This window comes from Thamnophis sirtalis, unplaced genomic scaffold (assembly GCF_051295495.1).
Source record: "Thamnophis sirtalis isolate CommonGarterSnake01/CBP01778 unplaced genomic scaffold, rThaSir2_p1.2 scaffold_4, whole genome shotgun sequence".
Lineage (NCBI taxonomy): Eukaryota > Metazoa > Chordata > Lepidosauria > Squamata > Natricidae > Thamnophis > Thamnophis sirtalis.
This window is the reverse complement of record NW_028261384.1, coordinates 107,058,007-107,130,095: the sequence shown is the minus strand read 5'-3', so window position 1 is coordinate 107,130,095 and position 72,089 is coordinate 107,058,007. Positions and strand designations below refer to the sequence as shown.

The window sequence follows — 72,089 nt, the reverse complement described above, 5'->3', positions numbered from 1 at the left end:
CCCCAGAACAGTCACTTGATCACAGCAGTGAATGAGTTGCAAGTTCAGTTTCATGGGAGTGGTTATGTGAAACATCTGGAGAAATCTGACTCATTCTACCTCCCAGCTCTTGGGATATCAACACGAAGGCTGCATTTCATGCCTGGGAAAAGAGATTAAAATATGGTATTCTGGAGATTACAGATGATAAATTTACAAAACTCAGTTTCTTCTTTTATGGAGGAAAAATGGAATTTACATATTGTGGATTTAAGCGGTGGAGAGAGAAGCCCTTGTTGCTAATCAGGCAATGATCAGCTGAATCTGTGCTCAATTATTGACTTAGACAGGGAGTGTTTTGATTTGTCATAAGTTCTCTACAAGCATTGCAAATATATAAACAACTCTGTGCACATCGAGTTGATTTTCAATAGCTGCAACAACCAAAACATCCCAGATCATTACCATATCTTTTTTTTGCATATGAAGACTGATATTGTAGAAATTGGTTATGTTAGACTGAGATGGCGAAAGTCAGAAGGAAACTGATGTCTGAGTTTACCTTGTGGGTTCTACATAAAATAAACAGGTAAACTTTGTGCAAAACAATTAATAGACATAAGCCAAAACAAGGACAAGTGATGTCAGAGCGTTTTAATTTCCCAGGATGCTCTGTGCATCCAATGAAGTGAGTTAAACTCACAATTAGAAAAGGTGCTACCAAATCTTAAATGACAGAAAGTGACTTAAGTGACAGAAAGACTGATCATCCAGCAAAGCCTTGGCTGCTTTTTAGCAATGTGTTTGGAACTAGCATTACTTTTGAGCTTGGGTTTTTAATACAAAAGCCCCAGGCCAGTTGTGCACATTAGAATGTATCCTAATTTTCCCACCTATGCAGCACATAAGTTCACTTGGCCGTAATCTCAAGTCTTTCCGTGTGAAAATATAGAACTATTAAATGTATGGGAAATAAAGATGCTATTAAAATGTATAATAAATTGTCTTATTTTGTTTTCTTGATCCCCACAAAAGATCAAGTGTAGTTCAGTCCCCCCACTCCAATTGTACACTATTCATTCGTTAATATGACTCATGTGGTGACTACTAACCTGGATGGATTTAAAAGAATTGAATATGTTTATAATGTCTCTATTGCTCTTTTATTTTTCATGCCTCTGTTCACTGAAAAATAAATGATCCTTGTGGATTTTTTCCTCCACTACGGTTGGGGCAGAGAGCAAAAAATATAGGGCAGCCCTTTTGTCTCCTTTGTGAGGGCTGAGTATTATTGCTTTTACCACTGCAATGATTCATTTAACAAGTGTGGCAAGAAAGGTTGTAAAATGAGGCAAAATATTTTATCAAATCTCTCACTTAGCAGCAGAAATATTTGGGCTCAACCTTGGTCGTAAATTGAAGAGGTTTAGAATTCATGAGTTTAACAAAGGGAATCAAGTAAGAGCTATCCTTTCAATAGAAAGGGTTGCATCAATCAATTAGAAAAAAGTTTCGTACAAGAAGGCTACATTAAGTTCACTTTTCTAGAACTATGCTTTTCTCCACATAAAAGCAATTGCTTGAATGTAATTTATTACTTTTGAGAATTAGAAACATTTTTCACATACATATATTATAGGTCGAATTAATATGGCAAAGTTGTTTTTATTAACTTACCAAATTAAATAAAAAAATAAATCTTTAATTGTTTTTTTTAATTAAAAAAAAAAGAATGTTTTCTGGAAAATCCAAAGGGAAATAAGTGGAAATAAAGTGCTTGCTCGAGAATGAATATTAATTGATTAATTGATTCCTAATTGCAGGTGAAACAGGTTTGCTAGTAGGCAAGATCACTGAGAGGACTCCATTCTATGGCTATGCAGGAGATTATCAGAAAACAAGGAAGAAGATTCTCCAGGATGTCCTAGAGAAAGGAGACAGGTATTTTAATAGCGGTGACCTCATGATGCAAGACCACGATGGATTTATATACTTCCAGGACCGAGTAGGAGATACTTTCCGGTGAGTCCCATGGATACTAAAAGCTGATATCCATTCCCTGCTTGCTCCCACCTTTTTAGCATTTTTATAAATAAATCAAGATGGCGGACATACCTAAAACATCTTCCTTTTCCTCCCCCCCCCCAAAAAAAACCCCATGAGGAGGATTGGACTGAAAGAGAATGGTTGGCTTAAAGTGACCCAGATGACTTTCATAGTTAAGGCAGGTTTACAATGTATGGACTCCTGATTTTTGGCCTGGTGTCTTAACTTCTAGACTCTAAAACTGACCGTTTCACCTCTTTTGGGCAAATAAGAAGTGCTGACTGTCTGCTACTTTTTTATTCTGCAATATATTAAAACTTCTATTCTAACTGGCCAGTGTGTGTTTTGCCTAGGAATTAGGAGCAGCTAAAGACAGCAATGGGCAATCTTTTGACTGCAGAACCTGCATTCCAAAGTCAGCAATGGGCAATCTTTTGACTGCATTCCATATATCTGAATATGATGTGAGAACACTAACTGTACAGAGTCACATTATATATTCCTTCCTTCCTTCCTTCCTTCTTTCCTTCCTTCCTTCCACCCTTTCATTTTATTTTGTGTGCACATGTATGTATGCTATACCCATGCAGAATTTTAGTGAGAAATAAGCAAAAAGCTTCCAAAAACCAAACTTCAGGTCAATGTGGTATCCAGATTTAGAAAGACAAAGAAATATAATAGCATTTCAAACAGGGAAAATACATCAAGAAATAACTTGTGAAACAGAAGGTCTCCAGTTTCAATCTGCTATAAATAGGGGGCGGTATTATGAGGGAACACAGAAAGGGCTTCATCTAAGGTATACAATCATGCTTTAGTAATAAAGTTTTTTTTTGGGGGGGGGAATTCAGTTATAAATGAACAAATGGTGGTTAATAACTTCTTTTTCACTTGTTATAGATGGAAAGGAGAGAATGTGGCTACTACAGAAGTTGAGACAATTCTTGTTATGCTGGAATTTATTCAAGAAGCAAATGTATATGGAGTGTCTGTGCCAGGTAGATTGAAATGTATTATTTAAGAAGTCTATGTTTAGTGTCTGTAAAAGAATAATGCCCAGAATCCTAACAGGCATTGCATGACCTATCAGTCACAATTCTTAGGGACATTGCCCCCATTGCAAATATTGGATAAGGTGTTGTTTTCTTTAATAATAATAGTGAATTCAAGTATTTTTGAAATGGTTTATAACATATGCTAGTAAAAAAAGTAATTTGTTGTAAAATGCTGACTACTTAAAAACTGAAGCTAAAAATTAGAGCATAATTTAATAACATTAACTTTATGTCTACCAAAAAAAAATTAACCAACTGCCTGAATAAGGCAGATTTTTGGGATGGTGGTGGCAGTAGTGGGCTATAGAATAGATTTCCTGGGCATGAAGGATACAAGTTTAAAGGTGTAAAGATAAAAATATTCAGAAAGGAGACTGTATGGATGTTACATTTTGGCAGAATAATTATGAATGATTTACATGGTTATTGAATATCTATGTTTCTGGGGTGGTGTATTTAAATATACCAACACCTGATAAGATTTCAAAGTTTGATGTCTTGGTTCTTGTTTTTATTTTCAAAGGGAGACAGAAATAGAGGTTGCTACTTTAAGCATTGTTACCAATCTTTTTCTGTTGTTTTACATTTTATTATAATTCATAGTAGTTGCAAGAAAATAAAAATGCAGGGTTGTATTTGGTAGCCAGATTTTAGAGAACATTTGAGGTGGTGTGGGCGTGCGTGCGTGTGCGTGTGTGTGTGTGTTATTTTTGCAATTAGTTTTGCTAAAAATCATATTTGAACAGAATGATCAGTTTAGATATTGTCCTTTACAATTGCGTCAAGATTTATAAAGAAAACATTTGAACCAGCTTTTTACATGGACAAATCAGTTAAATATTAATTTGGGGTAATTTAGTTATTGAAACATTGATACTAACTTGAATTTTATGTAAGATTTTTTCCCAATCAAATGGGGTTATACTTACTGGATGGTAGTTGTTATCCTACACAATTCGTATTAGAACAGGTATATTATATTAGAGCAGGTATTAAATTCTTAGAACAGATATATTGAATTTGCAGTCCATGGGCTGTATTTTAGTTTTAGCTTCTCAACAACAACCTTTCGGAAAACTTGGAATGGAGTTGCCAACATTATATAATTACAATTTCTGGCAGTGAGATTTTACAGATCAACCTCTTTCCCCCCCCACCCAAATACAGCTCAGTGTGGACAGAAAGGAAGGCCTTCTGAGTGACAACAGTCTTCCTTTCACTTCAGCTCCCTGCCTAGATACCACAAAAGGTCCAAAATCACACTGCCAAAAGAAATTATTCCGGCAAATGATTCTTGCAGAGATATTTTTTTTGTTTTGTTTTCTGAGGTCTGGATTTTTTTTAAGGACAGGCATATCTCCCAAAGGTTTTGCTCACATTCACTCTTTTCTTTTTCTTTTTCTAAAAAAGCCAGTCACTTTATTCAACGCTCTTTTAACTTCAAACAGTTGCTAAACAAATTGCCATAACTTGAGGACTTCCTGTAGTACAGTAGAATAAACAAATTGGCTTACTTTTATAGCTATCCATTATATCCATGCAATTTTACATGCTTATTTTATAGTTTGCACTATTTTATATGACACCAGAGTGAAGTTTTTGTGTATTTATTTTTTCATTTTATAATGAATTGGCTACTACTAATTCCCTAATGAGGGGTTCTGGAATTCACATGAGAAAAACATTTGGAAGGCAAAAGGTTAAGCCAACACTTTTTCTCTTGCTATTCCTCCAGTGCAAACCTGTGTCTATTTCCTGTGTGCTGCTTGGAGAATCCAAGCATGGATTAAATTCAGCCTATTAGCCTCGACACTGAGTTGAAAAAAGTCTTGGCCACATCTCTCTTGTCCTCCAGAAGCCAGATTTTTAACTCAGTCTAGTCAAAACGAGATGTATTCAAGACTTTCTTCAACTCAGTCTGTTTAAAATTAGATTAAAATTAGATTTGCAGTCATCTTGGATTCTTCAATTGAATTTATGGCATTGTATATATGGAGTTGGGAATTCGCAGGTTAGCCACAAGTGAGTGCACGGGTTTTTTCCTGGCTCGCCGGAAAGAACCGCCACCACCATTTTTATTTGGACTGATTTTATAGCTCCTAAGGATTTTTGAGTTGTGAAGCTTAAGTGGCTGGAAACTTTGCCCGACCTTTGGGCTAATCTCCATTGGTGGTAGGGAGGCAGTTGCTAACATGATGAGAGCCGGTTCACTGCTGCTGCATGACATTTCTCCCTTGCTCATTGCTTCCACGATTTAAATTGTGTGCCTGGCAATTCACACCCTTTGCTTCTGACGTTACTGTTAACTTGGCAGCGAGAGACCTGATCAATTCCTGGCGGAGCTGTTTGGAGTCCGAGGTGCCTTTTCCGCTCACCCACAGTTCCCCAGCAATTTCTGCGTTGCTTTCCCACCTGTTTCATCGCAGCCTTCTTCGGTCTTTCCATGCTGAGTACTGTGGCACTTCCAAGGACGTTTACAGCCCTTGCAGAGTCTTATCCTTTGGCAGCAGTCTTCACGGAGTTTGCCTTCAGCCTAGTGTTTGTTGAGCACTCCAAGATGGCAGATTGCTTGATCTCAGGTAGTAGCGGTACAGCACTGCCATCCCCCAGCCAATCACCCTCCACTGAGGCTTCCAGCTGAAGAACTGGTAGGTCACCACAAGGGGCCCTTCCACCAGGGCCAAAGCCAGCAAAGCCAGCAAGTCTAAGTCTTGCTTCGAGAGATCAGTGGCTGATAGGGGAATGGAAGGGAGGCACAGGGCCTTGCCAACGCGGGCCTCCAGGGCCACCGTTAGAGAGTCTAACCTCCCCCCTTCACTGGTAGATGAAAGGGGATCCCCGGGTTTAAGGGCTTTTTCTCCCCCTATATGTCTTTATCACCATACAATGACTGACACCAGGGGCTTTCTGTGGCTGATGTTGGTCTAGGACCTGATCTCCCAGCCTGCATATCAGCAGCAGGTCTAGACCCTCCTCTCAGGGTAACACGTTCTGCCCCTGAGGCTACTTTCATCCCCACTGCAGCAGGGCTCCATTCAGAGGATGGTCACAGTCTGGTTCTCCAAAAGGAGCTTAGGGACCTAATTTCCATTGCCATTTCTCAGATCAAATGTAGAGGACAAGTGTTACATCCAAGGACCACTCTTATGGCCCAATCAGGTCTAGCTGGGGATTCAGCTTCTCCGCAACGTTCCTTACAGAACAAGGTTTCGCTGTTGGGAGATGAGGAGATAGGGGAGAAGGAGCTGTCAGAAGATGAGGGTTTGGCCCCCGACAGGCCTTCATTCTCAGGCCTATTCCGCACAGCCTTATTTAAGTTCCTCTTGTACAAGGCCAAGGCCACTGTGAACATGGAAACATTGGAGGCTCCAACTGGGGCCACCCTAGGGTTGGACACCACTGAGTGTCTGTTTTCCAAATTAGCTCCTGAGCAAGAACTGCCTCTCCAAAACTCTTTTTGAATGTAATGCAGAGGCAATGCACCCAACCAGGGTCCTTCCCCCACAACAACACAGATAGGAAGCTTTATGGATCAGGGCAAGAATTAGAAGGTCTGCTCCAGGTTCCCTCAGTGAACGCTCCTGTCGCCGCCTTAGCTTCGCCCACCATCATCCCTTCAGAGGTGTGAGAGGGGCTTCGGGTGGATGATTACAAAACAGAGATGACTTTCCACACGACTCATCAGGTTACCACCTGGGTGATCTACACGACTATGGCTGCGTCTTTCTTTAATCGGACTTCTTTAGTATGGCTCCATCAATTGCAGGCCAGGATTTCGTCAGAGGACATTTGTCTCCACCAGGATATTAACAAACTGGTGGCAGCCGTGGAATATTCCTCGGATACAATGCTCAATGTGACCAAGTTCACTTCCAGAGCCTTGGCTTCCATTGTTTCTTCCCATCATCTGTTGTGGCTATGCCACTGGCAGTCAGACTTGTGCTCTAAGTGGTGCCTCGCTTCCACTCCTTTCAAAGGGGGGAAGCTGTTTGGGGATGCCCTAGACCCCATATTGACTGAGAATAAGGATAAGTGCAAATTCCTGCCCACTTTACACCGATGGGCGGATCACAGATCTCAACCTTATTTTCGTAGGCAGTCCTTTCAGCCTCTTGAACATTCCTTCAATTACCAGCCATACCACCAGCCCTATTCTCAGGGATCGGATCAATTCCAGGATAGATTAGGGTTGCAAGACAGAGGTAGACAGCAGCAGTTCCATCAGCAGCATTCCTTTTGAGGATTGGGCAGTAGGCCCTTCTGTCAATATAAGTGACTCTTCAGTTTATACTTCCCTTTGACAGTCGGCTTCTACACTTCACCAGCCAATGGGCGTTGACCACGTCAGATGCCTGGGTTTTTCAGACTGTGGGTCTGGAGAGTTCCCAGACAATTTATCATAGGGGTCTCATGAAAATCAAGATCCAACATCTGTTGAATATCAGAGCCATCGAGCCAGTTCCATTGGACCAGGAGGGATTAGGTTTTTACTCAATCCTCGCCTTAGTTCCCAAAAGCTCAGTGGTGGTAGTGATGAACAATCCTAGACTTAAAGAGGCTCAACATCCATCTGGCGTACAAATGATTCAAGATGCAGTCCCTTCAAGCCATCTTGGGATGCATCCATCAAGGGGACCTACTAACATCTATAGACATCAATGAAGCTTATTTCCATGTTTCAATAAGATCATCTCACCAGAGGTTCCTGAGATTTTGTTTTGTTGGCTGCACTACCAGTACTGAGTCCTGCTGTTCGGCCTGTCATCAGCACCCAAGACTTTCACCAAGTTGCTTGCGGCAGTAGTGGCGCACCTCAGGTCAGTTCCAGTGAGGTTACAATACTACCTTGATGTCATTTTAATTTTGTCAAAATGAAGGCGCACCAGGACTTCCAGACCACGATTCAGGTTCTTCAACAACACGGGTTCATGGTCAATTTCAACAAGAGTCATTTGCTCCCTTATACCAGTCTTCTACATTTGGGAGCTATAATAAATACAATCATGTGTGATGTCTCCCTGTCCCAGGAACGATGCCTCAGCATCAAATTGATGATAGGCCAGTTACAGAGGCGATGTTCGACATCCCTTCAGTGGTTCCTGCTGCTGTATCAATGAGCCGGTGATGGCAGTTCCAACCTGCAGGTATGAGTTCCAACATGGGTCCTACGCTTGCAGCAGTGGTGGACATCCCCTGCCATTCACAAGGGCTGTCTCTTCAGGGAGCTGGGTCACAGTCACATCTGACGCCAGACTCTTTGAGTGGGGACCTCACTCCCAGAATCGGGTGGCCCAAGGGCGGTGGAGCCAACAGGAGCTCGCCTAAAACATCAATTGGCTAGAGCTCTGAGCGGTATGACTAGCAGTTCAACAGTTCCAACTGTTAGTAACAGGCCACCACATGCTCATCCTCACTGACAATATGGGCACGAAGGCCCACATCAACTGCCAGGGGGGGGCACTCAATCCAGATCAGTCAGGATCAAGGAGGACAGGCTGGGTCAGTGGGCAGAGACTCACACCCTATCCATCAGAGGGTGGCCAATGTTCAAGCAGACTAGCTGAACAGATCGACCATGGACCATTTGGAATGGTGACTGCACCCGGATTTGTTCCAGGAGCTCTCCAGGCGCTTTGGCCGGCCAACGATGGACTTGTTTGGCCACTCAATGAACACTCAGCTCCTGAGATTTTTTTCCAGATTTCCAACCCACGGAATGAACGCTCTTCTTTGCCCATGGCCTAGGGAACTCCTATATGTCTTTCCTCCTCTACGGCTCATTCTGAGGGTCGTGCAGAAGATCCTAGCAGAAAAGGCAGAGGTACTTCTTGTGGCCCCAGACTGGCCCAGATGAACATGGTATGCCAACCTTGTCAATCTGTCCATCTCTTGCCCATGGCAGATTCCCAACAACAGGATAATCCTTAGCCAGGGGGCCCTTTTACATCCAAAGTCCCAGTGGTTGCAATTAGCCATTTGGCACTTGAAGGGGACATCCTGAAATGGGCTAATTTCTCTGGAAGGTTATTTGGACTATTCAGATGGCCAGACATCCTTCTACCAGCAGAATATACAATGCTACATGGGTGGCCTTCAACAGGTGATGCCACAGACAGAAAAAGAACCATAGTTGGTTTCAGTCCCACCGGTTCTTGAATTTCTCCAGGTTGGCATGGGCGGAAGATTAGTGCCTTCCCCCCGTGGAGGCAGGTTGCAGCGTTGTCCATGGTTCTTGAGTCAGTGGAGGAACATACCTCCATTCAACATCCCATGACCTGTAGTTTCCTTAAGGGTGCTTCGAACCTTACTACCCTGTAGTCCATCATTATCCAACTTGGGACCTGTCCCTCATTCTGCAAGGCCTCACTTCTTTGCCATTTGAGCCATTGAGCCATCAGTCTTCGGCTGTTGACCTTGAAGGTAGTCTTCTTCGTCACTATTACCTCAGCAAGGAGAGTGTCAGAGCTAGCTGCCCTATTAGTCAGACAGGAGCTCTGCATTTTTCATTTAGACAGAGTTGTTTTATGGTTGGACCCTTTGTTCATCCTGAAAGTCAACTCCTGCTTCCATTGTGGCCAAGAAGTCATACTTTAAAATTTTTGTCCTACACTGTCCCATCCACTGCAATGGAAATGGCACCTGCTGGACGTCTGGAGGGCTCTCTGCTGCTACATTAAATGCATAGCATCTTTCCGGAAGTCAGAGTCCCTCTTCTTCTCCTTTCAGCTGGCCACGATGGGTCATAGGGTCCCTTCTTCCACCATCAGATGTTGGATCAAAGCTTGCATCTCTTTGGCCTATGAGCAGCAATCTCAGCCATTGCCTACTGTGTTTTCCCGAAAATACAACATGTCCTGAAACTAAAGCCTTGCCACATTTTTTGGGGTGGGCAAAAACATAAGCCCCCATCCTGAAAATAAGCCCCCTGGACAACCCCCCTCTGGTGAGGCAGAGTGCCGCTCACTGACCTAGCGGTATCCCAAAGGCACCAAGACGTGAGAGCCAGGGGGCAGAAGAAAGGCACTCATTTTGCTTGGCACCTTCAGAATACCGCTAGGTTGGGGAGTGGTGTTCTGCCTGGCTGGAGGGGGGAGTTGCCAGGTGGCTGCTCCCTTGCAAGCGGCCTCCTGAAGAGCCAGGCACAGCCTCAGGGGTGAAGCAGCCATGAGATGACCATGCTCACGAGTAGCCAACCAGCAAACCTCCTCTCCAGCTGGGCAGAGCATCATTCACTGACCTAGGGAGTATCCGTAAGGTGCCAAGCCATGTGATACTCTGCCCACCCCCCAGCTCCCGCAGCTTGGCACATTTGGGATAACCCCTAGGTCAATGCATGGAGATCTGCCAGGCTGGACAGGGAGGTTGCACAAGCGCCTGCTCCACCCCCAGCTCTCATGCCTCCCAGCCTCACCATGCCCTGGGCCAGGTGTCCTTGCAGCCGCCACCAAACTCTGAGCAAAACTTCTTGTCCGGCTTCCAACTCACTTCCAATTCTTCCAGCAGCGGCTGCTCTAGGGGTGTTTTCTATGGTTATGGGCAGCCTGCTGGACAAAGTCTTCCTCCAAAGGCATCCTTTGGGTGATGTGTATTGAAAAGGGTTCACACAGTCTCCGGAATTCTGGACCAGGACTCTTCCCGCCCATGTGATTCTTAGCTGGGGTATATCCCATTTTGGATTCTCCAAGCAGCGCATAGGAGAAAGTCCATTGACTTACCTGAATGGCTGTTCTCTGTGCGCTGTGGGAGAATCCAATTCCGCCCTGTGTCCGGATGCTCCAGGGTGTTTGGCAGATCTATCTTCAACACATACTTACCATCATATTGAACATTTTCTTACAGCTGCATCCCATTAAAAAACTGACTTCCAGAGAGGCATGGCCAAGACTTTTTTCAACTCAGTCTCAAGGCTAATAGGCTAAATTTAACCCATGCTTGGATTCTCCCACAGCACACAGAGAATAGCCATTCAGGTAAGCCAACAGACTTTCTGAAGAGGTATTTGACCATTCTGATATTTTCTAGGGCATGAAGGAAAGATTGGGATGGCAGCAATACGATTAAAGGAAGGAGAATCCTTTGATGGAAAGCAGTTATATGAACACACCAATAATTACCTGCCGAACTATGCTATACCTCACTTTATTCGCATCCAGGTGAGACTCTTCCCTGTTCCCTTGTTGTTTTACTGATAAGTTGATATAATGTAAATAAACTTTGATGGGATTTATAACAATCAAAAAACAGAAAGCTAGAATTCGTGAGTGAGGTTTTGATCCTGCTACCGCCTTGGTTGGATCTGCGTTATCTTTTGTTTATTATTATTGTTATTATTTGGTTAATCTTTGGTGAGATTCACAGCCTTTGGGGCTGGTTGGTAGCTCAACAGCTCGAGCCCTAACCAAGGACCTAGGAACTGTTAAGGTAACGCCGGACGATATAAGCTGTTCCAAGTAGGGTGTTTTTTTGTGGAATCAGAATGTTCAAGTGTGATAAATTTAAAATTTCCAAGTAGCAAGGTAGCCCTTTAGATATTGCTCCAAGGGCTCCAGTTACAATTGGGACAACACACGATTTCTTTTTCCACAGTCACTCAACTTCAATTTGCAAGTCCCAGTACTTTGTGATTTTTTCTTGCTGTTTATCTTCAATTCATGCATCTCCAGGTATTGCAATGTCAATGAACCATACTTTTTTCTTTTCAACTATTGTTATGTCAGGTGTGTTGTGGCCAAGTGCCTGTCAGTCTGGATTCTGAAGTCCCACAAGATCTTGACTTTCTCATTCTCTAAAACCTTCTCAACTTGATGGGGTTTTTGCTGTACTCAAATCCAAACTTTTGGCGCAATTTCCAGTGAATGATCTTAGCAACATGGTCATAGTGTTGTAGGTAGTCAGTTTGTGAAATTTTGCTGCACCCACTGATCAAGTGGTTAACTGTCTTGTCTTTCTCATTACAGAAGCTATTGGTGGTAACATGTTGAATTTTTGCCTTCATGTAGTTTGTGGCTAAGGCTTGTTCTTGAGCTGCCAAAATAAAGCCTTCTGTTTCTTTTTTCAATGCTCCATCCACCTATACGATTTATCCCATATCTGGTAATGTTCTGTTTCTTCTTTTCCCTGGATTTCTTTTGTTAATTTGTCAATTTCGGCACAGTCCATAACCTTTCTTATTATTTCGTCTTCGCTTGGTATTAATTTATTTTTCCATTTCTGAGCGAAGGCAATTCTCATCGCCGTAATTATATGTAAAATGAAATACTGGATTTCTTTTTTATATTTTGCAGTCATTATTCCTAGTAGAAAAACTTCTGGTTTCCAATCTATTTTGACTCCTGTTATTGCCTCTATTCAATTTTTTAATCCTTTTCCAATACATGTTTAATACATGTTTCTCAAACTTGACATCTAGATGTGGGAACTTCAACTTCCAAAATTGTGAATTGCTGAATGGGGAATTCTGGGAATTGAAGTCCACACATCTTATATTTGTCAAGAACAATGTGGCACATTACTGTTTCCTCCAGCAGCCTCTTGGCATTTTCCAGCTTCTTCTGCCTAAGGCAGCCTCTTCCTCTGCCTCCTTATAAAGCTGATATTTGTTTAATTAATTATCAAGTTGAGTGATGGAATCAGTGGTGGGGTACGGGCATACTGGTGCCTGCTTGGAGCAGCAGGCACCATTCCTATATGCGGCTCTGGAGGGCCCAACCTCCTTACCTGTATTTTAGCCAATGAGAGCTTTCGCGCATGTGTACAGAGCGTATGGTGCCTGTGCGATGCTCCACTTACCATCACAGGCGATAAGTATGCATACACGCACTACACATGTGCACATGTTGGATACCGGGCCCCATTGCAGCATACTGGTTGCAACGGGATCTGGAACCCACCACTGGATGGAATTCACTCTATTGCAGCAAATTGTGCCTGAATGAGGCAAAGTATATATACCGGTAAGGTGGCATAGCTACTATCAAATTAGCAGTTTTGTTGGAAAGATAATTAAATTCTATCATTTTCTAATCTAAATCAGCTTTTAGACCCCAACTGAACAATAATATCAAAGTTTATGTTGTACTTAAAAGGTTATTTTTTAATGACGATGATATGCTTGCTGCCTGCATAGTAAAATGAACGTATTCCATCTTATTCACCAATCTGGTGCAAATGAAATTCTCTTCATCCATTCCATCATTCACCCCCATATAACTGATGGGCACTCTGGAAAAAGTGCAGCATGTCTTTTACAGTAATGGTGTCTTCTTCCTATGCTTTTAATTCTGCCATCTTTAGTGTGCTTTAGGAGAGCAATGGAATTATTGATTGATTTGCTCCTTTTCACCACAGGAAGCCTTAGATATCACAGGGACTTTCAAGCAGTGCAAAACCCGGATGGTAAAGGAAGAATTTGACCCTACAGTCATCACAGAGCCCCTATTTTTCTTGGACAATTCAGAAAAGAACTTTGTGCCACTGACTCTGGAGATCTACCATTCTATCACAGAGAAGAAGCGGAAACTCTGAAAAGGACTTCAAACACATCATCATTCTTTTGTGGGATAGCAACCCAGGAATATAGCTTGGTGTTTCTTGACTGTAGCCTAAGAGTAGAATAATTATCTTGGATGATTTGTTTTAATTTTCCAGGCATCTGGCAAATTAAAGATACCTGGAACAGGTATCTTGCATACCAAACTTGAGAACATTTAGAAAAGTTAATTTTATTCTTATTCTTTTTCTTTTTCCTAATAAAGAGCCTTTCTGTGTCCCCATGAGATGTTTGCTCTGCAGCAGAGGGAGATAAATATGTGTATGCATTACAATATGTATGAAATGGGCATCCTGTGTTGCAGCAGTGTGGCAGGCATTGTGTTCCACTTAAGTGCTTGACTTTGCATAGCAAAGCCTGTATACTTTTCCTGTGAAGGGTAACTGGAATTCATCTTACAAGAAGTTTCATACACTTCAGTACAAATACCCAGATCTTCTGCTCCATTTTCTTCTCGTGACACACACCATCGAGTTATTGTTTTATCTGTGCAAAAATTAAAAGTCTAATAGAGCTAAAGGGAAAGTGGGGAGGCTGAGGTTTGTTTTTAAAAATCAGAATTGATATGATTATTTCTCATGGTCTATTTCTAAAATTATTGCAAGGAATCATTTCATGTCAGTTAAAAAAATCTGTTATCATTTAAAGTCAGTAAACAGCTTCCAGTCTCAGAATTTTTTTTTAAAATTTTATCTCTTGAATCTGTAGTTCATTATATAGGGAGGAAATGTAGTATATTCTTTTAGCTTATCCATGACAGAGAAAGCCTTAACTAGAGGATAATAGAATAAATAAAATTCCTGCATTTTGTAAGGTTTGTGCATTCATTCATAGAATCCAATTCAAAAGACCAAGTTCAATGTGACCAAACAGAGGACAAGAGCTGGAAACCATACTTGATTCTACAATACTACCTGTGGCCATTCAGTTTTTCGGGGGAGGGGGGGTATTAACATTTACAGATTCTCAATCCTGTAGTTCTGAGATGTGTGGACCTGTGAGGCCTAAAACCAAGAATAATAGATAATAATACTTCTAAACCAGTGATGAAATTCAGAATTTTTTTACTACTGGTTTTGTGGGCATGGCTTGGTGGGTGTGGCAGGGGAAGGATGCTGCAAAATCCTCATTCCCTCCCCACTCTGGGGCCATCCAGAGGTAGTATTTGCCGGTTCTCTGAACTACTCAAAATTTCTGCTACCGGTTCTCCAGAACCTGTCAGAATCTGCTGAATTTCACCCCTGTTCTAAACCAAATTCTTTATTGCTTTACACTCATAAGACAAAATCTTGACAGATTCAGCTCTCCAATATCTGCACTTACAGTATACTCTGTTTAATATAAGGGAGGAGGTATCTTATAATACCATTTGTTTTGATGAACTTTTAAAGCTAGAAAACTCAATTTATCTCCCTTCTCCATTATATTAGTAATTGTGGACTAGCAATGGAATCTGTCCCTCTTTATAAACTGTGGTTGCTGAAGACCATGGTTTAGCCTTATTTGACAGCTGGCAATACAAACTACTACTACTTGGCTGATACTATCTTGAGAAAGCTATGTATTTCAGGCTAAATCATTAAATGTATAGGTATCCCTTAGGATATAAATGGCTATTTAATGACTGTTCAAAGGCATGAATGCACCCTAAATATGTACTTATCTATCTATCGCTTGATTGCACCTGTGCGGGGGAAGATGGCTGCCGGAGCTCGCCGCTCAGGCTGGAAGAGAGAAAAAAATTGCTTGGATTGTGCTTCTGCCAAGTCCCTGACCTGCGAAGAGAGTGGAGTCGGGTGAGAAAAACCCATGACATGGATTGGTTGCTGGGAGAAATGCTTCCCAAGTGGCTTTGGACGGACTATGGACTATGGCGGTGTCAGACGGCTCTTTGGATGGCGCCCCCCTCCCTCCATGGATGGTGGCCTCAGTTTTCGATTGAAGTTGGGTTGGCTTTCTATTGCAGAGCGACATTGTTCTGTCTGAAGGGCGGCACTCCCAGGCGGCTTGGACAGGCTCTGGACTCCGACGGTGTCAGATGGCTTTTTGGGTGGTGCCCCCCTCCCTCCATGGACGGCGGCCTTAGCTGGCAGCGTTTTTATCTGAAGTTCGGGTCGGCTTCTGTCTACGGAACGGCGTTTGTTCTGCCTGAAAGGGTGGTGTTTCACCGGGAGGGGCACGGCATGGCCTGATGGTTTTGGACAGCTGGATGGTGTCAGGTGGGGGGCAAATGGCCCTCAGGTGGCGCCCCCCTTTTTTCTGCCTTTACTTTGGGACCTTGGGGACTTGGGAGGCCTGAGAGAGACTGCGGTTTGGGAGAACGTGGGAGAACCCCTGGACTCTACTGACATCACTGGCCTAGTGAGGGGGTGGTTGGCCCGGATGGCGCCGAAGGAGATCAGGCGGAGTGGACTGAGTGGCTATTGATGCTCCCTCCCAAGGATGGTTCAGCTATTCCATCTCTTGGCCTGGGGGGTGAAATTATATGCCCCTCAGAGAGGGCTCACAATTTGTGAGTCCTCCTGGATATGCAGTTGACACTAGAACATCACCTGTCGGCTGTGACCAGGGGGACCTTTGCCCAGGTTCATCTGGTGCACCAATTGTGACCCTATCTGGACCGGGAGGCCCTTCGGATAGTCACTCATGCCCTCATCACCTCAAGACTGGATTACTGTAACGCGCTCTACATGGGGCTACCCCTGAAGAGTGTTCGAAGACTTCAACTAGTCCAGAATGCGGCCACGTGAGCAATTGTGGGTGTGCCTAGGTAACTCATGTTACACCTATCCTCCGCGAGCTGCACTGGCTTCCCATTGGTCTCCGGACACGCTTCAAGGTGCTAGTCGTTACTTTTAAAGCCCTACATGGTATTGGACCTGGCTACCTGAGAGACCGCCTCCTGCCAGTTACCTCCCAGAGACCTATTAGATCGCACAGACTAGGCCTCCTCCGGATTCCATCTGCTGGTCAACGTCAGCTGGTGACCCCCCGCGGGAGGCCTTCTCTGTAGATGCTCCGGCCCTATGGAACAATCTCCCTGTTGAGATCCGGACCTTTACTACCCTTCCGGCCTTCCGTGAAGGTGAATGTGAATGGCTGGGGGCAGAACCCTGGGGGCAAAAAAGGGGTGGCGAAGCGTACAAGAACAGTCCTATACCCCACCCTTCAAAACAGTTGGAGCCGGCAGTGAGGGTCATCTTAAAGGTTAGTTTCACTGTAGCAGGGCTTACCCAACTATATACATACAATACATAACAGATTAGAATCTGAAAACGTGCACCTCATCTAAGTTATATGATCAACTCCACCTGAACATTTTGTCCTCCAGGACAAAACTTTGGAATCTCGCTCCCTCCTCCTCTTAAAAGTAAACAGCCTTTTTACACAGTTGATTTATGATTTTTTTGAAACTATTGTTTTTTTCAACAAAACAACTTAAAATATTTTTTAAAATTCAATAGTGTAAACAGAAATTTGAATCCTTTGGTTTTAAGTATAATACAGATAAATATTTTAGTTGTGAATATAATGCAATATATATTTTATCCTGTTCAATCATGTCCAATTGTCAGAGAATGCTCGGACAAGTCTGTGCAGTTTTCATGGCAAAGTTGAGGTGGTTTGCTGTTACCTGCTTCTTAGGGTGGAGAATAACTGTTCCAAAGTCATTCAGTTGGCTTTGTGCCTAAGGCAGGACTAGAATATAACAATTTCCCAGGTTCTGCCTGGATGCTTTAACCACTATACGAAACTGGCTCTTGGTTAATATATGATTTAGGACTGAAATGATACCTAACCACTGAGCATGCTGGCAGCGACTAATAGGTGGTAGAATCCAACAATATTTGGAGAAGTATAGGTTCCCCACTTCTATTTCTCAGGAGCCTTACTTTACCATTAAACAGTCTTCCACAATAGCCTCCAAATGTGTTAGGTCAATTCTCAGAATTCCTATCAATGATATTGGGAATTATGAATGTTGCAGCCCATATAGCTAGTGACCACTAAATTGCAGAGAACTGCTGTAGTATAAAGTGGCACACTATAAATAGCAGCTTAAAAGAGAAGCTGATGCTTGCAAGATCCTTTGCCAAATTAGTTGAGGAAGCCTCATTCATGCACACACCTTTCCTTTATTTGTATTGTAGAATGTAACTGTCTCTACTTTCTTAATTAAATTGTGTCTTAAATGTTTGCTCTGCAAGGACCAGTGACCTTTCAGATTGTTAATATTCATTCAGCATCAACTGTGTCAACAACATTTTTTTCCTCCAGACTTTGAGATATAAATTGTGGGCAAGGACAAAAGGTAGGCAGCAATGTGTATAAATACAGCCTCTTGCTGAAAATCAAGCACCTTGAGGAAGTTTAGCAACAGAATAGGAAGGTAAGGAACAAACAGCATGCTGAGATTACAGAGCTATAGCACGTCATTCAAATTTTATTGGTTGGGAAACTAAGGTGTCTTTGTTTAAGCCTTGAGAAACTGGGTGGAGTGTGAGAATTACATCTTTTTGATTATTCATGATTTCTCTTTTCTTTGCCTCCCACAAAACAGAGCTTGGATAGAGCCTGCAATAAATTGGATTCTGATCTACTTCTTCCAAGATACCAAGGCTAAATACCTATCATGCTGTATCTATATACAGCTGTGCTTGGGCTTTTGATTCTTCTGCCCATGGTGGGCAGATTTTTCTTTCCTTATTTTTGGTTGGATCTGAAAAACATTATTGCCTACCTAGTAGTGGCATATCGATGCCACAGATACATGCAGGGCACTCCCCCTATCACTCTCCTAGAAATATTTTTGGCCAAAGTTAAGAAGTATTCAAACAAACCCTTGATTCTCTTTGAAGATGAGGTTTATTCCTACCAAGACATTGATAGATACAGCAATCAGATAGCCAGAGTATTGAAGGACTATGTCGGGCTGAAAGAAGAGGACACCATGGCTGTTTTTTTCAAGAACAGCCCTTCCTATCTCTCAGTTTTTATCGGCTTATCAAAGATTGGCTGTACCATGGCATGTATCAATTATAACATACGACTCAAATCTCTGATACATGCTCTGAAAACTTGCAAGGCTAAAGTTCTTCTATCAACTCCAGGTGAGAGAATCATGTAGGAAATACTTCCATAGAAAATAGTAATATGTCGTAACTACTGGAACTTTCTCTTCTTTTTGAATTGCATCCAAATATTTTTTTTCAACCCAGGGAGATGGGCAAAGTATTACCACAATTTTGGATTTTGCATTGGTAAAGTAAGTTTGGCATATGCAAAATGATTTCTTTTATATTAGTAGTAAATAAGTAAGTAAGATCTTTATTACGGTCAAAGACCAGCAATATATATTTGTTTTTACACTATATTAAAAAAATACTAACATTAAAATATAATTAAAAAGTATTGACATTAAAAGTGGATAATAACATAATGGTCCAAAGATTGTTAAAGGTATGTGCAGATAATTGGTATAAGATGGTACCATACTTCTGTAGCCAATTTTTTTCTTATGGACATTGCAGCAGCACAGAACTTTGCCACTGCATATGTGGTAACCGGGTTAGTGTCCTGGAGGAGGAAGCCTAGATAAAAATTGTCTGCCCTCCCTGGCCATCTCTCTAATAAGGGGAGAATATATGCAGACCTACAAACTCTGTATAGCTCGCAGTGTAATAGTACATGTGAATTATCTTTCACTTCTCCTTTACCACATATACAAATGCGTTCAGCTATAGGTGTTCTCTTATACCTGCCCTGGTGGAGTGCTGAAGGAAGAATGTTAAATCTGGCTCTGAAGAAAGCTATTCTTTGTTTTGGGAAGATCAGGTCATTTAGATATCTTGCCGCTTCCCATACACCCTGTTTGATTCTGTCCCTAATGTGGAGAGGCAACCTGTTTAGTTCTTCTTGAAATTCCATGTCCCTCATTCTATTGATTACTACTTGCTTTGCTTGCTCAAAGCCTAGGGACATTAAGAATAATGATGAGAGCCCATAAGAGCCCAGCTTGTGATCAACTGCTTGTTTCTAGGGGGAAGGGAAATTGTCAGTCAACACTAGTGGGGCAGTCCCTCTGGAAAGAAATGCATTTTAAGCCAATAAATGATCATCATCTTCCAGGCTCTTACTTGAATTTGAGGCATGCCTGTCTCAATTCTTAACTGGGCATTTGGAGTTCCATTGGGAGCAATTAAGATGGCTCGCAGGAATTTTGTTTGAATGGTTTCTAACAAGTCTCTCTTTGCAAGGATTCCTGTTTGTGCCCTGTAAATAATTTGTGCCAATGTTTTGGCCTCAAAAAGTTTTAAGGCAGCAGGTACTAACTGACCTGTATAAAAGAAATGTTTGATTGCATTTGAGGACCTAATGGCTACTTGCAATGTGTGATCCAGGTGTGCCTTCCATGTCCCTAGCGAGTGGAAAACCACACCAAGATATCTAAATGTTCTAACCTGTTCCAGACTATATTCTTCCAATTTCCATGAGTATTGGCTTGGTCTTTCAGCAAAAACTAAAATTTTTGATTTATCGAAGTTAAGGACCAGCTTGTTTTGCCTGCAATAGCTGAGTGTTGCCCTAATTGTTCTCTTCAGTCCTATGGGGGTTTGTGAAATGATAGCGGCGTCATCAGCATATAAGAGAATTGGCACTTTGCTTTGTGCTAGGTTAGGAGGATGGAAATCAGGGTTCTGTAGAAGATCAATCAGGGGATTAATATAGAAGTTGAAGAGGGAGGGGGACAGGATGCAACCCTGCCGTACTCCTTTTTGTACCCTTACTTAGCCGGTTAAACTCCCTTGGGGATTGCACCTCACTTTCAGGGTGGAGTTGGCATACACTTTTTGTATGAGGAAGAGGAGTTCTCTCTTCCTACCACTATCGACTATTTATCGATAGTGGTGCATTTTAACTTCTCCCAGAGGGTGATCCCGGATATTGAATCGAAGGCCTGTTCAAAATCCAGGAAGGCCACAAAAAGAGAGTTTTTTTTTTAATGTGTGTATTTTTGTACTAAATGGTGGAGTACCAAGATATGATCCACTGTCGATCTTCCTTCTCTAAAGCCGGCTTGTTCATCTTTGATTATCCCCCCTGAAATTAGCCAATCTTGAAGTTTATAATTTAGGTGTTTGTCATGCAGTTTACTAATAACACTTAGAAGACTAATGCATCTGTAGTTGCCTGGGTCATTTCTATTCCCTTTTTTATAAATTGGTATGATAATTGCTACTCCCCAATCTCTAGACATATGGCCTGTTTTGTCTATAAATGTAAACAGTGATGCTAAAAGTGGAGCCCACCAACTGGCGTTCTTTTTAATTATTTCTGGCAGGACATTATCGGCTCCGGGTGCCTTATTAGCCTTTAGGGCTCCAATTAACCGGGATATCTTTTCTGGTGTAATAGGGGGCCTGTGAGGAGTGTGGTCCAAACTAGCTTGGCTCTCCTTGGTTACATAGTCAGGATCTGTATAAAGCTCCCTAAAGTACTCTTCCCAGGCATGAATTGGAACCTGATTTGTTGGGGGTAGGAGAGGTTTTCCCAGTCCCCTGGTGATGTACCAAAAAAGGGATGTATTTTTTGTCCTGACTGCCGTAATTAGTCTATGCCAAGACTCCTTCTGGGCCGCACTTTTCTTTTCTTTTAGAAGGTTCTTATATTGTGCTTTCAGCTGCTTTAAGTAGTAAGTGTGCTCCTCGGAGGGGGCACTTTTACTTTTCTTGTATTCCTCATTATATATCTTTTTTAGTTGAACACAATCTCTATCAAACCATTTTTTGTTTTTTGAAACTAGCATTTTGGGGTGAGCTAGTGATCTGTTACTGAGAACCGAATTCAAATTTAAAATTAAGGATTCAAACCCCTTTAGGTAAGATTCCCCACAATTATTTCTTAATAGAGATGTACGTAACTCTATGGTTTCAGGGCTAACATCCATTTGGTAACTTTCTTAGCGTTTTTCTTGTTCCATTTAATTTTTACCTGGGTATTTTGAGTCTCTAACCTGGGTAGTTAGGCTGTGCCTGCCCTTAAGAGAATTCTGGTGCAATGTGAGAGTAAGGAGTATTGTATTATGATCACTTTCCAATTGCGAGTCTACCTCCATCTTCTGTAAGAACTTCAGGAGGTCATATGATATTATCCAGTAGTCAACTGTGGATTTTCTTCCTGCTCCCCAGTAAGTATATTCTGCTGGGAAATCGCCCCATGGGGACCGGTTAAGGATACAAAGATCCAAACGTTCAGTCATTTGTCTTACACATAAGCCTGCCCGATTAGCTTTAGGGTCTTTAAATTGTCTGGCATGCAAAGATTCATCTGTTACATTTTCATCATAGTGAATCTTAAACTGCTTATATAATGCTTGATCATTTGGACCCATCCTAGCATTTAAGTCCCCCCTATAATTATTAGCTTTGGGGAGTTTGGCTGAACAGCCAAGAATAAAATCTTCTATGCTGTCCCAAATCTTGTTAATCACATTATTCTTATTAAGTGGAGGAATATAGATATTGAAAAGCAATATCTCCACCTGTTTAAATAAGAGTAATATAGTTACAACCCATGACTGGAAAGGTGGCAGTGGTACACATTTAAAATGCAAGGATATATTAAGTAATGTACAATACCCCCTTTATCTCTCCCCCCCCACCTTGCTTGGGACAGCCGGAATTGAGTTAACCCAATAGCCATTTAACTGAATCTCTGCTGAGGCCCAGGTTTCCTACAGGAAGAGGATGTCAAATTGTGATATATTCTCAAAAAAGAGTTGGTCTTTTGATGGGACGGACCAACCTGCTATATTCCAGGTTATAAGGGAGAGTGGGTCAACTTTTGGAGCTCATCAGGAAACTTGATTTATACAAAGGGAAGTTGTCTGGTTGTTACCATGGATTGAGGTGTCACCGCACACCGAATTGGTCTTCTTTAAAAATAGGGAGGACCCGTCTAGGTCATGTGTAGACTCTTGAGAAACTTATATCAGTATTCTGTCAGCATTGGATGGATTGATACTGTGAATTTATGTAGTAGGGAAGCATTCTCTCAGAGTACACCACTTGGTTTATTAAAAGTCACATTTACATTTCTCTATTAATAATCTCTCAATAGTTCCACTAACTTTAAATGTGATTGAATGAATGAACCTCTTTCTTCTTTTTCTCTTGCCTAGTACTATGACATAAATTGTCTTCTGAGATCAGGATGGTAAGTCCATAAGAACTGCAAAGACCTATGCAAAGTAGCATCTTACTTCCGTAGTTTTTGTGAGTCTTGTAAGTGAAATGGGCAACTATATAAATTTAAATAAATGAAGAAAATTAATCATTTTCTGAATGGCTTTCTATGATAATTTTGCAGGATACATGGAGATTTTCACATTAGACATGACATGGGATATTTCTGCATGAAATGGTGCCATTCCTAATTAATTTAAAGGAAACAGTTGTATATTATAAGTACTATAAGATAACCATCTTACTTTATTATCAGATTTTGAATTGATAGAACATTAGTTTGCCATGGGTTAATGATGTATATGTTCAGCTTGACTATAATTATATATTGAATGTAACCATTAAAATGCCCAAAGAACTATAACACAACAATAAAAAAATAAATGTATTCAAACTTGCAGCAAATGGAATATTGATATACTTAGGGTGACCAGACGTCCCGCATTTGGCAGGACAGGCACTCTTTTTCATAATTTTTCCCGCGTCCCGGGCCATTCTCAAAAGATTCCGCTTTTTAATTTTGGCGCCTTCTTCGATCGCTCGATCCCCCGCCCATCCACTGCCGCTTGCATGGGTGGGGTAGCATAGCGAGTGAGCGGGTGGATGGGCGGTGGAGCGAGCTTGCCTTTTCAGCCCCACTTCCACCCAGACAAGCCATGGGAAAGTCTCCGCCTCTCCGAAAAGAGCCACCTGAGTGTGTGGCCCTCGGCGGGGTCTGGAAGCAGCGCCTTTCCGCCAAAGCATCCCTCACGCACTTCGGGGGCTAGTGGGTGAGGCGAGCACAGCGGCCGGAGACTCCTCCGCGGGACTCCTTCCAGCTCCGTCTGCTTCCCAGCCTGTCCTGGCTCTCCTGACGCCTGGGGCCGCCGCTTCTCCGAACTCACCCAAAGAGAGTAAGTGATGAGCATGGGCGGGGTAGCATAGTGAGTAAGTGGGTGGATGGTGATGGGATAGCCGCCAGAAGCCTTCCTGCCCACCACCGGCTGCACTGCAGCTGACTCGCCCCGGGCGAGCTGGAAGGCTTTTGGGCGTCCGGGCAAGAAGAGCCACGAGCAGATGGTGGTGGGATCCGCCAGACTTCCTGCATAACACCTACTCTCTCCGGACTTGTTTTGATGAGCGCGGGGTGACTGACAGTAGTTTGTGCCACTCAAACTATCGTCAGTCGCCCCGTGTTATAAGATTAAGATCTCTTGAATTAGATTCCAGCTGATGCGGCGGGCAGCGCAGATTGCAGCAGGGACGGCCACCGATTGCAGCCCGATTGCACCAGGGGCTACGCTGGCGGGGATGGGCAGGGGGGATGGGACTGGTCCTGCTAAGGTTGCGGAGGACGTGCCTCTTGTCGGTCGAGGCATCGGCTGCCCTCCATTCTTCTGCCTTATCTCTCCGTCCGTCTACCTTTGCGTTGGGAAAGAGGAGCGGAGTGGGAAAGCAAGACGGATTGCCATTGTCAGTTGCCAGGCTTCCAGCAGGTTGGCTGGACACTGCCCCTGTGCTCCCGCCCAATAGCAGCAGCAGCAGGGCTGGCGCCTGAGCGTATGGCGGAGACACCCACAACCTTCTCCGTCTCACTGATTCTCCCCAACCCCGTGATTTTCCTCCTTTCCAGCTGGGTGGCGGGAGCACCTGGGATCTCCCTAGGTAAAAGCTGAGAGGAAGGGGGGGAGATTCCATATGAAGGCATCCCGAGGCTCTACTTTAACCCATGCACGAAGTTTGGGGGGGGGATGCATCTTTTCCCTGGCTTCTCCGAGCTTTGTTCCTCCCACTTTCGCTCCTTCAGCTGGAGACAATTACATACACCCCCCCCAAAGAATCCCAGGCATACAAACAAGCAACTTCCCCACTATGGGCTTTGTTCTTAACCAAAGGCAGGCAAAGAGAATAGAGAGAGGCGGCGGCGAGGCTACCTTTTGCGGGGAGAGCAGGAGCTTGGCCAACCGTGGAAAGGTGCCCCAGGGCTGAGATCCAAGGTGTGCTTAACTAGGCGAGGAACTTGTGCAGATGCGCCGGGGCGTGGGAACTGAGGAAAAGAATAGAGAGGGGGGCGTGTGGAGAAGAAGTGTGCCGAGCTGTCATCAGAGCAGGCCAAGCTCCTGCTCTCCCCGCAAAAGGTAGCCTCGCCGCCGCCTCTCTCTAGAGGCGGCGGCCGTCCCTGCTGCAATCCGCGCCACCCGCCGCATCAGCCGGAATCTAATTCAAGAGATCTTAATCTTATAACACGGGGCGACTGACGATAGTTTGAGCGGGCGCAGCCGGCGCAAACTACTGTCAGTCGCCCCGCGCTCATCAAAACAAGTCCGGGGAGAGTAGGTGTTGGGCAGGAAGGCTGGCGGCTCCCGGGCGGCGATCCCACCATCATCCGCTCGCGGCTAGGTGAAAGCCAGGGAAAAGATGCACATGCTCAGAGGCCAGGGTGACGCTTGCAAAGGAGAGATGCGAGAGGCGCTGGGATTGGTTAGAATCGGATGAAGCTTGACTTTGGAAAGGTTGGGGGGGGGGACAAGCGAAAGTGAAAGCCCCAGAAAGTGATGCAACCAAGAAGAGTTTTGCAGTTTTCCACGACCCTCCCCCCTCGGGAAAGGAGGGTTGGGATCACAGGCACCTGACTCTATTCGCTTTGGGTGTGCATCATAATGTTGTAAGCTGCCCGGAGTTACCTGTGTGTGAGGTGGGCTGTCCTATGCATTTGCGTGTTTGCGCTGGAGAGAGAGTGAAAAAGAGAGGGAGAAATAATTATATTTATTAGATAGATCAGTGTTTCTCCACCTTGGAGACTTGAAAGAATTCTGGGAGTTGAAGTCCATATACTTTCAAGTCTTCAAGGTGGAGAAACACTGAGGTAGATGATAATGAGATGAGGGAGGGAGAGGGAGAGAGAGAGAGAGAGAGAGAGAGAGAGAGAGAGAGAGAGCATAACTAGATAGACAGATAGGCAGGCAGATAGACGGATGGATAGAGAGAAAGAGAGAGAGATAGGTAGGCAGTCAGATAGACGGATGGAGAGAGAGAGGGGGAAAGAGGGAGAGGGATACCATAACTAGATAGACAGATAGGCAGGCAGATAGACAGACAGACGGATGAACGGATAGAGAGAGAGAGAGGATATGCATAATTAAGGTGACCAGACGTTCCTAGCGAGGCCGCGGGCTGGCAGTAACCGCCGCGGCCTAGTTCCCCCCCCCCCCCAGTCAATGGTGTCCCTCTTTACCAATCTGAAAATCTGGTCATCTTAGATATACTCTATATTACTTGTTAACACCTGAATTAAATATTTTTCAACAAAGAAGCATGCAAAAGACATGAAAGCTATTCAATCATTCTTTTTATATTTAAAAAATAAAATAATATTCCAGACTGGCTTCTTTTTCCATTCCTCTTTCTTGCTTTCTCGCTTGCTTGCTAGTCCTAGCACACAGATTTTATGTATATGTCTTCATCCAGTTTCATATAATAAAATAATCAGGACAAAAGGACTATATTATACATTTTTGCTTAGGAGTATTTAGTGTTTCTAAGAATGCAAGATTAAAGTGCTATTCTTTACATTGTCTGCAGAAACTTTGCCATGTTTTCCCTTTGTTCTAGTGTTTATGGAAGAGGCTCAAAAAGAGATTTCCAAAAATAAGGCAGTAAATTCAATCAAATATTTTTTTCTTTCCTTTTTCAAGATTTAAAAGATGCCATTGAAGATGTCCTGCCTACTTTAAATGATGAAGGGATATGTGTTTTCTATCTGAGTGATGATTCCCCAACTGAAGGTGTAGAGCCACTACTCAAACGGATCAAATTAAGTTCTGCTGAATCAGTGCCATTTTCCTTCAGAGCCAATGTAACAGCTAAATCTGTATGTCTATATATTTTCACCTCTGGGACCACAGGTGAGGAGCATGAAAGGTGGAATGGTTGCTGGGAGACCTAGAAGGATAACATAGGCGGATGAAATACTTTCTGTTGACTTCTGCTTGTATGATTGCATAGTTTTTATGATATGCATAGCCTAGATTAGGGTTAGGTAATAAGTAACAAAGTTAGGTAAGAAGTCATTTTTCTTTTGTGTCTGCAAAGCTTTCTGCTCACCTGACATCATCATCATGCCCACCTGACCACCTTATATCATCATCATCATCATCGTCGTCGTCGTCGTCATCTGATGATGCTGTTGAATGGAAATTGGCATGTTGCAAAGCTTTAGTTCATTGATCTGTGCTTTTTTTTTTTTTTTGCTAGTGAGTGCTTTTGAAATATCAAAGTCATATGATCCCTATGTCTGCATGGAATCAAGCATACAATCATGAAATTGATTGTAAATTATCATGTCTTGCTTTTTCTCCAAATTCATTGCATCCTTTATTTTTTCCCCTCCCTTTTCACTTTCCTCCAGGACTCCCCAAAGCTGCTACCATTTCCCAGAAGAAAGCAATAATGGGGTCCCATCTGCTTTACCTGTCCGGTGTCCATAACAAAGATGTTGTTTATTGTCCACTTCCTCTGTACCACTCAGCTGGATTCCTTGGGCTTGTGGCAACGATAAACAGGGGTAGGCACAAAAGACCAGGGAGCCTGGAATATACATAGAGACCTTCACCCACAGAGTATTATCAAGAGACACAGAGCTCTTAAAGTGGTGAACGCTACACAGCTAAACGAAGAAGCAGAAAACAACTTGTAAATCACTTGAATAGTGGGTGGATAGATTGGTGGATCAAATAAGTGTGTATCAAATATTTGCTGATCACAACCATATAAATTGTAAAAAATATATAAAAGAGCCGAGGTGGCGCAGTGGTTAGGGTGCAGTACTGCAGGCCACTTCAGCTGACTGTTATCTGCAGTTCGGCGGTTCAAATCTCACCGGCTCAAGGTTGACTCAGCCTTCCATCCTTCCGAGGTGGGTAAAATGAGGATCCAGACTGTGGGGGTGATATGCTGACTCTGTAAACCGCTTAGAGAGGGCTGAAAGCCCTATGAAGCGGTATATAAGTCTAACTGCTATTGCAATTGCTTTATATAGACCTAAATGGCCTATTTCTTGCTAACATCCCAACCTATTTGGATATCTGATTGCAGAAGAATGACATTCACAGAAGCAGGAAACTTGCAGAGAAAAAGACGCCTTAATTTATATATTTATTTATCTGATTTATATCTTGACTTTGTCCTCTTCAAATGTCCTGGAGCCAAATCATTTTAGGCCTTTTTAAGCAACTTGGGGAAGATGTAATTGAAAAGTTGCAGGGTGGAGCGTTTCAGCTCAGGGTTGTAATCTAGTGATCACATAAACTTCCAGAACTTTCTCTCTCTCTTTCTGTAAGGAGCTACATGTGTTTTGAGGCCCAGGTTCTCTGTTTCTCATTACTGGGATGACTGCAGACGTTATCATGTCACTGTAATTCAGTATATAGGAGAAATGATGCGCTACTTGTGTAATGCACCAAAGGTAATTGATAAAATGGACTAATACTTCAAAAAAGTATGTTACAATGAAGAATAAGGGATTGCTTGCCAAATTGTATGTAGCAGTGTCCAGGAAATATAGATATAAATCTAGAAGAGAACTATGCTTGTATCATATTTTAGAGACCTAGGCCCAGTTTGTCATGAATGCTGAGCCTGTTTCTGTATTCCTTTCTTCTGTATCCATTCCTTCTCCCTTCATGTAACTCAATTCCCTCCCCCATTTCCTATTTCATGAAAAATTGATAATTATACTTGCAAGCAGCAGGTTGTAGAACAGATATATATGTATGTATGTATGTATGTATGTATGTATGTATGTATGTACGGTATGTATGTATGTATATATATACATACACATACATACACATACATACACACACACACAAATACATATGTCTATATAAATCTTATCTATTATAGAGGTAAAAGGAAAAAAAAAGAATGTTAGCATTACTAATCTTTCACAGAAGAATAGTATTGTATCTTTATATGGGAATATATAGTTTAATACAGGTAGACTGATGCTATGGTGCTTGCATCTATGTGGACGCTGCCGGTCCTGTTCCAACCGTACCAGAACTCACTACTGCACTGTTCTTTTGTATATTCCTCATAAGAAGGGTCTCAGTAGCTTGCAAAACACTGAAAAGGAGCTTTGGGATATATGGAGGTAAAACAAAGAAAAGTATTCTAAGAAAGATGCCTAGGAGTTTAAAAATTGCTGTCTGATACCAGCAGGTTTAGGGTTGCTTAGCTTTGTTTTTGTATGACAAGTTTGATTTGAAACTGGCCAGTTCGAAGGCTGAAGGATTACAGAGAGTTTTCAAAAGCAGAAATATGTGTAGGGAGCTTAGTAGATGACAACAATTTATCTGTTGAGGAGCATGGATGGAATAGTCATTGTTTCAGCAACAGAAAATAACATGTTTCCTAAGAATAATTATTTGGTTATAAATGCTAGAATATGGTAGTTCCTAATATTTCTGCTAGTCTGTAGTCCCTGTTACTTGCTCAGAGATGATATTCAAGTTAATATTAAGGTATTAACCAGAATTTGAAAACCAAACCTGTTTTATTTATCTACCGGTGCCATGGATTTCTATCTGTTTAAATTAAAGGCATCATTGTTATGCAACTGTAGTCTGAAATAGATAAAATCTCCTCATAGATTTTATAGACTAATTGTAAACATTCCTTATGGACTGTCACTCCTTCACACCATCTTGTAGGATGTTCTTCAAGCAATCTCTTAAAAAACTGGCTCACTGCCTGATCAATTGGCATGGCCACTGCTAGTACAGTATTTCTTTTGGAGAATTCTAATTTCCTTGATGTCTCACCTTGCAGAGAGATAATGACCGTGACCATAGGGTAAGACTAGCCATTGGCAATGGAATGCGGATAGAGGTTTGGAAGGAGTTCCTGAATAGATTTGGACCCATCAAAATCCGTGAAGTTTATGGAGCTACTGAAGGAAATGTTGGATTCTTTAATTATGTAGGAAAAGTTGGAGCAGTGGGAAAGTCCAATTTCTTTCATAAGGTAATGAGAAGTTCTTAGGTCTGTAAATAGATAAAGAAAATATCTGGGCCACTTCTAGCTACCTAGACCTCTAGCCTGTGTATACATAGAATATAGGGTCATAAATTACATATTTAGAAGTACTTGAAATGTAATTGGAGTATTTTAAGAAAAAGAAATAAAGGCCCCAAACCCAGCACTTTAAATCTTCTCTCTGAGTTTGTGGAACTGTCTGAGGCCAAATTCTCTTCTCCCCTCAACTTTTGGTATCATTAGTCTCCAAAGGCCACATGACTATTGGAATGAATTAGGTTTTCTTGTTTTGGAGATCTTTTTTTTTTTTAAATAGTACATTAGGCTCCCCAGGAGTGGAATTTTTCAGAGCACATGGATTGGTCAGCTATTGGGAGAATGATGCTAGTTCTAATGTTTTACTCCAAGTATATCTCAGACAGAGGCTCTCCAGGGAGGTCTATATTAAGGTGACCAGATTTTCAGATTGGAAAAGAGGGACGCCCTTCACGGGGGGGGGGGGGGTGTTTAAAAAATTTTTTTTGGAAAAAGGTCACCCCAGGACACCAGCATAAATACGAATCTGTTGCCAAACAAAATTTTGATCACGTGACCATGAGGATGCTGCAACGGTCGCTAAGTGTGAAAAATGGTCGCAACGGTCGCTAAGTGTGAAAAATGGTTGCAACGGTCGCTAAGTGTGAAAAATGGTCGCAACGGTCGCTAAGTGTGAAAAATGGTCGCAGCGGTCGCTAAGTGTGAAAAATAGTCATCAGTCACTTTTTTCAATGCCATTGTAACTTTGGTCACTAAATGTTTTCCCCCTCCTCGAGACTCCTCACTTCTTCCTTCATTCCTCTTGCTTATCTACCTTCACCTTATCTGTCTTCTGTTCTTTCCCTCTCTTCCTTCCTTCTTCCCTCCTTCCATCCTTTTCTTTCCTCACTCACTCCCTTCCTCCTTTTTTCTCTTCCTTCCTCCTTCCATTCTTTCAGCTTCATGGGAGAGGCAGCTGCCGGCCGTTTCACCTCGCGCAGAGAACTTCCACTCGGTCCCGGGGCTTCTGCCGGGTGGGGGGGTGGGGGGGGGGCTTGATTAAAAATTTTATACGGAGCAACAAAAATTTTCATACATCACAAAAATAGTATTGTAATATTTTTTTATTTCAACATAACTACAATATAATACATTTATTTACATTTATATTTATTAAATATATTGACAAAAATTATGTACAGTACAAATATAATACATTTATTTACATTTATATTTATTAAATATATTGACAAAAATTATGTACAGAATAATTTTACTCTTTGGAATATTTCTCACTTGAGTGAATTTTTTTTAGTAGATTGCTGTCATTGTTTAAAAGGTCATGAAATTTTTCACACGAATTCGTTAAATTATATTTTACACATAAAATGGCTTTCAAAGTCTCAACACTTAATTGTGATTTTTCTGATGTCCACACTTGATTTACCGTAGAAAAAACACGTTCAATCGCAGCATTAGTTCCTGGTAAGGACAGCGCGTATTCCACAATTTTTAATACATTATTATATGAAATATGGTTTCTTTGAAAATGATTAAACATTTCTATCCATTTATTCTCTATTGTCATTTTTGCTGATGCCCAAGATTCAACTTTTTCCTTATTCATATATAGTTTTAAATGTGATACCTCAGTAAAAAGATTAGTTTCGGAAATATCACTATTTGGGAAATTTTGATGAATATGCTCGAATGATTTTTGCACATCATGCCAATCAAGTTCTTTTTTTAATTCAACCCAATTAAAATGTTCGATATTGTTAAAATGTACCGTCCACTCTTCTAAATAATCTACGCAGTTTTTATAGAAGTTTTTAAAATGATTCATGGTATCTGCACGATTTATTGCACCTTCTTCTTCTAGCTGCCTTATAGTATTACGGATAGTAATGGGAATAAAAATTGTATCTAACCGCTGTTGACACTGAAATTTTAAATTATTAAGTTCATTTGCTACTTCAATTGCCGAAATTTTGTCACCTTCAATAATTTTTATACTATTTTGAAAAAGAGCTGCTTGATTGTGTACAAACTCTAGCCAAATTTTTGAATATTCTTTTTCAAAAAGCTCTTTTAAAATTCTAGGACATCTATCCTGTGATAGAAAGTAGGACTTCAAAGGATCGTATAGTTTCAAAATTCTTTCGACAGCTGGCAAAAGAGCTAACCAGCGTGTTTTACTATATCCAAGCATTTTGTGATATTCGACTTCCGCATCTTGACAAAATTCTTTAAGACTTTCAACGCGCACAGTGTATATATGAAAATAACAATAAATTTTAACAATAATATTTTCCACATCTATGGGCAACAAGTCAGCAGCTGTTTGAATAGCATTATGTATTATGTGCGCTGCACAACCAACACCAATAATATTTTGACTAAGGTTTTGGTTTAATTTATAAAAAATATTATTGGTACCCCTTCTCACTTTTCCTCCAAAATTTGCATTTGTATTGTCTCCACAATATGCGATTATTTTGTGTTTTAAATTGTTTTGTTCCAAAATATTAATAATGGAACTGAAAATTATTTCCGAAGTTTCGCCAGGCAAAGAAACAAAATCTAACATTCTAATTTTTATTCCAGTTTCCGAATCAAAAAATCGAATAAGGGTTGGAAATAATTTGATATCCTTATGATTTGATGCATCAGAGTATATGGATACAAAATTAATTTTCTCTAGATTTTTGCTTAATTCTGTAAATGCATATGGGGAAAGCACATTACGCACAATTGCCTCGGATTTAGTTCTAGCACAGGTAAATTTTTTGTTGAATAACTTTTTGACCACTTGTGATGTACAGTCCATAGATCGGAAGGAATGATTGTGATTAATAGTATGAAAAGACATAAGTCCTTCTGCCAATGCTAATTTCTTGTCTTCGTCTGCATATGTTGGTTTATGAAAATAGTCTTGCATTCTGGAGGAAGATGCAACAGCATCTACATATCTCTTATGTTTCTGCGTCTCCAAATGCTTTGTAATATCATGCCTCCCACCGTGCGCAATAGAAAATTCGCCATTGCATTTCTCACATCTTACTATGTGGTCGCTTTTTGTTTTTTTAAGAAAAGGAAATTCATTTCTTAGATCATCGTTGAATTTGCATCCTCTTTTCTTACTCATGTTAATAATCTAAAAAAAATTAAAATTATATGATTTTATACTATATAAAATTCAATGAGGGTGAAACACACCAAATCTGGCAAAGCTGCCTTGCACCAACCTGCCCTGCCCATAGAATAGCAGCCACTTTGAGACACATAAACCTGGTCTGGACATATTGCATCACAAAGATTTGCAAAGATCACATTTGCAAAAAGGAACATTTCTTGTAGTAAATACATTTTATAAACAATTTAAAAATAAAAATCCCCCCCAAATAAAAATCCCCCCAAAATAATAAAAAGGTATTCTATAAATAAAAGAAATCCTTAAAAACCATTGTTAAGTATTACACCAGCAATAATTTATACTGTCACCATTTCAAACTATTCCACACAGAATAAATTGAAGTAAAATCATTTTAAACCATGAGGTTCCACAATGGTCGCTAAGTGTGAAAATGGTCGCTAAGTGTGAAAAATGGTCATCAGTCACTTTTTTCAATGCCATTGTATCTTCCTGATTATTAAAGTGCAAATTCACTCAGTGTCAATCATGACTCCTGAGTCCATTTCAAAGTATTGTGCATAGAAATTTTAAAAATGGCTTGTTTCAATTTATTTTGGATAGAATCTTTTTTTAAATAGTCTAAGACAATTTAAAAAAAGAATCAACACAGAATACCACTATTTTAAAAAATCATATGCACAATAAATAACATATTATTTTAAAATACATTAAAAAAATAAAAGAAAAAACCTGGCTCACTTACCAGCAGGCAGGCAGAGTCAGCAGATCTTCGTAGCGATGGATGGAAGCACACAGGGAGCCTAGTATATACGCAACTGCAGTAACAATGACAATGATGAAGGATTGGATTGAGTTAAAGAATAAAAGAATTCTGATCTTAGAAGGTCATGACCTGCAGGCAGGCTGGCATAATTTCTTATGGAATGACAAACATAAAATGCACAAATACTTTCAAAATCATTTAATTGGAACTTTAGTGCAACAATGGCTCAAAATAAAAAAAACACTATGTGAAAACCCCAAATTGGCTATCACCAACAGAAAGAACGACACACCCAAATTTTACAGATTGGAACAAAATTCTAAGATACAGAGATCTAATTGATAGACAGGGAAATTTAAAAACAATTGAAGAATTGGCAGATCAGAATATGAAAGGTGATTGGCTAACCTACCTCCAAATTAAAACTAAATAGAATAAAGACACTAAAATATATGGTATTGAAACAGAACCACACGAATTGGATAAAATTATTCAAAGTCTGGACAGAAAGATGATAGGGAAAATATACAAATTCCTCTTGAAGTATCAAATGGAAGAGGAAATTGGAAACTGTAAAAGAACCAATGATAAAATGGGCACAGAACTTTGGCTATAACATTGAACTAGACAAATGGGAAAAATTTTGGGGAATAAATTTAAGAATGACACTATCAATCCCATACAAGGAAAACCAGTACAAAATGCTTTATTATAGATGGCATCTGGCACCGTCAAGGTTGGCCAAAATTTCAACAAATACCTCGCTAAATTTCTGGAAATGTGATTCAATACATCATGGCACATATTATCATTTATGGTGGACTTGTGAAGAGGCAAAAAAATTCTGGAAAAGGATCAAAAATTGGTTGGAAGAAATAACAAAGGTTAAGTTAGATTGGAAACCTGAACTCTTTCTATTAGGAATTATACCGATGAAATACAAAAAAGAAATACAATATCTAATATTACGCATACTTACAGTAGCAAGGATCGCTTTCGCCCAGAAGTGGAAAAATAAACTAAACCTAAATGAAGAAGAAATAATAAGAAAAATTATGGACTGTGCCGAAATGGATATATTAACAAAAGAAATACAGGGAAAAGAAGAATCAGAATTTTATTGGATATGGGATAATTGGTATATAGTTGGATGGAACAAAGGAATCACAGACAGTGGTCACATTGGTTTTGCCCCGTTTTATGACCTCTCACACTCTCACACACCCACACTCTCTCTCACACACACACCCACACTCTCTCTCCAATGTTCCCTCTAATTTTTTTTCAGTGTGAGCGGAAAAGTATAGTGTTTGAGCGGTACATTTTCATGACTGAGCACCTGAATTTTTTTAACAGATGTCACCTAAGACAACAACAAAATCAGTATTATTTGAAACTCAAAGTTATGTTTATTCAAGGTACCCGCTTAATTAAAAGTGTTATATAATATCAGTATCACTTAACAACGGTCCTGCTTAGCAACCAAAATGTTGGCTCAGAAAGTCTAGCTTTTGAAGCACGCAAATCTTAAAGCTATTGTTACAACACCCTCGCACCCCTAACCCTTTAGAAAAAAAACCTCAGGGGTCTTCAAACCTGACAGCTTTAAGACTTATGGACTTCAACTCCCAGAATTCTTCCTCCAGTCATATTGGCTCAGAAACTCTGGCAGTGAAGCATGCAAGTCTTAAAGCTGTCAAGTTACAAGACCCTTGTACCCCTAACCCTTTAGAAAAAAAACCTCAGGGGTCTTCAAACCTGACAGCTTTAAGACTTATGGACTTCAACTCCCAGAATTCTTCCTCCAGTCATATTGGCTCAGAAACTCTGGCAGTGAAGCATGCAAGTCTTAAAGCTGTCAAGTTACAAGACCCTTGTACCCCTAACCCTTTAGAAAAAAAACCTCAGGGGTCTTCAAACCTGACAGCTTTAAGACTTATGGACTTCAACTCCCAGAATTCTTCCTCCAGTCATATTGGCTCAGAAACTCTGGCAGTGAAGCATGCAAGTCTTAAAGCTGTCAAGTTACAAGATCCTTGCACCCCTAACCCTTTAGGGAAAAAAACCTCTGGGGTCTTCAAACCTGACAGCTTTAAGACTTATGGACTTCAACTCCCAGAATTCTTCCTCCAGTCATATTGGCTCAGGAACTCTGGCAGTGAAGCATGCAAGTCTTAAAGCTGTCAAGTTACAAGATCCTTGCACCCCTAACCCTTTAGGGAAAAAAACCTCTGGGGTCTTCAAACCTGACAGCTTTAAGACTTATGGACTTCAACTCCCAGAATTCCTCCTCCAGTCATGTGGTGGCGACATCATCTGCTCCATCTTCAGGTTTTTTCACAGGGGCAGGGCTGCCGCTGAAGATGCCGACGAGCCTCCCCCCCCACCAGAATAACTCCTTCCTTGCTGGGGCGGAGAGAGGAGGAGGGGGAGGGAAAAAACACCGGCGTTGCTGGTCGCCGCGGGCTAGCCTTAACTCTTCCTTCTCTTCCACACTCCCTTTTCCTTAGGTTACGGGGTGGGAAAGGTCGTGAGAACGGCTCTGTGTCCACTCCAAACACGGCTTCCTTGTTTTTTTAAATCCTGGCTTGTTAGTGGGGGGGGGGGGATGGACAACAACAACACTCCGGCCAGATTCACAAGACCCGGGAGTCCACTTGAGTGGGAAGGTGTGAATTCGATCCCAGAGATGCGGGGGGGGGGACTTCCTCTGAAAGGAAGCGGACCGGGAAAAGGACCACCAATCGACCCTCGCGCCCCCAACACCCCCCCCCAGCGGAGAGATGGGAGGGCAGTTTGGAAGACGCACAATTGAAAAGCTTTGCACCATACGCTACTCCCCCCCGCAGCCGCCCTCTCCCCTCCCCGGGAAGAGACCCCGCGCCTTTAAAACTGGCGCGCTCGGCCAGAAATATAGCGAGCTTCGCAGGTGTGTGGGGGTGGGGTGGGGGGAGAGATGGAGAAGAAGTGGGGAGGCCCCCGTGATTGACAAGTTCCACAAAACTTTCTTTTCTCTGGCGATGAGAACCGCTGTGTTGGTTGCCATGCGAACGGATTTCTCTCCCCCCCCCTTTAAGTTTTTTTTAAAAAACCCCACCAGCGCCTCCTTCTCCTCCTCCACATCTCCCCCCCACCCCACCCCCTTCATCCGCAGGCAGCCAAATTGGGGCGAATGGGGAGGAGGGGGAGCCATGCAAGAAGGGACATTCAGAAGGAAGGCAGCGTGAGGGCGACGTGGGGGAGCAGCGAACTCCGGCGTGCTTGGCTGAAGAAGCCCCCCCTCCCCTCAATAGTCCCTCTGTTGCCTTTCCAGAGTTGGGAGAGAAAGCGGCCTTGGCTTCATTGAGGCTTGGCTTATTCCGGGCAGGGGGGGGGGAAGAGAGAGAGAGGGGGGGGGCGAGTAGCCTTTTTCCCACGCGCTTTTTGGGCAACCTGGCAGATCGGAGAAAATTCTCTCTCTCTCTCTTTTTAAAAGGAGGTTGGGAAGGCAGGCCGAGGTTTTTGGGGTCGGCTTTTCCTGTCCCCCTTCCTTACACACGCAGAACTCTCCCGCAGCCTTCTTAACGCCCCCTCCCTTATGCACCTAATTGTGACACACACACACACAAAATCCGCCTTAACTCTTTGCTGAACTGGAAAAAGAAGAAGGCGCTCCCGGAGCCAAACCGGGCGAGTTTGCAACCAACTTGGGCGCGAGCATTCCATGAACCCCCCCCTTCACCCCCCCTGCACCCCTTTCCAGAGCGCTGCCCTCCCCCCCTCCCCTCAACCCCACGGGAGCAAAAGTTGCAGTCTCGCCCTTGGAACGGATTTCCCCGACTTCTTCTGTCCGCGGATGGGCCGTTTTCGCACCTGTGGGAAACTCCAGAGAAAATTATAATGCCCCGGTTAAAGTTCTTGGTGCGAATAAAGGGCTCGTTTTCTTTCTTATTCCTCCCCGAACCCAGAAAAAAAGTCTGGGAGTTGGGAAAAGAGTCTGGAAAGCCGCGTTTGGCTTCCCGCTTTCCCTTTAGGGGTGTCTCGGGCGGCGGGGGGAGTTTCCTTCCTTGCTGGGGCGGAGAGAGGAGGAGGGGGAGGGAAAAAACACCGGCGTTGCTGGTCGCCGCGTGCTCCCTTCCTTGCTGGGGCGGAGAGAGGAGGAGGGGGAGGGAAAAAACACCGGCGTTGCTGGTCGCCGCGTGCTCCCTTCCTTGCTGGGGCGGAGAGGGGAGGAGGGCCTCCTCCTCTCTCTGCCCCAGCAAGGAAGGGAGCACGCGGCGACCAGCAACGGCGGTGTTTTCCCCCCCATCTCCTCTCTCCGCCCCGAGCAAGGAAGGGAGCACGCGGCGACCAGCAACGGCGGTGTTTTTCCCCCCCCTCCTCCTCTCTCCTTAAATAAAATTAAATTATAATAAAATTACAATAAAATTATCAGAATAAAATAATACATTATTTATTTATTTACTCACCACCAGTGAGTAAGCGCAGCAGCTGCAACCCCAACAAGAAAGAAAGACGAAATAAAATGGAAACTCGCGCATGCGCCCTCAGCTAAGGAGTCCAGCCAATCAGTGAGCTGGTTGGGATGGAAAATTTTCAGCACGTGGCGTGCTGAAAATTTTCCATCCCAGCCAGCTCACTGATTGGCTGGAGTCCAGGCCAATCAAATTAGTGAGAGGGAGGCTGGGCTGGCTTAAATTTGTAGGTAGCATAGAACGAAACGATGAGCCAGCCCAGCGAGCTAGCTAGCAGCTGATGGGCGGGGGAGCGGGAGCCTCCCCCGCCCAGACTGGCTTATCGTTTCGTTATATGCTACCAGGCTACCTACAAATTTAAGCCAGCCCAGCCGGGGAGGGCGGGCGGGGTGGCGGCTGTTTTTCACCTCGCCCAGAGAACTTCCACGTGGCTTCTGCCGGGCGGCGAGAGAGCCGCGGAAGCAAGTGAAAGTTGTCTGCAAGGGCAGCAAGGCTGAAAAACGGACTCTGCGGCAGGAGAGCCGCAGGGGAGGGCGGCGGGACGCGACCACGCCTCGCAGACTTGCGGCGTGGTCACTGGGAAGCCAGGAAGGCAAGCGCACAGCACAGGCGCCGCCACAAAGCTCCGTCCGTGACCGAGACAATAAGACAATAAAATTATCAGAATAAAATAATACATTATTTATTTATTTACTCACCACCAGTGAGTAAGCGCAGCAGCTGCAACCCCAACAAGAAAGAAAGACGAAATAAAAATGGAAACTCGCGCATGCGCCCTCAGCTAAGGAGTCCAGCCAATCAGTGAGCTAGTTGGCCAGCTCACTGATTGGCTGGAGTCCAGCCAATCAAATCAATGAGCGGCAGGCTGGGCTGGCTTAAACTTGTAGGTAGCATAGAACGAAACGATGAGCCAGCCCAGCAGCTGATGGGCGGGAGCTGCGCGCGCCAAAAAAAGCGTGCCTTTTTAAAAAGCGGGCGGGACGCGGGAATATGCGTCAAAAGGCGGGTGTGTCCCGCCAAAAGCGGGACGTCTGGTCACCTTAGTCTATATATGACTGCTTTTTTGCTGCAGCAACAGTAGAAAAATGTATGGTATATGGCAGAGTTTCCCACCCTTTCCTGCTTTGCAGACCGGCAGGTGAGGAAGAGGGGATAGTTCTGTGTGACAGCCATAACACACATGTGCAGCCCCATGCACATGTACCCACTATTCACACAAATGGAGCACACATGCACATGCTTTCCCATTGCTCAAGCAAGTGCAGATGCCTGTGAATGTTCACCCAATGCTTCCATGGCCCAGTTGCAAGCAGCTCATGGCCCATTAGCAGGTTGCAGGCTAGGAATTGGGGACCCCTGGTCTATGGTATTTAGTAATATGGTGCTATTGGTTGTTTGTTGTGAGACAATCATTTATTGATTCTACTTGATTCCCTTTTTGTTGTTATAGGACAGACAGGTTTAATGGTGGTAAAAATAAGTAAGATTATCCCATTTGAAGGCTATGCAGGAGATTATGGAAACACAGAGAAAAAAATTCTCCATAATGTCCTGAAGAAAGGAGACAGTTATTTTAATACTGGAGATCTTTTGAGGGAAGACCATGAAGGTTTTATCTATTTCCATGATCGAGTGGGAGATACTTTCCGGTGAGTCTCACTATTCATTCAGTTAGTAAATTGGATCTGTAGTTTTGCTTATGTGGAGTAAGATACCGAATGGGCCATGATTCATTTGTGTTCACTGTTACTTTATGTCTTTTTATTGCAGTTAAAAATTTGTAATTTATTTGATTGAGGAAAGTACTGTCCAAAGATAGAGAACCAGTTTGGTCTAATGGTTAAGGCACCAAGTTAGTGATGAATACTTGGTTAATCCCCTCAAAACTGTGGATCCTGCAATGATGATGGTGGAGGAGGAGGAGTTCAAAGATGCTGGCTAATCCTTAGATAACTAATCTAGGATTTTGATTCAGTGAATTTGATTAATGAAATATCCAATATGAATCAAATCTCAAAGCAAAATAATCTCAAAGCAGAAACAAAGAGCTTTAAGAACCAAATTATTGTGGTTTTTTTTTTTGCTATCCTACAATACACTATATCACTGTATTTACATTGTGGGAATGTGTGAACCAACTCCCAGATTTCCCCAATGAGCATACATCATAAAGTTGCTAGGGCTGAAAAATACTCTATAAATCACAATGAATGCCAAATAACAACAGAACTATAAACCTACAACCCCCTATCTATGGCACCAACACATACAGGGTACTAATGATGGCCCAAGTCTGGTAATAATTGCCTGCAAGGAAACAAGCAAGCTCAGAGACCACTAAAACCTAACATTTCAACAAGGAGCTACACGGGTGATATTCAGCCAGTTCTGACAGGTTCTGGAGAACAGGTAGCAGAAAGTTTGAGTAGTTTGGAGAACCGGCAAATAGGCTGGACCCACCCCAGCTGCCTCCCAGCTGATTTCTTTTGTTGCCCTGAACAGGAGAATGGAGCTGGAAAGCAGGTTAGTGGGGTGGGGAGGGAATGGGTATTTTGCAGTATCCCTTCCCCTGCCACGCCCACAAAGCTATGGCCACAAAAGTATACCACACCCATAAAGCCACGCCTACAGAACCAGTAGTAAAAACTTTTTGGATCCCACCACTGATGAGCTGCATATATTCTTTTCTAATGTATAATATATTTTGTTAGATTTTATGTGATGATGATCTAATCCATGTTTATATTATAATCATTCAATGGTTTGCTCCATGAACGTGGTTAACAAAGTAATTATCACTCATTTTCTTTTAACCTTCTCTCAGCCATTAAGTAATATTTTCCCTGATCATAAATCCAGAAAGAAATCTTGTGAGTGAAGCCATCTACAGGAATATCCAAATGCTAAATAATACATTATTAATACAGTCTATCAACCTATGAAAGAAATAAATCCCTCCTGTTTTGACAGCTGGAAAGGAGAGAACGTGGCCACCACTGAGGTTGAGATGACATTGGCAGTTTTGGATATCATTGAGGAAGTCAATGTATATGGAGTACCAGTGCCAGGTGAGTTTGAAACACCTATACACTCTTCTACACACTCTTTCCAATGGACATTTAGAAATCTGATTTGCAGAAGATTCTTAATCTGGTTACTGGATTTACCCATTTAGAGGGCTTGTGTAATATCCTTCCTCATACATTCACCTTAATCCTAACCCTATTGATTTATTTGTCAACTGGTATGCCTCCTCAGCCATAGGGAGGAGCTTATTGAACTTCCAGGTGTTCCATAGGGCTGGAACTGCAATAGAAAAGGGACACTTCTAAGGACCCATAAGGTGACAATGTTTAAAAGAAGGAACCTGGAATGTGCCTCCAAGGAAGTCTCAGGGAGAGGCAATCCTTTAGTAACCAGGCCCTGTGACAAGTAGAGCTTTAAAGGTGGTACCAGTACAATTATGCCCTGAAGGAAACTGGAAGCTAGTGGAGTTCGTGGCACGACATAACCGCGAACGTCAAAAGTGCGCCGACAAAACTGCGGCGCTAAAATCGCGATGCCAACAGCGCGCCGACAACAGCGCATCGACAACAGCGCGCCGACAGAAGCACGATTTAAGTTAAGGTAAGGTTTAGGGTTAGGTTTAGGGTTAGGTTTAGGGTTAGGTTTAGGGTTAGGTTTAGGGTTAAGTTTAGGGTTAAGTTTAGGGTTAGGTTTAGGGTTAGGTTTAGGGTTAGGTTACAGTGTGCTTCTGTTGGCGCGCTGTTGTCGGCGCGCTTCAGCGCTCATTCGTCTCCGCGGTTTTGACGGCACGGTTTTGTCACCGTGCTTTAGTCACACGCGCTTTTGTCATACGCGCATTTGTGGTGGAACCAGTGGAGTTAGCATTGCAGGGCGTGTAACATAAGCAACCTTGAAGCCCAACCCAATGGTCTTCAGAACTCAATATAGAACACACTGCAGTATTGTAATCCAAACAACAAAGTGGTCAAGGCATTAGAATCTGGAACATATTCATATTTGTAATAATCTGCTCTTATTGCATTGTCTGACAACTATTTGGCACCCTTTTTTAGGGTGAATTGAGCCCTTTTAGGTAGATTGGGGGGGGGTCAAATGTTTCCCTTTAAGATCATTAATAGGAATATGCTGGAATTTGTCAGACAAAATAGCTGAAAGCTGCTTTCCAGTCTTAAACAAATACTGCATAGGTTTTTAGGGCAAAGTCTGGGCAATTTGATCCTGTTGCACCTCGGGAATCGGCAGTTTCCTCATGACTGTGATCATATATTAGGTCCATGTCTATCCATTTCCATCACAATGGAATGTATAGTGGAGTGTTATGTAATTCTTTCCTCCTTGAGATAAAAGGTTGTCTCTTCTTGCTTTAAAGAGGTGATGGTTCAACCATTCCTCAAAAAGACATTAGATTGAATTGTACTGGACAATGTTTGTCCAATCTCCAATCTTCCTTTTTAGGGAAGGTTGTTGAGAAGGTGGTCATTCACAATGGTGGGATTGATTTTTTTTTACTACCGGTACTGTGGTCATAGCTTGGTGTGGCTTGGTGGGCATAGCTTATGGGCATGGCAGGGGAAGGATACTGTAAAAACTCCATTCCCACTTCACTCCGGGGGAAGGATACTGCAAAATCCCCAATCCCTCCCAATCAACTGGGACTCGGGAGGCAGAGAATTGATGGGGCCAGTCAGAGGTGGTATTTACCAGTTCTCTGAACTACTCACAATTTCCGCTATCGGTTCTCCAGAACTGGTCAGTACCTGCTGAATACCACCTCTGGTCATGCACAAACTTTAGAAGATCATCTTTGTTTTGAATTATTGTAACATGATTTACATGGGGCTGTCCTTGAAAAGCATCTCAAAAGTTCAGTTGGTGAAAAATTTAGCTGCATGGGAAGTTATATGCACTCCATGATCAGTGCATGTTATACCTCTGATCTGCAAACTACATTAGTTGCCCATTTGCTTCTGGGTTCAACTCAAGGTGTGCTAATAACTTATAAAGCACTACATGAAATGAGATGAGGTTATTTGAGAAGCCCCTTCTCTCACACTGTATTTACTCACTGCACCAGATCTGGCAAGAGGGGCATCCTCCAGGTCCCATGAGCCAAGGAGTGTCATTTGGACCAATTATAGCTTCCATGTAGTCTTCCAAGAGTAGCCACATGCAGAGCAGTATTACAATAGTCTACACACAAGCTGACTAAGCTATTCATACTGTGAGAAGTATCTTCCAATCCAAGAAAGATGTAATTGGCACTAAAGAGAGATGTGTACAAAGCCCTTCTGGTGATAGCTGTCACCTCTTCATTGAACAGTAGTCAAATGTATGGAGTACTCTTTAAATTAGTGATGCCACCCCATCAAGAATTAAAGATAATAAATCAGTCCAACTTGCAGATGTTTAAAATGAAAATCACACAGAGTTGGCCTGTACCTCTTTCTCCCCAATCATCCTCCAAGATAGGGCCTCCACAGTTTTACTCAAATGGGTTTCTTTGCAAACTAGAGTGAGCCATAAAAAATTAACCAATGCAAATGAAGCCAAGAAGTATTTCACAGTTTAAGCATGTGATACATTCAGTCAATATACTGAAAGATTAGCACTGACAAACTGATTAGATTACTCATTACCTGTAGTCAGCTATTTCACAATAGCTTTGATTGATACAAATCCAAGGGTAGAAAAATCTAAGTTAGATAGAATTGAGAATATTTTCTTTCAGTTGGTGCCATCTTGAAGATTTACTATGCACTGCAAGTAGACCTGCAGCATTTTCCCCTTATGCAACTACTCTTTAGTTACATAATAAAAATGGATATTTTGTGATATGGAAAGTAGTATGATAAGGCTAAATCATAGCATCAGTCATGATCTGAGCATGAGATATTGTCAGCTTCATGGGGACAGAAGATAGAATGAGGGTCACCAGGCCATTTTGGTGTGGTTTCATAATGAATGAAAGTTGCTTTGCATGTAGCCTTATTGTCAATTATCCCATTCTGGTTTGTTCCAGGGCATGAAGGAAAGATTGGGATGGCAGCTATACGGCTGAAGGATGGGTGCCCATTTGATGGAAAGAAACTGTTCATACATACCAAGGATTATCTGCCTAGCTATGCCATACCCCGCTTCATTCGTATCCAGGTGAGAAATCGTTGATTTATGCTCTTGCTTACCATTAGAAAAAATAACTTAAAACCACATACCTCAGCATCTTAAAGTATAATAGAAGTGCTGATGCCAGTCATAATATTAGTGGAAAGGAAGTAAATGTAGGTTTGATTTTATTTAAAAAAAGAACAACAATAACTGGAATAAATTATAGTAAGAATTGCTAGCAATGAAAGTTATCAACTGAATCTGCATGGAGTTTCTTTGCTTTAAAAATACTTTCACTTTTTTTAAAAGTAGAAGTATATTGATTATTTATGAGTTGTAGTGGTTAGAGTACAGTACTGCAGGCTACTTCTGCTGATTGCCACCTGCCTGCAATTTGTCAGTTCAAATTTCATCAGGCTCAAGGTTGACTCAGCCTTCAATCCTTCTGAGGTGGGTAAAACGAGGATCCAAATTGTTGGGGGCAATACTCTGACTTTGTAAACCATTAAGAGAGGGCTGTAAAGCACTGTGAAGCGATATATAAGCCTAAGTGCTACTGTTATTAAAAAATCATAGCTAGGAATAAAAATGGAAGTGGGTTGGTACCGGTTCCCATTGGTTCGGGTGAACTGGTAGTGGCAATCATGACTGGGTTCTTGAACTGGTAGGGATGGCAGGCTGGTCATGCCCCTGAACCATGGTCGCCCATGCTGTTTGCCGGCATGTTTTTTTGTCATTTCATAATGTTCTGGGTATGTGCACCACAATTTAGAGGCAACTGCACATGTGCAAGCAATGTGCAGCAGGCGTGCACATGAGCAAAGTGAGCAGCACATGCACAAATGCCACAGTAATGCCGGCAGCAACCCACCCCTGGAGTAATGAAAATAAAAAGTGTATATAAATTCACTTGAGATGAATTTTAGCAAGGCAAGGCAATGCTGAAAATGGGGAAAGCCTTGGGCAAAGGTTGAAAAAGACAATTTGATGATGCTTGTGGGGAGTGGAGGAGATGGGGGGGACAGGTGAAGATATCACAAAGGGATGCCAGAGGAGATACAGGAGACGGGATAGAGAAGATTAAGGAAGGCAGTAGCCCATAATAAGAACTGAAGAAGGCAGGAGGAAACCTGGGTAAACACAGTAAAAGCAAACAGCAAGCAGAAAACACTGAATGAAGAGTAGGAAGACTGGGAGAAACAAACTTGCATATTTTGCATTCCTGGTACAGTCAAAGATAAGCATATCTCTGTGCTCAGGTTACCTGCCTCTAAGCTTGAAGAAGGCAAAAAAGCATTCATCCCCTTTCTGCAATTCAGCATGAAAATGTCCTAGTTACTCTTTAGTATACGACATATACTAATTTTTAATTTTTAAAGATAATCTGTCCTCAATATCTGTGACCTATTAGTTGTGCAATCGGATAGGTGGTGTAAACAGCTGTTCTTAATATCCCCAACATTTGATCATTCGTGCCTCACTACACAGTAAGAAGGCAGTGTGATGGATTTTCTCGTGGGGAAATAACACTCGTGGGGATCCATCGAACAGTTTCTTTCATTTGTCTCTCACTAGAAGGGAAGGGAAGAAAAATTCCCTAGCTTTGTTAATGAGGCAGGGCAATACTGAAGGACAAATTCCTGTCTCTGTTTTCACTGCTGCCTTATACTTCCTGCAGGAAAAGTTGGAGATCACAGGAACTTTCAAGCAGTGCAAAACTCAGCTGGTGAGTGATGGATTCAATCCTGCCACCATCAGTGATCCCCTTTTCTTCCTGGATGGCTCAGAGAAGAACTACATACCCATGACTGAGGAGATCTACTGCTCCATTTTAGAAAATAAAAGAAAACTCTGAAGGAAAATTCAAAGAGGAGCTTAGCAGTGTTACTTGAACAGCTTTGGAAGTGGCAAGATCTCTGATTGCAGCCATTCATGTTTTGATTTTGCTCAAGAAGGAAAGATATATGGCCAGAATATTAATTCTTCTTAATGTATTTGTATATTCTTGAGACATCTGTTTAATCCAGTAGCTGGGAATTTTTTTGGAAATAATAATAAAATGTTGCCATTTTCTCTTGCCACAAGAAACATTTACTTTGGAGTGAAGCTTATTCTCAAGAAAGTATTTGGGAAAGTTAATTCTTTTCCTTCAGCACCATTCCACATCCTGCTTTGTATCCAATGTGGGAGAAGTTATATCAAAGGAGGCTCAAAACATCAATATATTATTAAAATTCACATCAATACATGTTCATGCACATGTCTAACATTCCCCCCTCCTCAAAAGCACTCATTTCTAAACTCAGGTCCTGTCAAAATACCCCTTTGTATATTATTATTTTAAAATATATTTTAATATCAATGAAATCTAGCAACCAATCTTGGACAAGAGAGGCCTGGATTCAAATTACCATTTGAGCTGTATGCTCACTGGATGAATTGGGCCACTTTTTCTCACCTTAATTGATCTCATAAGCCTGCAATTAAATTGGTAAAAATATGGGAGGACCCTCATCACACTTTTGTATCCCATCTCAAGGAGGGAAAAAAGGGATATTGTAATTTTCACCTTGACAAACAAGATCAAAACAGCCACTTCCACAAATATTTTAGATTTTTTAAAAAGTGAGAACTATATTGCAACAACCAGAGAAACATGATACTCAAAGCACAACTGTAGTGTGCTTTCATGCTTTTCTGCTCATCCATCTGAGAAGTATAAATCTGTTTCAAATTCAATCTGAAGTTCAAATTGAATAAAACTCAGGAGCGTTCCTAGTTAGAAGTACCTCTTATGGGCAGCCTAAGCCTATAAGAGATACTCTGATGCTTTCTAGAAGTGATGGGAGAAATTCTCCCAGAACTCCTAAAAGGAGATTACCATTGGAGTTTGTGCTATAAATTAAGAGATGTAGATCTATTTTTTGTAATCTAATCTAAGATTTTGACAATGCACATCTATTCTTTCTGTTCAGACTTCAATGGAAACAATAGACATATAAATATAATTTTATCATCCTGAGAGAATAATATTCATAATTCCAACAGCAATTATGTGAAGAGAATATTTGATCATGAAATCAATTTGGTAAATCAATATGTTAATCATTTATTAACATAAAATAATTTATTTCCTGCTTCTTCTATTTTTGAAACTATTGTACATGGGATGGTCATCATATAGACAGAGCTGAGATTTTACTGACTTTTTTTCTTCTCTTTCTTTTTTCTTTTCTCCTTTTTTTTTCTTTATTATTATTTTCCCCCCCAACTTTCTTGGTTTTAATACATCTTAGACTGTGTTTGATAAAAAGGTATACCATGTACGGGCTCTGGGAAGTCGGGAGGGGGGAAGGGAGGTGGGGTCATAGGGTCATAGGGAGGAGTGGGGAAATATAGCATGTACCAGATTTTAAAGTAACATGATTGCACTTGTATACTGTTGCTTTTTTTAATTTTAGTATAAAAATAAGAAGCTGAATACATAGATAGTAGAAATACACCAAAGCGAGGAGCAGAGGGAAAGAAGAGGGAGGGGTAGAGAGGGTGGGAGAGAGGATCGGAAGTAGGGTGAGATGGAAGGGAGGGGGAGAAAGGAGTGACAGAGGGGGAGGGGAAGTAGGAGAGGGGAATGTTGGAGGGGAGAAAGGAAAGTTGGAGGGGGGAGTAAGAAAGGGTGTATGGAGGGTTGAAGTGGTATATTGGTTTTGTATTTTGGGGAGTACAAGGATGGCTGTGTTTATTGCCCAATGTTATATGGCCCCAATCATGCACAGTATATATGTGACTGTATGAAATGAAAATGAAAAAATGAAAATAAAACATTTGAAAGCAAAGAAGATTGTAGCTGTGATCATAATTGCAATTGAACAGCCATAACCATTTACATAGGCATTTATCAAAAACTTACATTTCTTGAAAAGGGAAATTGGGGGGGGGGGGCAGATCTTCTGAGAACCTTTCAAATTCTTCATCTTGAAAACCGAATTAATACTTTGCCAAACTTTAGATCATGTTATAAGGAATAACTTGGGAGAAAGATAATTTACCCAGTATCAGACAATAAACTTGAGGATAAGCAAACTTGAGGGTAAGCAGCGATTTGAACTCTAGGGTAGGCCTACTTTAACATTTATATGATTTACTATCCCTTGCTTAAACACTTTTCTTTGCCAATAGTACTAAACTTTGGAACTGCTTTGCAAACTCAATAAACTCTTGGCAACATTGCTCTAATAAAATAATCAAGTCACCTGAATTGCATTATTCCAACAAGTTCTGACTTTCTTTATTGGGCACAATGAATTATGCTTTTGCGGTCAACAACCTTTCTTCATCACTTTCAGTTGTCAGAAAATATTCCCAGGAGGGAAGCCATTTGGAATGTGGCCTTGAGGCAAACCTGGTTAGGGAGCAGCAGTTTGATGGCCTTGATTGAGGTCAGCAACTAAGCAGGGTTGAAACTGGCTAACATTTGGAAAGGGGGTCACCAGGAAATCTCAGGGTTGAGATTGACATAATCTAGATGTCAAAGAAACATGAGAGGCAACAATGGAAAATCACTTCTGTATTATTGTCAAAAGAATTATATACCGTAGATACAGCCGCAAAGGCACAAGGAATTGAACTCAACTCAAAGGACCTTTTATTGAGGTAAACATGAGATTTACAACAAAAGACATTTACTTTGGCATAGAAATCCTTTACGGAATACAACTTAAATCTAAAATACCTTATACTCAGTGGTGGGAATCAATTTTTTTTTACTACTGGTTCTGTGGGTATCTTTTTGTTGGTGTGGTGTGGCTTTGTGGCCATGGCTTTGTGGCCATGGCTTTGTGGCCAAGGCAGGGGAAGGATACTACAAAATTCCTTCCCCACTCCTGGGGGAAGGTTACTGCAAAATCCCCATTCCCTCCCTACCCCACTAACCTGCTTTCCAGCTCTGTTCTCCTGTTCACGGCAACAAAAGATTAGCTGGGCAGCTGGGAGTCAGTGGGAGCGGGCCCACTTATTTTCTGGTTTGAACTAAGCTTAATTTTTTAATGCATTCCAAGAAAAACCCTTTAATTTTATATTACTTTCTCTAGAAGGTTCAAAGTATCGAAACTTATAGCAATTAGTTGTTCAACTGTTCGACTATCTGAGTCAAATCTCTTTCCCTTCCTCTCTTTCTATCCTCCTGTTATGCGTGCAAGTAAGATATAATAAGTTAGAGCAGCTGCTCAGAACTAAAACTTAAAACATGTATAAAATAAAAACATGTAGAGAATAAAAATTTGATTGCATTAAATCAAATTGGGGGAAAGATCAATTGTGCTAAATTGGCTTTATCCTATAGGAATGGCATTTCATGCAGATAACACAATTGTTGGGGACACAGTGGTCTAATGCTTAAAATGCTGGACTTATCAACCAGAAAGTTGACAGTTCAAGATCCAAGCATCACATGATAGGATGAGCTCCTATTTTTGCCCCATCTCCTGCTACCCTAGCAGGTTAAAAACATGCAAATGCAAATAGATACATGGATACCATTTCAGTGGGAAGGTAACACCATTCTGTGTGCCTTGGCATATAGTCAGGGGGGTCATATGGCCATGGAAGTGTCTTTGGACAATCTAGGCTCCCTCTGCTAGGAAACAGAGGGAAACCACTCCCTAGATTCAGACTCAACTGGACAGAGAACCTTTACCTTTAACACAATTGTTGAACATTCATTGGTTATTTATTCTTACTCAGCCTGCTCCCATGTTCATTGCTTTTTACAAGAATTCTAATGCATATTTGCTCCACTGACCTAACTCCAACCCAACATGTCCCAGGCCAGAGATCCACTTTTTTTGCTTTGATTTCTGACTCCATTTCAACCCCAGCTTATGTTGAGGTAGCCTTAGGATAGCCTTAGTTGTATTATTTTCAAATTGTATTATCACTTTTCCCAACCTATTTGCTGATGTCCAAGGTGCACATCAAGATGTATTAAATCTGTAAGGCTTTGTCACCTATTGGCATGGAGGGGAGACTGATTGCACTGACAAACAGGCAATGGAAGCAATGTGGAGAGTAAACATCATGCTGACCATACAGTACTCTGATTCATGAATGGGTGAAAAACACTTCACCTCAACAGTAGGGAAGGCTCTATGAGACAGTGACTATATCAAAGGTATTCCATAAACTTTATGGTTGCATATTGTTTAGTCAGGTTGGGAATTTTAGAAGTAATAATCCAATACACTGCAACAAACAGGGAAAGGTTGATTTTCCATCTCTAGTTTCCGTGTCTGCTATATATTCTGCAGATTGTGTAGAGCTCCTAAAACCTGAAATCCCATGCTCCCAAAGCCACTCAATTTTATCAGGGTTCAGATGGAGTCTGTTGCCTCCCATCCACATCCCACTGTAATCCCGCTGATTACAGATGTATGCTAGGATCTTCCAGTCTACCAATCAAAGGCCAGACAAGGAATAATGGAATGAAACTGCTCAAGAAGAGATTCAACCTAGAAATAAGGAGAAATTTTCTGACAGTGGGAACAATCAACCAATAGAACAGCTTGTCTTCAGAAGTTGTGGGAGCTTCATCACTGGAAACTTTCAAGAAGAGACTAGACTGCCACCTGTCAGAAATGGTGTGCTTGGGTGGGTGGGGGGTTGGACTAAATGCTTGGACAGGGGGTTGGACTAGATGACCTACCAAGTACCTTCCAACTCTGTTATTCTGTAAACTTCTGTAACTAAGTTGATCCTTTGTCAATCCAAAATATCAGCTTGAACCTTCTCTATATTACATAATTAATTAAATCATGATTATAGTATGTTAGTCTCAATACCTAGTTGCAAACCTTTTAAGCCTATTTAATTATATTATAATCTCACTTAGAGCTCATTTGTAGAACATACACATTGGAACATACACACTGCATATTGTACAGAAAAATACAGTATTCTTTACCCATGGTCTTGGATCGTATTGTTTCCCAGTTGATTGATTGATAGGATTTTGGAAAGAATAAGTAAATACAGTAAATATGTCACTTTGAATAACTAAGAGAAAGGATAAACTAATCAGTCTAATTTATGCTGATTACAAGAAACCTTAATGCCTAGCATTTAGGTTGTATAAATGCTAACAATATTGATTTTATTAGTGTGAGTATTTCAAAATCTTCCTAAATAATTCTAGTTGAATTTGCAGATTTGTTATTCTGTCATCAGTATTTTTATAGAAGAGAGAGGAGAGATTAGGAAAGTAAAAGAACAAGTGATTTATTTTATCTTATCATTATTTGTTATAATGAAGATGAACTATAATGAAAAGAAATTACAGATTATATGATCAGAAAGAGTGGTCTCCTAGAATGGTAATATGAATCTCAGAATGATTTTTTTATGAAGGCTGCCAGACCCTTAAATATAGGATTCCATGATTGGTTGGATTAAAATTATTTTTCATGGTAGTTACAGTGTTTAATGGAGCCCAGATTACTAAATGTTGCTGTAAACTACTGCTATTAAAAAGCAAGCTTCTGATGGCCCCAAGGTATGAAATAAATTAATCTACAAAATGTAGTTATTTCTTGACAGTTGCTTTGCTAGTATTCACATGAGTTTGATTAACTGTGTAGATGACCGTATAATCTGTAATTTCCTGTAGGATATCTGGAGATTGGCCATTGAAGGAGTAAAAGTGTTAAATATGGATATAGAAATAGAAACTACTTTGAATCAAAACTTCAGAATAGTGTAGGTTAAATAAAAGGTTAAATAAAAATAAATAAATAGACAAGTATCAATGTGCAAAGGACAATATGCAAAAATCCTGTTGATCAAAAAACCCAACTAATTTAGATTTAGTCACTAGGATTATCCATTTTCTCTGTTATAATGGGTCTGAAGCAAATAAAATGGCTACCAGATCTGATCACCAAAATATCTGAATGATCAGTAGATGGCAGAAGAGAGGCCCAGAAAACCTTTTCTTCAATATATTGAAATTCAGATTTTTGCAGCATATTACTGCTAAAAAATATCAGTAACAACTGAGGCATTGGAAGAGAAGATTTAAAAACAAATGAGCAATTATTTGATTACTAAGATTTTTTTTTACAGAAAAAATACTGTCAAAGAATAATCTCACTTAATTAGCAGAAAGCTTATATTGGCAAAATCAGTTATGATCTGCTGCACAGCTGTCAATTTTCTTAGATTGTAAGTATCTATATAATTTTCCACTTTTGGTGTTAAATAAGGGAAAATCCAACTAGGTATCTTGTCATTTACAAAATCAATATGCCAAATTATGTATTATTTATAAAAGTGTGTTAGTAAAGGGTTTTCTTAACCAATTTCCCTTTCAAAATCATTTCTGCAATTTAATCCTCATCCCCTTTTGGGATTCTAACTGTGCATAAATCCTACTTTCAATGCCAAAACTCAGTTCTGGAATTTGTGAAATGATAGTGTTGTTCCTGAGTATGCGAATATTTCTTAAAACGTTTGTTACAAATTAACCATAAAGAGTCTGCCAAATGCAGAGAGATAAAAGGACATGTTCTGAGCACATCTGAATTCTGTACTTTTATTGATTGTCTTACTTAAGGTTTGGTAACAGATAAATATTAACCGAGAGGCAGCTTGCCAAAGACTATGTGTAATCATGTGGCTATTTATCTACTTCCTTGCAAAATGAAGGAAATGTATCCAGTTCCTTCTTTCCCAGGATTTATGACTGTGTTTGTAGAATTTTAAAAGAATTCTAGAGACGAGGTTCGGAGTAGAAGAATAAAGTTACTTTTTATTATCCAAAAATCAGAGCTAATTTGAAAACGGTTTGCAAAGCGTTGGTGGGTCTCACCCTGACTTCACCTGAGTCACAAAGGAGAGCCACACCAAATTCGAAAGTGAAACAGCAGTTATACCCTACCTAACTCCTCCTACTCCTGGTCAGCTAGCCTGACGAGGGTGGTTACAGACCAATCAGAGACAATAATTACCCTATCTTTTACCTTATTTGGGAATACAATTTTTAACCAATTAGCCCTTGGCATCCTTCTGGCCAATCAAGCAATCACATTTTTCCCGCTGAATTCATAGCCACTCCTCTTACAGTTCATTGTTCTCCTCTCAAGTATTTACATATTCCTTCTCTCCGCCATTACCACGTGGTATAGCTCCCCCTAGGGGACTATTTCAGTAAAATATAAACACTTTATATTATTTTATTACTCCAATTCCCCCATTTCTTATTTGGTGATTTGTTTAATATTTTCTTTTATTTCTTTCAATCTTTCTTTCTCAGTTTCAGTATTTTTCATAGGGTGTAGAGTGTCCATACTTTCCAACAGGTGTATTTGGTTACCAATTTCTTTTAGTACCATCATTGTTTTCTCTGTTTGTTGGGCCTGCATAATACTTTTCACAGTTGTGATTACTAAGTTTCTTATTACCGGGATTAGACATGGCAACAACATTAATCCAATAAAAATTACACCAACCATAAATAAGGCTTGCTTCCAGTTTCTGAAAATGTCCCCTAGGAACCCTCCTTCATCTAACAGGCCAGTCCAGGTTTGTGAACCACATTTTCGGAAGGCTATCATATCCATTGCTCTACATACATCTAATGAAAGCTCCCATTTTTCTTCTTTGGTGACCACCGTATGATTAAGATATTTTAGTAATGCTGTCCCAGGTTGTCCACTAATAATTCCCAGTCCAACCCACAGGGTCACATTATACCTTGTGAGTAGGCCTGGGTTATGGCAAGTAATGCTCTGTTCTTTCTTTTTCCATGGGGGTTTAAGGGATAGGCTGGTTGATGACTCCGAGCAGGTTCCCACAATACTTTACACAACCCCTTCCTGGTTGTAAATACTGACTCCTAGTATTATCACATAGAAAGTGGAGATTCTCAGTGCCTTCCCCTTCCGTGCCACAACCACTGAACCACAAGGCCTTCCCTATCGAATAGCACCTTGAGTCTCCCCTGGTTGCATTTTCACACATCTGGGTGATTCCACTCATCCACTTTCTACTTTGATTTTTACAAGTCCAAGCTGGATCTCTCTGAGTTTGCCTTGGTGTTACCTCCAGAGTCAGATTACATCCATATTGGGCAGTTTTCCAGTATTGGAACTCTCCCTTTCGATGTCCCCCACTTTTCAAACAGATCACCATACCAACGGCTCTATTCTTTCTCTCCTAATAGCCGAAGCAGTCAGCATCCACGAGGGGATAGGAGGAAATTCGAAAGAACTTGGGGAGACCACTAAAGAGCTTGTGTTTAAATAGTCTTTCTCCTCCCACATTGTACAAGTATATCTTCCTATAGTCTCTCGGTTTATTTGCAAATATAGAGTGGTTTGACACTTACCCCCTCTCTTTTGTGTTACCACTATCCAACTTTCCTCCTGACCTACTTGTTGCCAGTTTGGTTGTAACTTAGATTCATACCACCAAATTTTGGGTTCAAAGATCCAATTCATGGGAAAACACTCACTCTCCTTGTCATTATAACACCGAATTTGTGTCCAAGTTCCATCAGGTTCAAAGATTCTAGGCGGTTCAATCCATAATTCTCCCCCAACCGCCACTAGGGTTATATTCAAAAGGATATAAGTCACTGTTTTTTGTTTTTTTGTTTTTGTTTTTTTAACACCAGTTTCAATGGTTCTTTTTGAAGGGCTTTCCATATTTCCGACTCCTCCAAGTTGGCTCTCTTCACTCTGGTGTAGTGGGTCCAGCCTTTTTCTTTCGTCCGGATGGCAGTGTCTGTGGTCAGCAACACCAGGAATGGTCCATCCCACTTTGGCTTTAGGGAATCATCCTTCCAAGTCTTTATCCACACCTGGTCTCCCACTTCAATGGAATGTACTTTGAAGCTCAATGGAGGAGTCTGTATTAAATAGCCCGCTTTTCTGAAAGAATCAAAAGTCTGGGACAGTATTTGCAAGTATTGTATCAACCCTTTGTCTTTACTAGGTAAATTCCCCATTCATATCCCAGCATTCCTTAGTGGCATTCCAAATAATATTTCATAAGGTGAGACTCCCACATCCCTCCTGGGTTGTGTTTTTATCCTAAACAGGGCTATTGGCAAAGTTTTCATCCAATTCATTCCTGTCTCCAAATACAACTTTGTCAGCATTACTTTAATTTTTCCATTCATATTCTCCACCTTTCCACTAGAGGGCGGATGCCACGGGCTATGCAGGTCCCACTTAATTCCCAATACATTAGCAATTCCTTGAGTAATCTTCCCCGTGAAATGTCTTCCCTGATCACTATCGATTCTCTGAACCACTCCATATCTTGGTATATTATGCTCTAAGATTAATCTGACAACAGTTCTAGCAGTTTCATCAAAACATGGGTAGGCTTCCACCCACCCCGTTAAATGATCTATAATAACCAACAAATATTTATATCTTCCCACCTGTGGCATTTCAGTAAAGTCTATTTGTATATTTTGAAAAGGATAAAGCGCTAAAGGCCTCCCTCCTCTTTGTTTTTCCCTTAATTGGTTTTGATTTACCCTCTGACAAATTATACATTTTTGGGTCACTTGTTGCGCGGCAGTATAAACTTTTATTCCTGCATACTTCTTTAGTACTTCATCAATCAAAGCCTGAGTTCCCCAATGGCTCCCCTCATGTAATCTCTCAAAGATTTGTCTCATTAGGGGGTAATTGAGGATTTGTCTCCCATCTGGTAACCACCATTTCCCCTCTTCATCCTTCTTTCCCCCCATTTGTTTAATTTTATTCTCCTCCTTCTCATTAAAAATTGGTATTTCTTTCACTTCATACACATGGGGAATCATAACTTTGATTTGTTCAACAACTTCATTCATACCAGCTTCTTTAGCTTCCTGGTCTGCCAACCTGTTTCCCTTCTTCTCAACCTCATCTCCCTTTTCTGCAATTTCTTGGCGATGTCTGGCCACGCCTTAGTTACAAACTGAATTTTAACTATCTGCACATCTCATTCTTCCTCTAAACCCAACACTTCCTCTTCCTCTCTTCTCTCTCTGTTTCTCTCATCCTCTATCTCTTTGTTTCTGTTCACTTTCCTTTTCTTTCTTTTCCATTCTTCTCTCTCATCTAGGCTGTGATGAGTCCTCAGATGCCTTGTGGTCAGTTGAGTAATATCCCTTCCCTCTACAGCTTCAGTGAGGAGAAGTCTTTATTATGTAAAGTGAGCTAGCCGGGCCATCTTAATGGCCCATTAGCTGGGGGTGGGCAGAAAGCTATAGGCAACAATTCTGTCCTCTGTCTCTTTCTGTCTCTTTCACTCTTTTTCTTTCTCCCTCTCTCCCACTCTTTTATCACTTTCTCGTTACTCTCTACTGTCCAACCTGTCCCCATACTTATCTTTGATTAATCATGTTTGCAATAATTCACCTACTTCCCTAAATAGGCGCAATTCCCTCACCGGAGCCTTCGTTCACTCAAACACATACATACACTCTCTCCCCACCTCTCCTGTTTTCCTCCAAAGAATGACTCAGGGGGAAAAGAGGGGGGGGGGTTCACGCAGGCGATCACAGGTCTTTGGATCTCTTCAATTATCACTTTCGGGGACATATACATTCGATTTTTTAATTTGATTTTATTTAGCATTTATAGGCCGCCCTTTTCCCTGAGGGGACTCAGGGCGGCTTACAATAGTAAGGGAAGGGGAGTGAAAGACAAAATACAAAAGAAAATGTGAAATAACTAAAAAGTACTAAAACACAACATTCACTCAGTATTCGGGAGGGGCAAGAAAATTTATCCCCAGGCCTGACGGGCTAGCCAGATCTTGAGGGCTATACGGAAGGCCTGGACTGTGGTCAGGGTATGAATCTCCACGGGGAGATTGTTCCATAGCGTCGGAGCAGCAACTGAGAAGGCTCTCCTCCGGGTGGTCGCCAGTCGGCACTGACTGGCGGATGGAATACGGAGGAGGCCCGCTCTATGCGATCTGATGGGACGCAGGGAGGTTATTGGCAGAAGGCGGTCTCTCAGATAGTCAGATCCACTACCATGGAGCGCTTTATGGGTGGTAAGTAAGACCTTGAATTGCACCCGGAGATCTACAGGCAGCCAGCGCAGCTCGCGGAGGATAGGTGTTATGTGGGCGAACCGAGGTGCGCCCACAATCACTCGCGCGGCCGCGTTCTGTACTAGCTGAAGTCTCCGGGTGCTTTTCAAGGGCAGCCCCATGTAGAGCACATTGCAGTATTCCAGCTTAGAGATCACAAGGGCTCGAGTGACTGTCGTGAGAGCCTCCCGATTCAGGTAGGGCCGCAACTGGCGCACCAGGCGAACCTGGGCAAATGCCCCCCTGGTCACAGCTGATAGATGGTGATCAAAACTCAGCTGTGGGTCCAGGAGGACTCCCAAGTTGTGGACCCTATCTGAGGGGTATAAGTTTTGTCCCCCCAGCCTGATTGATGGTACGGTGGTCAAATTATTGGGAGGAAAACACAACAGCCACTCGGTCTTGTCTGGGTTGAGCACCAGTTTGTTCGCTCTCATCCAGTCTTTCACAGCTTCCAGACCCTGGTTCATCACGTCCACCGCTTCATTGAGTTGGCACGGGGCGGACAGATACAATTGTGTATCGTCCGCATATTGGTGATACTTTATCCCGTGCCTCCGAATGATCTCGCCCAGCGGTTTCATGTATATGTTAAATAGGAGGGGGGACAAGACCGACCCCTGTGGCACCCCATATGTTAGGGGCCTCGGGGACGATCTCTGCCCACCCACCAACACCGACTGCGACCTGTCCGAGAGGTAGGAGGAGAACCACTGCAAAACAGTGCCGCCCACTCCCACCTCCCGCAGTCGTCGCAGAAGGATACCATGGTCGATGGTATCGAAAGCCGCTGAGAGGTCGAGGAGAACTAGGATGGATGCAAAGCCTCCATCCCTAGCTCTCCAGAGATCATCGGTCAATGCGACCAAAGCGGTTTCTGTGCTGTAACCTGGTCTGAAGCCGGACTGGAAGGGGTCAAGATAGTTTGCTTCCTCCAAGGTACGCTGAAGCTGGAGGGCCACCACTTTCTCAACAACCTTCCCCACATAGGGAAGGTTGGAGACTGGACGGTAGTTGTTAAGAACAGCTGGATCCAAAGACAGTTTCTTTAGAAGGGGTCTCACCACCGCTGCCTTAAGCTTGGTGGGGAAGTGCCCCTCCCAAAGAGATGCCACAACAACCGCTTGGATCCAGCCTCGTGTCACCTCACTGCTGTTGGCAACCAGCCAGGAGGGACACGGGTCCAGTACACAAGTGGAGGTACTCACAGCTCGCATAGCCTTGTCCACATCCCCAGAGGCAACTTCCTGAAACTCAACCCAGAGATGGTTTGCCAAGTCTTTCCCCTGTGTCTCAGCTGGCTCTGCAAGGGTGGAGTCCAGGTCCGCTCGAAACCGGGCAACATTCATACTGTAATCATGCTTGCTCATGCCAACCAATCATTATAATTATTTCAGGAAGCTTTTTCACAAGCCACCAAGCTTCATTTTATTTATTAGAGGATCTCACCCTCCTTTCAGGTTTGGAAATGATAACACACAAGCATACATGCACATACCGTTAAACAATCTTGCAGCTTACTGTTTCTTTATAGTACATTCATATCAACTTTTACCATGACATACATTTGCACTGCAATCAGACTGCTTGTTTAGATTAATTTCACATACAAAAATATCCCATTTCATTCTTTCTTCATACAAAGCGATTATTACAATTATTTCAGGGAGCTGTACATAAGCCAATGAGCTCCATTTTCTATTATTAAGGGATCTCAACTTCCCTCCAGGCCTTGGGGAGGTTCTGTCCCTTTAAATCTTCAATTTCTTTTACTTGGGGAACATGTGGCTCATTCTCCGAGCAGTGGGGAAACTCAGAGAGAGCAGTTTAAATCCTAACTACTCTTCCCTCCCCCACAGCTTCAAGACCAAGCTTATTTATTTATTTAGCTAGCTGGTCAAACATATCATCATCAATTCCATACAATTCTACATGTTATTAGATGCACACCTAAGAATTTTTTTAACAGACATTACATCAAAGTAATCAAGTCCAATTACTAAGGTCTTCCCATTTAGTCAGGCTTTACCTCATTACCTGCTAACTTTCTTACTTTTGCTCGAAGTTACACCTGTTGTTCTATCTCTTTAAGCACTATTTCGTTAATACCTGTCTCTGCCCTGTGATGTTCCGTTTCTATCTTGATCTCCCAGCAGCGCTGGCATATTTTTAAAGGTCAAGATTTATAGAGACAATGTATAGAGATGTTTGTCCACACATTGCTTGGCCAGGGTTCTAGATTGGATCTCCCAGCTGAGCGCTGGCATAGTTTTAAAGGTCCAAACTCTTAGCTCTCCCAGCAGAACGCTGGCATAGTTTTAAAGAGCAAGATATATAGATATTTTATTAACACATCATTTGCATCTGGGTGGGGCTCGAGCTCTACTTTTCTTTTAAAAGACAACTATTAACAGCTTTCTAACATGTCCCTGTGGACTTCTTAATCGCTTTGGGGAAGAAACTCAGGTAGAACTTCTCTTCAGTTCACCTGATGGTGGCCAGTTCCTGAGTTTGTTACAACTTGATGGACTAAGCTTATAACCCTAGGATCCAGAGTTCCATCTGGGGGTCATCCTACACCAAAAGTGGGCCATTCTGACTCACAAAATATTTTTAAATTAGCCTGGGTTGCTGGGGGGGTCCCCATAATCCCCATTATATGCCTTCTTAAAATTCTTCAACATACACTGGAGGGGTGTTCTCAGGACACTACCTCCTCCTCCCTGTTTACATAAACCTTTTGTGCTTCTCTTAACAGAACCTTCATAGCTTCTGTGGTCCAATTCTCTCTCTTTTGTAACTTCTTAGCAATATCCGGCCAGGCTTTGGTAACAAACTGGATTTTCACCAATTGGATATTTAGAGCATTGTCCGGATCTACCCCAGCATATTTCCGCATTCCGTCTTTAAGACGCTGCAAATCTATCGCCGGGTCCTCATCTTTCCCTTGATTTATATTTACTGCTTTGGTCATGTTTTGTGCTTGTGGAATAGCTTCTTTCATTCCTTTTATGATTATTGATCTCAAATCCATCATATTCTGTCTTCCCTCTGCATCATTATTATTCCAATTTGGCCTTACTAATGGGTATTTAATGTTCCCTCTGATTTGATTTCCTTGTACTCCCGGATTCTCCCTTTCCCAAATTGCCATTGCAGCTGTCCTAATTAAATTTCTTTCCTCTGGGCTAAACAAAGTTCTCATTATATTTTGCATTTCATCCCAGGTATAAACGTTAGGTCCTAATAAGGCATCTAACTGGTCACTTGCGGTCAGAGGATCTTCAACAAAACTTTTCATTTCCTTTTTAAATGCCCGTACTTCGGACGATTGCAAGGGTTCATGTACATATGTTATGATCGGAATCCCATTGGGATCGTTTCCGTTCGGGGTTTCCCTTAAAGGGAATTGCTTAATTTGTTCTCCTTCTTGTGTGGGATCCAAATGAGGCTGTCTAATTAGTTCCTCTTCCTCCATCTGCCTTGTTAAATCTTTCCTCACGTTTGCTAGCTCATTTCCCCCACAAACCTCCCTTTTGTTTCACGTAATCATACAGATTACGGCATTGAAAGTAATTTTACAGCGCCATCTCGTGGCCACTCAACATTATTATCTTTCCACCAAATAAAACAACACAAATTTACCATATTCTCTTTAGTTAATCCCAGCCTTAAACCCTCTCGATTATAGGGTGGGGACCCCCACCCAGCCAATATCTGGCCTAACGGGCCATCTGGATTGATTTTAAGTTTGGGATTCCTTCTTATTTTCTTTACACATTTCATTTTTGGTTTAATTGAACTTCCACCACCCATCTTCCCGATTGATGGCTAACCTTTCTCCCGAGTATGTGTTCCTATGTCCCTCTCAACAACCCTTCCAAACTCACATGTCACCGTCCCCGGACATTCAACAATATCCCCTTCACTCACTCCGTCCTGCGGGTCTCCCCTGAGACCCCTCAAAAGGACTTCCTCCCGGCCCCCGTTGTTGATTCTCACCACACAACTCTAACCGTGACCGCCCTGGGGTCTTGTTCTGGTGTCTTTACCAGGTACTCACTCAGGGTTCTGTGCACAGATGTTTCCCGGTCGATCTCCAAGCCGTCTCTTCCTCTTTATTCAACCCCCCCTACTGCTCGTCTATCGCACAATTTTTACGGGCTTCCAAGAGCTGCGCAGTCCTCTGGGTGATTCTTCTCCTTTCAAAAAGGAAAGGGGTGCACCTGAGGAGAATCCCTCAGAGTCTCAGCGCAGATTGGATCCCGGACGAGCCCCCAATTTGTTTGTAGAATTTTAAAAGAATTCTAGAGACGAGGTTCGGAGTAGAAGAATAAAGTTACTTTTTATTATCCAAAAATCAGAGCTAATTTGAAAACGGTTTGCAAAGCGTTGGTGGGTCTCACCCTGACTTCACCTGAGTCACAAAGGAGAGCCACACCAAATTTGAAAGTGAAACAGCAGTTATACCCTACCTAACTCCTCCTACTCCTGGTCAGCTAGCCTGACGAGGGTGGTTACAGACCAATCAGAGACAATAATTACCCTATCTTTTACCTTATTTGGGAATACAATTTTTAACCAATTAGCCCTTGGCATCCTTCTGGCCAATCAAGCAATCACATTTTTCCCGCTGAATTCATAGCCACTCCTCTTACAGTTCATTGTTCTCCTCTCAAGTATTTACATATTCCTTCTCTCTGCCATTACCACGTGGTATAGCTCCCCTTAGGGGACTATTTCAGTAAAATATAAACACTTTATATTATTTTATTACTCCAACTGAAACACTGATAAAATTGTCCTCATATTTTGGCTTGACATTGCAAGCTAATCTTTAAGAGCTATTGTGGCATAATGGTTAATAAGATGGACTTGGAGCATGGAGACCTAGGTACAAATTTACTCAGTTATGATGTTGAACAACCTTGGATACTCACTCTTTTGTTGCCAAATTTATCTTTCAGAATTATTGCAAAAGTTAAAATGGAGAAGGGCACCATATATTCTACTTTGGGTTTGTCTTCGGCATTAATTTGTTACCTAGATTTCTTTCTCTCTTTATAATTTTTACTGGTCACCCACCATAGCTCAGGGTGACTCTAGGGGGTTTAACAATCATAAAAGATAAACTATATAAGCTAAAATACATAAATAAGTTAGTAATAAAAAAAAGGATCTTTGATGACTCCCAGATCAAATATATAGAGATAATTACGTTAAGGACTTTTGAGAAAGCTGTACAGAGGATTAGCAAATGCTAATACTACTTGGCTGGTTTCACAAAACACACTAAATATTTCATATATTGTGGGATACCACTACTTTGCAAAGGAATGAAGCTTAAGGCTATTTAGTTTCACCAGACAAGCAAGTAGCTTATCCATAATAAAAAAGATTCTTTAATGTTACGTTAAAATAACTGGAGAAAGAAAATCATCACTAGAAAACTTTTGGATAAACATTTATTTACAGTTAAGATTGAAATAGGATAGATATTATACTGATTCTAAGAAGTTATTTTTTAAAAAACTTTCAAACCAGACATGGAATTGTTCAGAAAAACTCATTTATTCTGTTAATATTTACAGTATATAATGCATGTAATATAAAGAGGAGCAAATATAATTAAAGCTTGTTTTATGTCTTTATTCCTTTTATCTCCCTCTTTTTCAAAAAGATATATCTATAGATGCTGCAGATAAAGGGCATGTGGAGGGTGTTCTATGTTTTAGAGGAGTTTAAGAAACTCTGCCTGATTCCTAAAACTAGATTAATAAGCACAATTACTATATTTACATAACATGCTATTACTAGTAAGCCATATCATAATTTGGTGTGATGTCTGAGTTCATGCAATCTGCTAGAAACACTGAACCTCATTTTACCTTTGCATGTTATGTGAATCCAAATGTTCTATTTCATGGCATTAATTAAATACTGAGCAGAGATTTTGTAATTGCTGGAAATTTTTTATGGAAATGCACCCCCTCTGCTAGTCTGCATGTAGAACTGGAACTGCTGTTTTAGGCTGAAGCACTAAATTTATTTTCCATTCTGATCTCTAACGCTTATCTTGGAATAAGTAGTTGGTTCCTCTGAGATGCTGTTATAGCTCCTTTTCTTCCTCCATGAATGTCCAAAAACATCATCTATCCTGAGATTTCCCCACATAGAATGCATCAAAATATCCTCCAATATGCAGCCAGGAAACCATGTTAATGACAATGATTGTAATAGGTTCAAAGGATTGGCTACATAGTATTCATAAATGCCATAGTCCCTGCTCTGCCACTAGAGGGCACTCAACATAATGTATTAATATGAATTACCATAGTCTACACACATCTGCACATACAGACAATTTTTTCATATGATTTTATTAAATTCCAAAAGCAGGAATAAAATGCAAATAAGCAAAGAAAAACAAAAAAGAAAAAAGAAAAAAATTGAACAAAAAACAAGATAGAAGTGTGAATAAAAAAGGAAAAACTAAAGCAAATAGAAAATGAATGACTTCCAACTTCCTTTGGTACAGATGTAGATTAAAAATACATCCAACTTTCATTTTAAAATTAACAGTAGTCTATATTACTTGTATAATAGCATAGAATTCTAATCAACAACTCCTGAATCAAAATTTCATTTATCTCAGGGGTTTTTTTGCAACCCACCCCCCCAAAAAAACTAAAAAAACTAAAAGTGATTTCCAAGTAGAAATAAAATTGGCAAAATCTTTTCTTTAAGGGTGTCAATTTTGCCAATTTTGTAGTCCTGGTATAGAGCCTGCAATATGGAGCACCATTAGTGAGATTATACTTTTTTTTGCAGATTATATATGTTTAATGCTTTTAATCTTTTTTGTTGTTAACCCTTTGATTATTTTTACATCTTTTGTGTGCTTGTTTGAAACTTTATAAGCTGCCCAGAGACATGCATGTGAGATTGATAGCTATCAAATTAATTTCAAATACTTTCAAAGATCTTGGTGATATAATTCAGGTGATGAAAATATGGTTCCTACACAAAGCTTTTGAGTAACCATTAATTTATTATTTATGAGATTATTGGTTTTCAAGTAAAAATTCTCATTCTATGGAAATGTTCTATTCCACACTATAAAAATAGATTATTTAATATACAAATATAACCAGATTTTTTTTTAATTGGAAAAAAAATTGATTTAATATGATATGTATCAGACATGGACTCATAATCTTTTGCAATAAATCTTTTTCTCATTGAGTTGATTTTGAACATGAGTATTAACTACAACAATTATTACTATTATAAAAACTAAATAAAATACATACAAGGCAATGTTAATCAATACTGGGAAAATGTTATGATATATGATATAATTAAATATTATGGATGTTCAGCTAAAATAGGATATGAGGATTTGATGCTAATAGAGGATTTTACAAGCAAGTAAATGAAAGGTCAGCATGTGTTATGGATTAATTTTTTGGCATAGCTAAGGATGAAGGATGTTTAAATAACTATAGGTAATTAAAACTGAAGGTATAATGATGTTAATGTGGTAAACATTTGAGTCAAGATACTTGAATTAATATGAGTTAATGGAAGAGAAGCACCAAAGCATATTGTAACCAGCTGATATACTTCTTTTTTTTTATAATAGATACCTGTGTTTTGTTTTCCTTTCCTGCCTTGTCCTTTGTAGTTTTTGTCCTTTTTTGTTTTATTTTTCTTTTGCCTTTTCTTTTTGTTTTGTTTTTTTTCTCCCACTGGTGTGGGCAGGTATTGTTCAAGATTATTACTTGTATTAATATTTTTAAATAATAATTACAGTCAAATGAAAATGGATATATAATAAAAAAATAATAAATAGAAAAGGGCAATATAAAGTGTTTTGGGACAGTAATTTACATCCCTTCTCATCTATCTTTTCAATCTACAAAAGCCCAAAGAAACTTCCAGTAATAAAGATTATCAGAAAACATTTTGGGACACATGCTGCATTTCTGTAGGAGCTTCATCCAGCTTTTTTAAGTATTGGAGAACATTACCTACTTGGGACATCAGCTGTCAAGCTCCTACCGTTCATTTCTGAAGCATTATTTGTTATCAATTCACCAGCAGTATGAACCTGACATATTTCTAGGTGGTTAAAGTGTTTTCTGGAGTACGGGGATCCAGATTTGTACACCCTTCGCCATGGAAGGCCTTGGGTGCTTTTGAGCTATTAATTCTTCACAGAATGTATGCTGCCAGGAAAAATAAAATGAAGAAGTGAGCATGGTAATAAAATGAGCATGGTAAAAATAAACCCAAGAAATGAAACATTCATCTGGATATTTTCCTTACTTCTGTCCACACAAATGTTAAGATCTTTTCCAGAACCATTGATATGTCTTTAACTGATTTGTGTTGCCTTGTACTTCTATTTATGCTGCCTTGTATTTCTGAATGAAAGACAAGCAACCATTTATGTTGCTTTGTACTTCTGAATGGAAGACAAGCTACAAAGAGAATAAATACACATAATTTAGATTCCAGCAAATAACTGAACCTTGATGAAAGAGGTTCCTTTGAATCTGAATACCCTTCTCATGGCTTTTTTCATTTCTTTGTTTCTCAGACAATATATAATAGGGTTCAACATTGGGGTTATCACATTGAAGAGCAGTGAGGCCAAAATATCCATAAAGAAAGAGTGGCTGCTGCTGGGCCTGTTATAATTGAAAGCACAAGTGGCATAAAACAGGGTGACTACAATGATGTGTGAAGTACAGGTGGAGAAGACCTTGTGACGTCCTTGGGTGGAGCGGATCTTTAAGACTGCCATTACAATGTGGGCATAAGAAATTAGGATGAAAAGAAAGGGAATGATGCCAAGGATCATGGTCACTGCCAGCAGTGTCATTTGATTAGGGAAGGTGTCCACGCAAGACAATTTGAGGAGCTGTGGGACATCGCAAAAAATATGTTCAAGACTGTGAGAAACACAGAAGGGGAGCTGGGCTGTCATGACAGTGTGTAAGATTGAATTGAGAAAACCACAAGCCCAGGAAGCCACTGCTATCCTATTACACACTCTACTATTCATGACAACCTCATAGTTGAGGGGATAACATATGGCGATGTATCGATCATAGGCCATAGTAGTCAAGAGAAGACACTCAACTCCTACAAAAGCCACAAGAAAGTAAAGTTGGGTCAGGCAACCCTGAATGGAAATAGTTTTTGTGTCGTTTAATAGATTCTTAAGCAAGTGGGGTAATGTAACAGATATGTAACAAATATCGAGGAATGACAGATGCCTGATGAAAAAGTACATAGGAGTTTGAAGGCCAACATCCAGCCATGTGGTGGTCAGGATAAGTCCATTGCCAAACAAAGTAGTGATGTATATAGCAAAAAATAGGATAAAAAACAAAGCATGAGGCTCAGTGAAGATGGAGTAGCCTAGGAAAGAAAATGTTCTTCTGTTATCACTTTGATTTCCAATTTGCTCCATGTTTTATATCTGAAATGAGAAAGACAGCATGGTAATAAAACCAAGATATGAAACATTTATCTGGACATTTTCCTTACTTCTGTCCATACAAAGGTTATGTCCTTAACTGATTTGTCATTTCTGTGTCATGTAATATAGTCTTATATCTTCCAGAAACAAACAAGTACAGAAAAAGTTGTAACACTGGAACCTATCACAGCTACAATAATATAGCATTACAACTGTATACAAGCAATTTTCTCTTTGTGACTCTGACATTAAACCTCTTTACATTCAAAGAGACCTATTCCTGAGTACTGAAGCTTGCAAGTTTCCATTTGGGTGTTGAAAATATGATGCAATACATCAATCTGTTTCAACAAGAATGCTCCTATTATCTTCTAAAGCCCTTCTGAAAAACGAACATAATGAAATGGATTGAAATGCTCTGTACCTATCTTTGAAATGCAGGAAAGTAAACTTGTGTAAATATACTGTCCCTTTTCCAATTCCTAGCCTGCTACTGTTATTTCCATTTTTCAAGCCATTGTAGGCACTTGATTTGCCTCCAAAATAATGGTTGACAAATCCTAGATGTTAAACACCTTGAAATTTTTCTTGGGCAGGTTGGAATATGGGAAAAATAGTATATTAACCCCAGCACAGCTGAGGACAACTTAAATCCATCTTATTCATGGGCAGGAAGTGAAAGGGGGCGAGGGGGAATCTCCACTTGCAATTTACAGCCAATCACTCATTTTTAGATTGATATAATAGTAATGTGGACAGACTTTATAAAATCTCTAAAACAGCCAAGTGATAGTAAAAGATGTTGTAAACAGCCACAAAGAGGACAATGGCCTATGGCAATATTATAGGGACAAGATGGAGTAATCATCTCAAATGATCTAGGTGCCAGAGCTCACTGTAACAGCATTGTCAAAAAGGCATTGAGAGTTGTTAACCTAATCTTGCATAATATTGAACTGCAAACAGGACATACTAAACTTTTGCTAGACCAATTCTTGAATACAGATCATCTGTCTGGAACCTGTACTGCATATCAGACATAAATACAATTGAAGGAGTCCAGAGATATTCACAAGAAGAATCTTCAGCTCCTCTGCTCGCAATGGAATACCTTACGCCACCAGACTTGAAATTTTGGGCATAGACAATTTAGAACTTTGCCATCTTCGATTCGACTTAAGCATAGTACATAAAATTATCTGCTACAATGTTCTACCTGTCAATGAATACTTCAGCTTCAACCACAACAACACACGAGCTCACAATAGATACCAACTTATGGTAAACTGCAAACTCGATGCAGAAAATACAACTTCAGTAACAGAATTGTCAGTGTCTGGAATGCACTACCTGACACTGTGGTTTCTTCCCCAAACCACCAAAACTTTAACCTTAGACTGTCTACTGTCAATCTCACCCCATTCCTAAGAAGTCTGTAAGGGGCATGTATAAGCGCACCAGTGTGCCTACCGTCCCTGTCATAATATTCTCTTGTATTTATATTCATTTCATGTATTCATAATCATGTCTATACTTATATCTGTTATCTAATGCATTCTTCATTAAACAAACAAACAAACAAGCAAGCAAGCAAACAGAGAAATATATTACCAGTATCTGGTTAACTCCAAGGTCACAAAGTTGTGTGACCACTCTTATAGCCCCATGATTCCTGGTTATAAGATTATTAAAAGAAGGTAAAAGTCTACAGACGGTTTTAGAAGATGGAGCATACTTATTTTGTGTTGTTCTACAGAATCCAGACAGAACAAGTGGGTGGAAATGTTGGAGAAGAGATTTCAATTATGTAATTGGAAAAACCTCATGAATGTAGAATGACAGACTTCTTGCTTTTGGGATCTATTTTTCAGAAAGTTTGGAAGGTCAGAAGGATGCCAGAATTTCAGATCCAATTCTGCAGGGTCCCCCAAAGTGATCATTATCAAATCCCAAGAGTGGATGGGACTATTCAAGGGGTTGCATATTAGTATTCATAGTACTATTAGGTAAGGTAATATCTATTACATTATTTTCATATAATAATGGGAGTCAATGAACAGTCTTCAACTTCATGAAGAGCTTGATGATCTGAAAAGTTTGAAGATCGTTGCTACACTGGAAAGAATAGTAAACTGAATTATATCCATTGATTCTCATCAGCTTTGCAATTCTATAGCAAGCACACGGTTAGCTTCAAATATATCTGCTATCATCTATACTGGTGATGAGATATAGAAAACTTTCCATCCTGTTCTATTGGGAATGCAACCCCCAGTGGCTGGACTAACTGGCAATTCTGGGAATCAATACAACTGATGTTAATGTGGTATTGAATTTTGCTTTGTAATAATATGAATAATGATTCTACAACAAATTGCAATAAGAACATAGCATGTGAAAATGCATGCATAAAGTGGAAAAATGAGACCAGCATATAGAAAGGAAGGCAGGAAAGCTAGAATATGAAAATATTACCAGTCACTTTTGTAATAGTGAGCTTCCTTCTGGATTATTTATTTCCATAACACCAAATAAATCCATGCACATTCAAGCCTCTAAAATCAATATATCCAAACTGCAACAAATGATTTTTAAATTTCAGACATAGAATGTAAAGATATCCTAAGGGCCTTTGGGTTTGTTTCACTCAAAGGAATGTATTAATCTTAGACAATTCCCAATCCAGTTTTACTGTTTTTTGCCCAAGTTATAACTCTTGATTAGACTCTGAAGACTTCAAATTCACATCAGCTCAGTTTAGGTATTATTACAAATATGCTGATAAGTTTAATGAATGGTTAGATAACACAATTCTTAGAATCATTTATCTGACCAGTGATTTATGTCATTTTGGATCAAATGGTACAATGGTGGCACACACCTCAGATGAGAATTTTATGGGTCTTTCTAACTGATTGGAAAGCTACATAGTATAATGGCTGTTTTCTTATCTCAAATAGAATCTTAAAGTTGGAATTTGTTGCTTTTACAAAAAAAGTAAAATACATTCTCTTGAGACTCAGCTTCTTTCATGGCTGCATATTCAGCTTGGTATGTAACAGAATGGCATACAGGAATAGTACAGTACTCTGTGGTGAATATCGATAATTGACTTACGATTGGTTGATTAGTGACGGTTTAAAGTTACCATGGACCTTGCCAAATGACCTGCAGTCACTTTAGCACATTTTGGATGTTCGGCACCCAGCCAGAATTTATGGCCATTTGCAGCATCCTATAGTCACATGACTGTCATTCCCAATGTTTGTTTGTTTGCTTTCCGGGAAATGAATGTTGATTTCCAGGTTCTGGCAAAAGAACTTCCATTGCAGATAATGATAAAAAATACTTAATGTCTGGGCTTTTACTTAATGACTGCCACAAAACCAGCTGTAAAATGCGGTGTGGTCAGATAGTAATTTGCCTAACAATGTATGATCATAAATCTGGACTCAGTTATAGATGTAAGTTGAGGAATATCTATAAGAGCTCTGGCCATGATTCATTCTAGTATGTGGGGATGTTATGTGTAGGATCTCCTGCTTGAGGGGGGGGGTGACTAGATGACCTACAAGGACCCTTCCAACTCTGTTAATCTGTTAAATTATTGTATATTTAGTCCAATCTCATTTTAAATTGTATTTTATTCCAATTTATTTTTAATTGTATTTTATTCCAATTGAATTTCAAATTATTTTTATTGGACTTTAGTAATTATTTATGTTTGGAACTCTGCACTTCGATATGGCCCATGGGCTAATCAATAAAGTAAACTAACCAAAATATCATGAAAAATATGGCTGACTTATTTGGGTATTATCACCCATTATAATATGTATTACTACACATATTATAGTACTGCATTAATGTAAGTTAATATATTACTATAATATTGGTTCTCATCATATGCTATATTAATGACAAAATAGTTAATAGGAAGAACCAATAATAATAATTAAAAAATATAAGATTAATGTTTTAAAATCCTCTGTTTACCAAGTGTGATTGTAATCAACTTGCAGAAAATTTACTGACACTTTATCTGTCGCAGATCATTTATCCACCATCTCTTATCAATTATTGGGTTACATATAATATTCAACCTCTTGGGTCTACCTTCCCAACACAGTCCAGATAGAAGTGATATTTGATTTAAGTACAATAAATCCTTTTCCCGATCTTCCTCAGTCCTTCTAAGAAAAATCAATTTTGTTACTTCTCCAGGTCAGACTTCTGCTCTTATAAAAGAGTGTATACGACTCAGTTAGTATTCTGATCGTACAGACAATATCTCTTTAATCTGCAGCATTAAATTAAATTGCTTTTGTAAATCTCAGTTATCAAAAATTACATGACTCTGAATATTTTCCACAGCCATGAGCCACAGTGTCACAGTTGTTAAGAATGCAGTACTGCAGGCTACTTCTGCTGATCACCGGCTGCCAGCAGTTTAGCACATTGAATCTCACCAGGGTGAAGATTGACTCAGCCTTCCATCCTTCCGAGGTGGGTAAAATAAGGACCCAAATTGTTGGGGACAATATGCTGACTCTGCAAACAGCCTAGAGAGGGCTGCAAAGCACTATGAAGCAGTACATAAGTCTAAGTGCTATTTCTATTGCTATTACCACCTCATCAAACTTGACTAAAAAAAACTTTCAACTAAAAGTTGCATGTTATCAAAAGATCTTCTCTCAGAGTTCAGCCAGCCTTTTGTAATGGGAAATATTATTGCTCTGTGAACTTTAGCTAAGGAAACAGAAGGAAAAAGGGAAGATAAGTTTTGGGTACTTGGAGCCAACACTGAAAGAAAAATTAAAGAAAATAAACTCTATGTCAACACTGAAGTTGGCTGAATTGGGGCTATTTTATTTTTTGTCTTCTCAAGGGGGGTTTCTTTTCTCACTACTTCAGGGCTGACAAAGCCTAGAGTGATGGAGCTAAGGAGGGGGTTGTAGAGATTAGCTGGGATATTATAGTCAAAATAAAGTTCTTTTGCCTGGGAATCAAGGATGTTCGTATAGATGTCCACAGGGTGGAGACCGAGGTCATGTAACAACTGGGCTGTATGTTGATTGGACCATGTGCCTGAGAC

General features: G+C 40.8%; 3 protein-coding genes across 3 annotated transcripts in view; 2 read left to right on the top strand and 1 right to left on the bottom strand.

Moving 5' to 3' along the window:
- The window catches only part of LOC148046041 (long-chain fatty acid transport protein 2-like), a 14,335-nt gene extending 489 nt beyond the window's left edge, over nucleotides 1–13,846 (top strand). The window contains exons 2-5 of the mRNA XM_087713697.1: nucleotides 1,803–2,001; nucleotides 2,926–3,023; nucleotides 11,103–11,233; nucleotides 13,428–13,846. Of these exons, the coding sequence (XP_087569823.1) occupies nucleotides 1,803–2,001; nucleotides 2,926–3,023; nucleotides 11,103–11,233; nucleotides 13,428–13,604 (605 nt within the window). The 3' untranslated portion in view covers nucleotides 13,605–13,846. The remainder of the gene's footprint in view (nucleotides 1–1,802; nucleotides 2,002–2,925; nucleotides 3,024–11,102; nucleotides 11,234–13,427) is intronic.
- Nucleotides 13,847–18,262: 4,416 nt separating this feature from the next.
- On the top strand, nucleotides 18,263–46,323 carry LOC148046040 (long-chain fatty acid transport protein 2-like). The gene is made up of 10 exons (XM_087714455.1): nucleotides 18,263–18,740; nucleotides 26,549–26,758; nucleotides 27,262–27,417; nucleotides 28,193–28,317; nucleotides 29,685–29,879; nucleotides 31,789–31,810; nucleotides 39,731–39,929; nucleotides 41,251–41,348; nucleotides 44,327–44,457; nucleotides 46,091–46,323. The coding sequence occupies exons 1-10, from the start codon at nucleotides 18,263–18,265 to the stop codon at nucleotides 46,265–46,267; spliced, it is 1,791 nt and encodes a 596-aa protein (XP_087570581.1). The 3' UTR covers nucleotides 46,268–46,323.
- Nucleotides 46,324–66,013: 19,690 nt separating this feature from the next.
- Nucleotides 66,014–66,985, bottom strand: LOC148046039 (olfactory receptor 5V1-like). Its single transcript, XM_087714454.1, has one exon. The coding sequence runs from the start codon at nucleotides 66,983–66,985 to the stop codon at nucleotides 66,014–66,016; it is 972 nt and encodes a 323-aa protein (XP_087570580.1).
- Between the last annotated feature and the right edge of the window lie 5,104 nt (nucleotides 66,986–72,089).

Coding starts and splice junctions, on each gene's coding strand:
- LOC148046040 (XM_087714455.1), top strand. CDS start 18,263: ATGCTGTATCTATATACAGCTGTGCTTGGGCTTTTGATTCTTCTGCCC. Junction 31,811..39,730: donor GCCTTATAGTATTACGGATA/GTAATGGGAATA, acceptor TTGTTGTTATAG/GACAGACAGGTTTAATGGTG. Junction 39,930..41,250: donor CGAGTGGGAGATACTTTCCG/GTGAGTCTCACT, acceptor CTGTTTTGACAG/CTGGAAAGGAGAGAACGTGG.
- LOC148046039 (XM_087714454.1), bottom strand. CDS start 66,985: ATGGAGCAAATTGGAAATCAAAGTGATAACAGAAGAACATTTTCTTTC.